Source organism: Dromiciops gliroides, chromosome 3 (genome assembly GCF_019393635.1).
Source record: "Dromiciops gliroides isolate mDroGli1 chromosome 3, mDroGli1.pri, whole genome shotgun sequence".
Classification (NCBI taxonomy): domain Eukaryota; kingdom Metazoa; phylum Chordata; class Mammalia; order Microbiotheria; family Microbiotheriidae; genus Dromiciops; species Dromiciops gliroides.
The window spans coordinates 395,385,742-395,457,830 of NC_057863.1; the positions used below are offsets into that span (position 1 = coordinate 395,385,742).

A 72,089-nucleotide genomic window follows, 5' to 3' on the forward strand; every position below is an offset into this window, starting at 1 on the left:
TATCACAACTGCCTTTGGTTTTCTCATCTCAAAGTTCAAGATTCCTTCTCCTTTGACTGTTCTTTATATATTTTGTTTCTTTATGCTCCTGGAATCCTATTTCATACTTCTGCTTCAAGGCAGCTATTTTCTTGAAGAGTCCTGATAACAATCAGGAGGAATTGTCCACCTGAAGCTCTTAAAAAGAAGTTAGAAAGAATTACAAAACTTGACTTAGACATGACTTTTTGATTTAAAAAACCCAACCTTCCCTCCTGACTTTAAGCCATTTTCAGCTAGAAAAAGATATCACACTATCCTTTCATTGGTTCTGCTGCTCCAGGAATTGTCTTATGGCATTATTTGAAGGTATTTGGAGGGTTTTTGTGGAGAGCTCTGAGAAATTACTGCCTTTCTTCTGCCATCTTGGCTCCACCCCCATATATAATCAGATTTTGAAAAAAACAAACAAAACAAAAACAAAACAAAAAACAAAACCAACATACAGCATACTGGCTTTATACCCTAGAATTTGCATGGGATTTGTTTATATTTCCTAGAACTTTGTTGCATAAAATAAACATCATTGTCTCTCTCTAATAGATTCCCCAAGTTGGTTGTTACTTCAAAGGATTGCATTGTAAATGGTTTGTTTATGGTGTCTCACTCATGCTTTACCATTGTCCCCATGCTCAGTGACATTCTGCTTAAGCAGAATTCAGCTTTCACACAATCATTGAATTCTAGAATTACAATTGACTTCTGAGGTAATCTACTTTAATCTGTACTTAAATGGAACCACTAATAGAATATGCCTGAAAAGTGAACATCTATTCTTTGCCTGAGGACCATCAATGAAGTAACCTGTAACACATTGAAGTACCTGCCTCTCCTTGATAATTGAAATTATTTAGTATTTTATTTCCTACAATTACATGAAAAGAATTTTAACATTCATTTTAAAAAAACTTTGAGTTCCAAATTATCTGCCCTTCTCACACTCCCTACTGCGATTGATAAAGAAAACGATTCAATATAGGTTATATATGTGTAGTTAGGCAAAAATTTTCATTTAATCATATAGTGAAAAAAGACAAAAAATCTCAAGAAAAATAAAGTAAAAAATATGCTTTCACCAGTTCTTTTGCTAGGAATAGATAGCATTTCTCATCATAAATCCTTTAGAGATCTCTTGGATCCCTGAATTGCTCAGAATAGTCAATTAATTCACAGATGATCATCTCAGAATATTTCTGTTACCTTTTACCCAGTACATTTCACTTTACATCAGCTCATGTAAGTCTTTCCAGGCTGTTCTGAGAGCATCCTGTTTATCATATCTTATAGCACAACAGTATTCCATCATAATCACATACCACAATTTGTTCAGCCATTCTCAAACTAATGGGCATCATCTCCATTTCCAATTCTTTGCCACCAGAAAAGAGCAGCTATAAATATTTTTGTACATAGAGGTCCTTTTCCTTTTTTTTTTTTTTTTTTTTGCGAGGCAATGAGGGTTAAGTGACTTGCCCAGGGTTACACAGCTAGTAAGTGTCAAGTGTCTGAGGCCGGATCAGAATTCAGGTCCTCCTGAATCCAGGGCCAGGGCTCTATCCACTGCTTCTTTTGTAACCTCTTTTTGTATGCAAACCTCGTAATGGTATTGCTAGGTCAAAAAGTATGCATGTTTTTATAGCACCTTGGTAATAGTTGCATAAAGGTCTCATTTTCCCCATATCCCCTACAAAATTATCATTTTCCTCTGCTGTCTTATTATCCAATTCATTAGTGATGAGGTAGTACCCCAGAATTGTTTTGATTTGCATTTATCCAATCAATAGTGAGTTAGAACATTTTCTCATAGGTATCTAGATAGCTTTGATCACTTCATCTGAAAACTGTTCCTATTTTTTGATCATTTATCAATTGGGGAATGTCTCTTTTTATCCATAAATTTTACTCAGCTCTTTATATGTTTGAATCATGAGAGTCATCAGAGAAACTTGCTTTAATTTTTTTCACAGCTACTATTACTAAATGTATTTCTCTCCATTTTGTTCCTCCCTTAATCTATTTTTTCTCTCCTTGTACCCTGTCCCTCTTCAAAAATATTTTGCTTTTGAATACCCCCTCCCCCAATGTGCCCTCCCTTCTATCACTCTGCCTTCTCTCATCCTCTTTCCTTCCTACTTTTCTACAGGGTATGATAGATTTTTATGCCTAATTGAGTGTATATGTTATTCATTTTTGAGCCAATTCTGATGAAAGTAAATTACTCTCCCGCCCTCAATTCCCCCCTTCTTCCCCTTCACTGGAAAATCTTTTACTTACATCTTATGTGAGCTAATTTACCCCATTCAGCTTCTCCCTTTCCATTACTGCCATTGTATTCATTTTTCATATCTTAAATTTATATTTTTAGTTAACATCCCTTCATGTTAAACTCATACCTGTGCCCTCTTTCTATATATACTCTTTCCAATTGTCCTAATAAAGAGAATATTCTTATGAGTTACAAGTATCATCTTCCCCTGCAGGAATGCATATGATCTTCCCATGTAGAAATATAAGCAGTTTAACCTTTTAAAATCCCTTATAATTTCCTTTTCCTGTTTACCTTTTTATGTTTCTCTTGAGTCTTGTATTTGAAAGTCAAATTTTCCATTCATCTCTGGTGTTTTCATCAAGAATGTCAGAAAATCCTCTGTTCCACTGAATCACCATTTTCCCCCTGAATGATTATACTGTTTGCTGGATAGATGATTCTTAGTTGTAATTCCAGTTCCTTTGTCCTCTGGATAATTCTAAGCCCTCTGATCCTTTAATGTAGAAGCTACTAAATCTTGCATTATCTTGACTGCAGTTCCACAGTGCTTGAGTAGTTTCTGGCTGCTTGCAATATTTTCTTCTTGAACTAGAGGCTCTTGAATTTCACTATTATATTCCTTGGAATTTTCATTTTGGGATCTCTTTCAGGAGGTGATCAATGGATTCTTTCCATTTTTATTTAACCCTCTAGTTCTAGTATATCTGGGCAGTCTTCCTTAATATTTTCTTGAAAAATAATGTCTAGGCTCTTTTTCCCTAATCATGGCTTTGAGGAAGTCCAATAATTTTCAAATGATCTCTTCTGGATTTGGTTTCTAGGTCAAGTGTTTATTGTTTTTTTAAATACAAGTATTTTATTATTTTGCAGTTACATGTAAGGATAGATTTCAATACTTGTTTTCATAGGATTTTTAGTTCCAAATTTTTCTCCAATACTTCCTTCCATTCCTCCTCCCAAAGACAGAAAGCAATCTGATATAGATTATAAATGTAAAATCAAATTAAACACAGTTTTGCAAAAGACACATTTTGAAAGAAGAATCAGAGAACAAGGGAAAAACCTCAAAAAAGTAGGAAAAAAAAACAGTCCAAAAGTAGAAACAGTATGGTTCAAACTGCATTTGTAATCCACAGTTCTTTTTTTTTTTTTTTTTAGATGTTGAAAACATTTTCTATCATGAATTCTTTGAAATTGTTTTGGATAATTGTAATGCTGAGAAGAGCCAAGTCTATCACAGTTGTTCATCACATAATGTTGCTGTTACTGTGTACACTGTTCTCTTGGTTCTGCTCCACTCAGCATCAGTTCATGTAAGTCTTTCCAGGTTTCTCTGAAATCAGCCTGCTCATCATTTGTTATAACACAATAGTATTCGATTACATTCATATACCACAACTTGTTTAGCCATTTCCCAACTGATGTGCATTCCCTCCATTTCCTATTCTTTGCCACCACAAATAGCTGATATAAATATTTTTGTACTTGTGGATCATTTTCCCTTTTCTATGTTCTCTTTGGGATGCAGAACTAGCACTGGTACCACTGGGTCAAAGGGTATGAACAGTTCCATAGCCCTTTGAACATAGTTCCAAATTGCTTTGCAGAAAGGTTGGATCTGTTCAAAGCTCCACCAACAATGCATTAGTGTTCCAATTTTCCCACAGCTTCTCCAACATTTATTGTTTGCCTTTTTTTGTCATACGTTAGCCAATCTGATAGGTGTGAGGTGGTACTTCAGGGATTTTTGGTGTTTTTTAAGTATTTTATTATTTTCCAGTTACATATGAGGATGGATTTCAACAGTTTTATTCCACTGGATTTTTAGTTCCAAACTTTTTTCTCCCACCCTCTTTTCCCTCCCTCTTCCCCAAGATGGGAAGCACTCTGATATAGGTTATATATTGTAAGGGCCAAATTTAATATGGGAAGAGCTGCCCCAACTGTTCCTCCCAGACTGATAAGAAACAAGATCAAAATGTCTCCTTTCAATAAATGAAAATACAGGGTTTATTGATATGGAACAAAGTTATAAATAAGGACAAAGAAAAGCAGGATATAACCTGTAACACTGGCCACCGGACTCAGCTGCTTCTCTATCCCCCTGGGCATCTCTCACCTGCCAACATGAACTCTCCTCCCTCTTTCTGTCTTCTCATCTCCTCCTCCTGTCTCCTTGGTCACTCGCTCCCCTCTCTCACTCACTCCCCACTTCTCTACCCATGCTCCAGAATAAAAAAACCCTCCTCTCACAGGAAACCCAGACTGAACACCCATACACCCCAAGCTAATTCATTCTCACCCCTAGGAATGATGCCCAAACCCGGCTAGGGCACAGGGTTACCATGTGGGGCAAGCCCGGGGCTTAGGGTTTCCATGCTGGGCATTCCCAGGGCTTAAGTTTTCTTGTGCATGGTGCACCTGAAGCAGAGTAAGCTGTGCAGGGTGTGCCTGAGGCTTTGCAATTTTAGCCAAAGATGGGGTCCCCAAACCAATTCTTACAATATGTACAATCACATTAAACATATTTCTACATTAGTCATCTTATGAAAGAAGAATCAGAGGACAAGGGAAAAACCTCAAAAAAGAAGGAAAAAAAACAGTCCAAAAGTAGAAACCATATAGTTAAATCTGCATCCATAATTCACAGTTCTTTTTTCTAGATGTTGAGAACATTTTCTATCATGAGTTCTTTAAAACTGTTTTGGATTGTTGCACTACTGAGAAGAGCCAAGTCTATCACCATTGTTCATCACACAATATTGTTATTACTATGTACCATGTTCTCTTGGTTCTAGTCCTCTCAGTCAGCATAAGTTCATGTAAGTCCTTCCAGGTTTCTCTGAAATCCTCCTGCTCCTCGTTTCTTATATCACAATAGTATTACATTACATTCACATATCACAACTTGTTTAGCCATTCCCAAATTGATGGGAATTTCCTCAATTTCCAATTCTTTGACACCACAAAGAGAGCTGCTATAAATATTTTTGTATATGTGGGTCCTTTTCACTTTTCTATGGTCTCTTTGGGATAAAGACCTAGCAGTGGTACCACTGGGACAAAGGGTATGAACAGTCCCATAGCCCTTTGGGCACAGTTCCAAATTGCTTTGCAGAATGGTTGGATCAGTTCATAGCTCCACCAACAATGCATTAGTGATCCAATTTTTCAACAGATTTTCCAACATTTATTATTATCCTTTTTTTTCATCATATATTAGCCAATCTGATAGGTGTGAGGTTGTAACTCAGAGTTATTTTAATTTGCATTTCTTTGATCAATAGTGATTTAGAGCATTTTTTCATATGACAATAGATAGCTTTAACTTCTTCATCAGAAAACTGCCTGTTCATATCCTTCCATCATTTCTCAATTGGGGAATGAATTGGATTTTTTATAAATTTGATTTAGTTCCCAATATATTTTAGAAATGAGGCCTTTCTTTATCAGAAATGCTGGCTGTAAAAATTATTTTCCAGTTTTTTGCCTCCCTTCTAATTTTCACTGCATTGCTTCTGTTTGTACAAAGTCTTTTAAAATTTAATGTAATAGGGGGCAGCTAGGTGGCACAGTGGATAGAGCACCGGCCCTGGAGTCAGGAGTACCTGAGTTCAAATCTGGCCTCAGACACTTAACACTTACTAGCTGTGTGATCTTGGGCAAGTCACTTAACCCCAATTGCCTCACTAAAAAAAAAAAATAATGTAATGGAAGTCTTCCATATTGCATTTCATAATGTTCCCTGTCTTTTTGTTTGTACATAAATTGTTTTCCTCTCCATAGATCTGAGAGGTAAACTATTCCTTCCTCTCCTAATTTATCTATGGTATCACCCTTGATGTCTAAATTTTTAACCCATTTTGACCTTAAATTTGTATAAGGTATAAGATGTTGGTCTATTCCTAGTTTCTCCCATACTATCTTACAGTTTTCCCAGCAATTTTTGTCAAATACTGAGTTCCTATCCCAGAAGCTTGAGGCTGGGTTTATCAATCACAACATTACTAATATCATTTACTACTGTGTCTCCTGTGCCTAGCCTATTCCACTGATCCTCCACTCTATTTCTTAGCCAGTACCAGATAGTTTTGATGACTACTGCTTTATAGTATAGCTTCAAATTTGGTATGGCTGGCCCATCTTCCTTTGCACTTTTTTTTCATTAGGACCCTTGATATTCTTTACTTTTTGTTTTTCCAGATGAATTTTATTATTTTTTTCTAACTCTATAAAATAATTTTTAGGTAGTCTGATTGCTATGGCACAGAATAGGTAAATTAATGTAGGTGGAATTGTCATTTTTATTATATTAGTTTGGCCTATCCATGAGCAATTGATATTTTTCCAATTACAAAGATCTGATTTTATTTGTGTGAAGTGTTTTGTAATTTTGTTCAGAGTTCATGGGTTTGTCTTGGCAGGTAGACTCCCAATTATTTTATATTGTCTTCCATTACTTTAAATGGAATTTCTCTTTCTCTTGCTGCTGAGCTTTGATGTTCATGTATAGAAATGCTGATGATTTATGTGGGTTTATTTTATATCCTTCAACTTTGCTAAAGTTGTTAATTGTTTTGAGCAGATTTTTAGTTTTGAGCAGTTTTTTAGGATTCTCTAAGTATACCATCATATAATTTGCAAAGAGTGAAAGTTTTGTTTCCTCCTTGCCTATTCTAATTCCTTTAATTCCTTTTTCTTCTCTTATTGCTAAAGGTAATGTTTCTAATACAATATTAAATAAGAGAGGTGACAATGGACATCCCTGTTTCACCCCTGATCTTATTGGGAATGCCTCTAACTTATCCTCATTAAATATAATGTTTGCTGATGGTTTTAGGTAGATACCACTTATTATTTTAAGGAAAGCTCCACCTATTCTTATGCTCTCTAGTGTTTTAAATAGGATTGGGTGCTGTATTTTGTCAAAAGCTTTCTCTGCATCTATTGAGATAATCATATGATTTTGGTTAGTTTTGTTATTGATGTGGTTGGATTATATTAATAGTTTTCCTAATGTTGAACCAGCTTTGCATTCCTGATATAAATCCCACCTGTTCAGAGTGTATTATCATGGTGATCACTTGCTGTAATCTCCTTGCTAATATTTTATTTAATATTTTTTCATTGATATTCATTAGGGAAATTGGTCTGTAATTTTTTTTTCTGTTGTGAATCTGTCTGGTTTAAGTATCAACACCATATTTGAGTCATAAAAGGAATGTGGTAGCATTCCTTCTTTATCTCTTTTTCCAAGTGGTTTGTATCATATTGGAATTAATTGCTTTTAAATGTTTGGTAAAATTCACTTGTAAACCCATCTGGCCCTGGAGAGTTTTTCATAGGGAGTTCATTAATGACTTATTCAACTTCTTTTTCTAATATGGGCTTATTTAAGAAGTTTATTTCCTCTTTAGATAACCTGGGCAATTTGTAATTTTGTAAATATTTATCCATTTCATTTAGATTTTCAAATTTATTTGCATACAGTTGGACAAAATAGCTCCTAATTATTCCTTCAATTTCTACTTCATTGGTGGTGAAATCACACTTTTCATTTTTGATACTAGTAATTTGGTTTTGTTCCTTTTTTAAAAATCAAATTAACCAAAGTTTTATCTGTTTTATTGATTTTTTCATAAAACCAGCTCTTCATTTCCTTTTGATACCTCCTTTTCCATTTGTCCAATTCTACTTTTTAAAGAGTTTTTTTTTTCAGTGAATGTTTGTGCCTCTTTTTTCCATTGGTTGGTTCTGCTTTTCAAGCCATTCTCCTCATTGGCTCTTTCTACCTATTTTTACCATTTGGACTAATCTGGTTTTTTTTTTTTTTTTTTTTTGCGGGGCAATGGGGGTTAAGTAACTTGCCCAGGGTCACACAGCTAGTAAGTGTCAAGTATCTGAGACTGGATTTGAACTCAGGTCCTCCTGACTCCAGAGCTGGTGCTCTATCCACTGCGCCACCTAGCTGTCCCTAATCTGTTTTTAAGGTGTTTTTTTTCAGTATTTGTGTGTATGTGTGTGTCTCATTTACAAAGCTATTGACATTTTTTCATTATTTTCTTGCATTGCTTACGTTTCTCTTTCTATTTTTTCCTCTACCTCTATTAATTTATTTTTAAAAATTCTTTTTGAACTCTTTCATAGCCTGAAACCAATTCATATTTTTTTCTTGGAGGCTTTGGGTGTAGGAGCTTTGACTTTGTCATCTTCATCTAAGGATTTGGTTTGATCTTCCTTGTCACCACAGAAACTTTCTATAGTTGATTTTTTTTCTGTTGTTTTCTCAGTTCCCCCACCTATTTATTGACTTTTATCTCTCTTTTTTTTTAAAGTAGGGCTCTGCATCCAGATGGGATAGTGCACTGTGCAAAGCTTCATGAGTTTTGTGTAGCAGTTTTCATAGCTATTTCTTGGGACCTGTAAGTTTTCAATACTTGGGAGTCTATTTGCCAAGACAAACCCAGGAACTATATGAACCCAATTAAGAAACACTTTTCACACAAATCAAATCAGATTTAAATAACTGGAAATGTATCAATTGCTCAGGGATAGGCAGAGCTAATATAGTAAAAATGAAAATTCTTCTTAAATTAATTTACTTATTCAGTGCCATACCAATCAGACAAACTAAAAATTATTTTATAGAGCTTGGAAAAATAATAACAAAATTCATCTGGAAAAAAAGTCAAGAATATCAAGGAAAATAATTTTTAAAATATGCACAGGAAGGTGGGTTAGCTGTACCAAATCTGGAGCTTTACTATAAAGCAGCAGTCATCAAAACTATCTGGTAATGACTAAGAAAAAGAGTGGAGGATCAATGGAATAGGCTAGGCACAGGAGATACAGTAGTAAATGACATTAGTAATGTAGTGATTGATAAACCCAAAGACTCAAGCTTCTGTGATAGGAATTCAGTATTTGACAAAAACTGCTGGGAAAAGTGGAAGATAGTATGGGAGAAACTAGGCATAGACCAACATCTTACACTTTATAATAAAATAAGGTCAAAATAGGTACATGATTTAGATATAAGAGGCGATACCATAGGTAAATTAGGAGAGGAAGGAATAGTCTACCTTTCAGATCTTTGGAAAAGAAACAGTTTATGACCAAAAAAGAGATAGAGCATATTATGAAATGCAAAATGGATGATTTTGATTATATTAAATTAAAAAGGTTTTGTACAAACAGAAGCAATTTTATATATATATATATATATATAACACCTATATCAGATTGCCTGCTGTCTAGGGGAGGGGGAAAGGGAGGGAGACAAATTTGATGTTGTAAATCTTATATAAACAAATGCTGAAAACTATCTCTACATGTAACTGGAAAATAATAAAATACTTTTATTAAAAATACATTTCTACATTAGTTTAGTTGTGAAAGTTAAAAGACAAAAACCTTTAGAAAATGGAACTAACAAAAAAAATATGCTTCAATCTGTATTCAGTTGCCATCAATTTTTTCTCTTTAGATAGATTGCATTTTTCATAAGTCTTTCTGACAGCATCCTGCTCATTATTTCTTACACCACAATATTGTTCCTCCTTAATCTTATCCCAAAATTTATTCAACCCTTCCCCAAGTGATGGGCATCACCCAAATTTTGAATTCACATTTTTAAAAGTCTCTTTTAGGATACCAACCTAGTAGTGGTATTGCTACATCAAAGACTATGCCTAGTATTATAACTCCTTGGCCATAGTTCCAAATTGCTCTACAAGATGTTTGGCTCAGTTTACAAATTTATCAAGAGTATATTAATATCTCATTTTCCCCATATCCTCTACATTTGTCAATTTCTTCTGTTTTCCTATTATCCAATCCAAAAATATGATGTATCTGGAATTGTTTTGACCTGAATTTCTCCACTCAAAAGTTAGTTAGAGTATTTTTTCATATGGCTATTTCATCTGAAAACTTCATGTCTTTTGTTCATCTATCAGTTGGGGAATGGCTCTCATTTTAACAAATTTGACTCAGTTCTCTATGTGTTTGTGAACTGAGGTCTATCAAACAAACTTGTTTTAATTTTTTCCACAATTACTATTGTTAACTGCATTACCCTCTATCCTATTCCCTCCCTTTGATATTTAATCTATTATCTATCTTCTTTCACCCTATCCCACTTCAAAAGTGTTTTGCTTCTGACTGTTCCATCTGCCAATTTGTTCTCTCTTCCTTTACCACCTTATCCTTTTCCCATTCCACTTTCCCACAGGGAAAGATATATTACTATACACAATTAAGTGTGTATGTTATTCCCTCTTCGAGTCAATTCTGATGAGAATAATGCTCATTTACTTCCCTGCACCTCCCCAATCTTCCCCTCTATTCCATAACCTTTTTCTTTCTTCTTTTATGTGAAATAATTTACCCCATTCTACTTCTCCCTTTTCCTTTCTCCCAGTGCAATTGTTTTCCCCATTAATTTTATTTTTTTAAAGATATCAACATGGGGCAGTTAGGTGGCACAATGTACAAAGCACCAGCCCCATACCCAGGAGGACCTGAGCCCAATTCTTCCCTCAGATATCTGATACTCACCAGGTACTCATCCCTAGGAAAGCCACCCAACCCCTACCACTCCACAAAAAAACAAAACAAAAAAAGAAATGTTTTAAAGATATCATCTCATCCTATTCCACTCACACCTGTTCCATATGTTTAAGTATACACCACTTAGCTGCACTAATAATAAGAAAGTTCTTAAGAGTTAGAAGTATCATCTTCCCATGTAGGAACGTAAACAGTTCAACCTTTTAATATGCCTCATGATTTCTTTCTCCTGTTTACCTTTTTATGCTTCTCTAAGGTCTTGTATTTGAAAGTCAAATTTTCTATTCAGTTCATGTCTTTTTATCACTAATGCCTGAAAGTCCTGTCTTTCATTGAATTCCCATCTTTCCCCTTGAACGATTATACTCGCTTTTGTTGGGTAGGTGATTCTTAGTTGTAATACCAGTTTCTTTGCCCCTTGGAATATCATATTCCATGCCCACAGATCCTTTAATGTAGAAGCTGCTAGATCTTATGTTATCCTGATATTTGCTCCACAATACTTGTATTATTTCTTTCTGGCTGCTTCCAATATGATCTGCTTGACCTGGAAACTCTGGAATTTGGCTATATCATTCCTGGAAGTTTTCATTTTGTGAGGTGATCAGTGGATTTTATCAGTTTCTATTTTACCTTCTGCTTCTAGAATGTCAGGGCAATTTTCCTTGACAATTTCTTAGAAGATAATGGCTAAACTCTTTCCTTGATCATAGTTTTCAGGTCATCCAATAATTTTCAAATAATCTCTCCTGGATCTATTTTCCAGGTTAGCTCTTTGTCCAAGGAGATATTTCACATTGCCCTCTACTTTTTCATTTATTTGGATTTGCTTTATTGTGTCTTGATTTCTCATGAAGTCATTAGCTTCTATTTTCTCAATCCTAATTTAAAAAAATTATTTTCTCCCTAGTGCTTTTGTATATCCTTTTCCATTTTGCTTTTCCAGCTGTTGACATTTTTTTCCTGACTCTCATGCATCTATCTCATTTCTCTTTTGATTTTTTCCTCTACCGCTCTTAGCTTATCTTCAAAGTCCTTTTTGAGCCCTTCTATGGCATGCTACAAATTCATATTTTTCTTGGAAGCTTTGGATGTAGGAGCTTTGATTTTGTTATCTTCTTCTGAGGGTGTATTTTGATCTTCCTTGTCACCAATGAAACTTTCTAGGGTCAGCATTTTTTTCTGTTTGCTCATTTTGCCAGCCTATTTCTTGACTTTTAACTCCTTCTTAAAATGGGGCACTGATTTCCTGTGCTATGATGACCAAGAGAGTAAGTAAACCACTGAAGTTCTCCCAGATTTCCTCTCCAAACCAACACAAAACTGCCTCTGAAGCATCCAAAGAGCAGGAAAACAGGCTAACAGCCTGGCAGGAAAGGTCTATTTTACTTGGGTTGGAGGGAAGTGAGGTCCAGCACCAGCAGCAGCTTCTGGGCTCCCAATAGGGGGCCTGAAGCAGGGCTCTGAGCCTTATGTAAACTACCAGCTAGGCTCCAACCACCTGCAAACCAGAAGCTCCCTTGGAAGGTGAGCAGTCTGAGCAGCATAGCAGGGACCATTAGCAGGTACCCCAAAGCTAGCACAGACCAGCAAGGAGACTTTGAACCCACTGCTGACCAATAGTGAAGCCCCACCCAAGAAGGTCAATAGCAAGTTCCCACCCCTGTGACCTCCCAGAAGAAAGACTGTTTCTAGGGCAAATCAGCAGACTGGTTACCATGGCAACCCAGCAGCAGGAACCTCCCCCCACACACACTTGGGCAGATTGGAAACAAAATTGGTACTCCAGGGCCTGCTGACAGAGAGGTCCTGATAATAGAGTAACCTAGCAGTAAGGCACCACCCCTGGGGCAGAACAACAACAAGATCACTCCTCCAAGGCCAGCCACCAGAAAGACTTAATTAACTTTAGCAATTCAGCAAAAGCAAGCAGCTAAGCCCTGAAGTTCAGTGAAAACCATAAATAACACCCAAAGCCTCAGCACAAACCTTGGGACAGTTTAGGAAGAGAACCCAAGTCAAATAAAAATATAAAAAAACCAAAATGAGCAAAAAAAGAATGAAAAAAACCCTTGACTATTGATAGTTATTACAATGATAGGGAAAATCAAGCCATAAACATAGAGGAGGACAGTAACAAAATAGCTACAGATGAACCTTCAAAGAAAAGTGCGAACTGGTCTCTGGCCCAAAAATAATTCTTGGAAAAGCTTTAAAAAGGTCTTTAAAAAATCAAATTAGAAAAATAGAAGGAAAATTAGGGAAAGAAATAAAAATAATGGAAGAGAACCATGAAAAAGAAATACAAAAATTTACTTAGGAAAATAACTCCCTAAAAAACAGATTTACCCAAATTGAAAAGGAAGTCCAAAAAAGCAATGAAGAAAATAATTCTCTGAAAATTAAACTTGAAAAAATGAATACTAATGACTCTATGAGATACCAAGATAAAATAAAACAAAAACAAAAAAGTAAAAGAAGAAGAAGAAGAAAATGTAAAATTTCTCATTGGAAAAGCCACTGACCTAAAAAATTGATCCAGGAGAGAGAATATAAAAATTATTGGACTACCTAAAAGCCATTATCAAAAGAAAAAAAAAAGCCTGGAAAAATTCTTTCAAGAAATTATCAACGAAAACTGCCCTGAAATATTAGAACCAGAGTGTAAAATAGAAATTGCAAGAATCCCCAATCACCACCTGAAAGAAATCCCAAAACAAAAACTCCCATGAATATTACAGACAAATTTAAAAGCTCACAGATCAAAGAAAAAGTATTGCAAGCAGCCAAAAAGAAACAATTCCAGTACTGTGGAGCCACAGTGAGAATTACACAGGATTCGGCAGCTTCCACATTCAAGAATTGCAGGGCTTGGAATATAATATACTGGAAGGCAAAGGAGTTAGGTTTACAACCAAGAATTACCTACCCAGAAAAAGTGAATATATTCTTTTAGGGGGGAAATGAATGTTTAACAAAATAGAGTACTTTCAAGCATTTTTTCTTAAAAGGCCAGAGTTGAATAAAAAATACAAAATACTTCCAAAATACAAGACTCAAGAGAAACATAAAAAGATTTTTTAAAAAAGAAAGAAAAATAAGAAGAAATTTAATAAGGTTAAACTGTTTCTAGTTCTATATAAGATAATATTATAACTCTTAATAACTTTATTACAAAAGCAATTATTAGAGCAATTAGGATGTATATATTTTATGGACATAAGTGTTTGCATGTCTTCTGGCCCATTCGAATCTGAACCTCTTGATGACAGTGTATTTTTTTCTTTCTTTGTATTGCTCATGCTTAGCACAATGCCTGGTATGAAGTAAATGCTTAATAAAAGTTAACTTCTATTTCAACACTTTTGTGATATACTTATGATATTACTTCTAAAATTTTAGAAATGCTCAGTGATTGTTAATATCTAAACAAAAGCCTAATTTAGGAAAAAATGAAGATCCAGTAGTATCTGATTAGATGTGATAGTGATTATCATATTGCTAAGTGTAAAGCTTTTGAAACCATTTCATTAAGTTGTCAGATTACATACATATATATTGCATATGTATAAATTATATATAATGCATATAATATATTCAATAAATATATGTACAAGGGGAAGCTAGGTGGCACAGTGGATAGAGCACCGGCCCTGGAGTCAGGAGGACCTGAGTTCAAATCTGGCCTCAGACACATAACACTTACTAGCTGTGTGACCCTGGGCAAGTCACTTAACCCCAATTGCCTCACTAAAAAAAACAAAACAAAACAAAAAATAAATATATGTACATATGCACATGTGTGTGTGTGTACATATACATATTCATTAAGGAGCCAATAAAAATTTTAAAAGGGCCATAAAAAGAATGACTGAAATATTTATATTTTATGTGTTAAAATTCATTATAATCATACCACATTTTATTGCACGTTATTGTGCTTTACAGACATTTCCTTTTTTTTTTAAATTGAAGGTTTGTGGTAATACTGCATTGAGCAAGTTTATTGGCACCATTTTTCCAACCGCATATTTGCATACATGTTTCTGAGCCATATTTTAGTAATTTTCACAATATTTCAAACTTTTTCATTACTATTATAACTGTTATGATGATCTATAATCAAGGAACTTTGATGTTATTATTGTAATTTTTTTGGTGGCATGAATTGTGCCCATATAAGAAAGTGAACTTAATGGATAAATGTTTTTTGTTTCTGATTGCTCCACTGACCAGCAGTTCCTCCATCTCTCTCTCTCTTTCTCTCCTCATGTGTCCCTATTCCCTGAGACAAAAACACTGAAATTAGGCCAAGTAATATTTATACAATGACTTCTAAGTGCTAAGTGCTCAAGTGAAAGGAGTCAAACTGTATTATTGTCTTATTTTAAGAAATTGTCACAGCCACCCCAGCCTTCAGCAAGTATGACCCTAATTAGGCAGCAGTCATCAAAATCAACACAAGATCCTTCTCCAGAAAAGAAAAAAAAAGATTACTACTTGCCAAAGGCTCAGATGGTAGTTAGCATTTTTAGCAAAAAATAAATAAAAAATAAATAAATAAAGGTATGTACATTTTTAGACATAATACTATTATGCATTTAATAGACTGTACTATGGAATAAACATAACATTTATATGCACTAGGAAAGCAAAAAATCATGTGACTTGCTTTATTGTGCTATTCACTTTATTTTAATTATCTGGAACCAAACCTGCAATATCTCTGAGGTATGCTTTTAATTTAAATATAAATGGTCACTTAGTAGTTTTATTTGTATTGATCTTCAATGTTGTTTCTAATAAGAGTTAACAAAAATAAAATGTATTCAATAAATATCTGCAGTGTACTATGTACCAGTTTTTGCTAGGTACAATGTATAATATAACAAAAAGAGGAAAAAATGATTATTGTTCGCCAAATGAGTGTTGTTTGTTTCATTTTTTTGGGGGGAGGAAACAATATTTACAAAAAAATAAATAATTAGGGTATAAAACATTACATAATGAAGTGCTATCAATAAATGACACGCATGATAGGTGTTACAGAAGTTCAGACAAAGGAAAGAACAATGTGGGAAAGAAGACTAGATGAAATGGTACTTGAACTGGACTTTTAAGGATTGATAAATTCATAAGGTAGATGATAAATTGAATAATACAATCAATTTTTGAATGAATTAATGAAGGCAAGAAGGAGAATGATAGTGAATATCATGAAAGAACTTGGACAAAGTTAAAGAGATAAGAATGTCCTGTGGGAGAGCAATGGGAAGACTCCCCTATGGAGCAAAGAATTTTAGTTGAGGAATACAGAACCAAATTTCTAAGGAATATCAATGAGGAAAAACAGGGCAAGCACTCCCTAATTTTGAGGGCTTTCTTTTTTGGTGCTATTGTTATTTTATAAAACTGATAAGGGAACCTAGTTTTCTGACTTTTCAATAAAATAATTAGCTGACAATGAGTGCTAGAAATAATTCCCCTCATTAACAAGTTACTCTTTGAACTCCATAAAAGGTTACATTAATTGGGAGAAAACTAAAGGAAGAAAAAGAGGAACAATGTGACTGGTATGAAGAAGATTTTCTTTCTCCCTCTATGAGTAATCCCCAAGAGAGATCCTATACTGATCAACTGAATTGCCTGAAAGTCGATGGAATGTGTTAATGTCCTATTCCATCTCTGCACTATAATCACAATTCAAGGGGAAAAAATAAATCTTAACTAGATAACTAGATTAAGTAATAAGACAGACCAAAAGATAAATAGGTAAAAGGTAGATAATGTAGAGAATTTACATTTTAAGGATGTAAAAATCATTAAAAGGGAGAGAGAGAGGAAAAAAAGACAGAGAAAAAAAGAAGAGCAGAGATCAAGAAAGAGACAAAGGCAGATAAAAACTGAGATTGACAAACAGGAAGACAGAAACAAAGAAAGAACCAAACAGAAGGACATAAATAAAGGGAGAAAGAGGGAAAGAGACAAGATGAGACAGGCGGAGAGACAGAGATAAGCAGAGAATGAAGGAGAGACAGAAAGAAACAGAGAAAGACAATCAGAGAGAGACAGAGATAGAGAAAGGAGTGAAATCCAGGTTCTAATATTTCATTGGGAAAAGTACTTTATCATATTTTTTCTGAGCTTCAGTTATTGTATATACAAAATCAATAAATTGCATTCAGTGGCTTCTAAAATCACTTCCAAAACTAAATATATGATGCATAAACCTAAATACATATGGTTCTGAGCCAAAATGGCCAAGTGAGGAAATAAGTCACTACAGTTCTCCCAGATTTCCCCTCTAAACTGACATAAAACTGCCTCCAAACTCACTGAGTTCCAGCCTGGCAGGAATCTTACCTGTGTGGGACAGAAGAGAGGTCCAGGAGCAGCATTAACAGAAACAGCTTCTGGGCTCACAGCAGAGGCCTACAACAGACCTCTGAGCCTGCTGAACAGTAGTGAATCCCCACCCAAGCAAGTGAGCAACAGATTCCCACCACTGTGTTCTCCCTGCAGAGAGAATATTTCCAGAGCAAAAGCAGCCCCAGGGATTTAGCAGATTGCAACAAAATTACTATTCAAGGGCCTGTTAACAGTGTAACAGGTTACCCTAACAACCCAGCAGCAGGCTGTCACCACAGGGTCTGAAGATCAAAGGGATCACTCCTCCAGGGCCCTGCTAACACAAAATGAGTAAAAAAACAATGAAAAAAAAAATAATGACAAAAGTTTAACTATTGGCAGTAACTTTAATACAAGGAAAAACCAAGGCACAAATATAGAGGACAGTAACAAAATGACTACAGATGAACCTTCAAAGAGAAGTAAAAATTGGTCTTAAGTTCAATATAAATTCCTGGCAGAGCTTAAAAAGGACTTTGAAAATTGAATTAGAGAGGTTGAGGAAAGATTGGAAGTGATGCAGCAGAACCATGAAAAAGAAATACAAAATAATAATATAAAAACATGAAAAAATACTGAGAAAAATAATCCCATAAGGAACATACTTGGCCAAATGGAAAAAGAAATACAAAAAAGTAAATGAAGAAAATAATTCTTGAAAGATTAAAATTGAACAAATGGAAACTAGCGACTCTATAATACATCAAGACGCAGTAAAACAAAATCAGAAAAAAAAATTTAAAAATGTAAAATTTCTCATTGCAAAAACAACTGACCTACAGAATAGATCCAGGAAAGATAATATACTAATTAATCATCTACCTGAAAGATACAAGCAACATCAATAACAAAAAAAGCTTGGAGAATATTTTTCAAGAAATTATCGAGGAAAATTGCCCTGAAGTATTAGAACCAGAGGGCAAAATAGATATTGAAAGAATCCAACGATCACTTTCTGAAAGAGATCCCAAAATAAAAACTCCCAGAAACATCACAGTCAATTTTCAAAACTCCCAGATCAAAGAAAAGGTATTGCAAGCAACCAAAAAGAAACAATTCATATACTGTGGAGCTATAGTTAGAATTACACAGGATTTGGCAGCTTCCACATTAATGAATTACAGGGCTTAGAATATAATATACTGGAAGGCAAAGGAGTTAGGTTTACAACCAAGAATTTCATACCCACCAAAATTAAATAAAATCTCTCAGGGGGAAAAATGGACATTTAACGAAATAAAGGAATTTAAAGCATTTTGGATTAAAAGGCCAGAGTTGAATGGGAAATTTAACTTCCAAACACAAGATTCAAGTGAAACATAATAGAAGGTTCAATTGAAACAGAAAAAGGTAAAAATTAAACAACAAAGAAAAACTGTAAGAAAATTTAAAGGGTTACACTATTTCTATTTCTGTGTGATAACATAATATTTGTTATTTTCAATAACTTTATTGTAAAAGGAATTTTAATGCAAGTAGGAGTATATGTAAAGAGCTTGTGGTCATAAGGTAATATGTAAAGTATGATAATATTTGTAAGTCTAAACAATTTAATATAAGAATGATTAGAAAGAGTATATATAGACAGAGGGTGTGATAATAAGATGACATTGATGATATAACACCATAGAAAATAAAATAAAGGGCCAAAAAGAAATTGCATGGGAGAAGTAGGAAGGGAGAAATTGAATGGAGTGAACACACACAAATATACATAGAGCCATTAAAACAAAATAGATAAATAAATCTCAATTAAGTAATTAATTAATGGAGGGGAAGATAGGGGGCATGGGAAAGGATTAAACCTTACTCTCATCAAAGTTGGCAAAAAGAGGGAACAGCAAATAAACTCAATTTTATATAGAAAGCTATCTTACCCCTATAGGCAAGTTCAGATAGGGCTGGTGAAAATGTATGGGGAGGGGGAGCTGATATGGGAGAGGGGATATTGGGGAATGCCAGTGATCATAGGTCAGGAAGCTGTGGAAAGGAGAATATGGGGGGGGGGTTACAAAGGGAAGGGTGAGTAAATGAAAAATAGCATGAAGAGATATGGACAGTTACTCATTATAACTATAAATGTGAATGCATTTGAGGCAGATTGATACTCAGGTGAATGAAGAAAGTTGGAGCAGGATCTATTTTGCTTCAGCTGGAGCAAAGAAAGCAGGGGTAGCATTTATGATTTGAGACAGAACAGAGACATAAATATATCTAATTGAGGGAGATGGGGAGGCAAACTATATTTTGCTAAGGGGTCTCATGGATAATGAAGTCATATTAATACTTAACATGTATATGCCAAGTGGTATACCATCTGGGTTTTTGAAGAAGAACTTGAATGAGTTGAAAAATCTCTAGGACCAGATAAATTCACAAGTGTATTTCTATCAAATGTTTAAATAATAATTAAACCCAATGCTATGTAAATTATTTGAAAAATAAGAGCTACAAAAAAGGTTGGAAATCCATGTATGATATGATGTATTAGGAAATGAACAGAATTAAGAGAATACTCTACACAAGAAAGCAATATTGTTGGATGAAGAACTGTGAATCACTTGACTATTATCAGCAATGCAATGATCCAAGCCAATACCAAAGGAATATCTATGAAACATACTATTCACCTCCAGGAAAAGAACTGATATTTATAGAACAGATTGGGGCTGTTTTTCACATTCTATTGACATGCTATTTTTCACATTCTTTCATTAAGTGACAAATATGGTGATGTTTTCCATGATCATATATGTATAACCCATATCAGATTATTTACTGCCTCAGGAAGGGTTTAGGGGAAGGGGTAAGGGAGGGATAGAGATTAGAATAGAAATATATAAATAAAAATGTTTAATTTAGAAAGGTGGTTAAGGGATGTGCTGGGAAGGGTACAGGAGGTATCTATGTATTTATACACACACACATACATATATATGTTGTGAATTTATGTGTTATTTAGGTATTATTTATAGAGTATACTTAAACAAATTTGTCATATAAGTTATTTATATAAATTGATATGTATTTGTTATTTATAAAACAGTTATTTAAGGAACTAAAATACTAGGTTATATGTATTAAAATAAATCTAGGTATATCTAAATGGAATAATGTAGAAAATTTATATTACATATGTCATGTATGTGTCTTTGTGTATATTATATCCATGTTTGATATTTGTATAAAATATAATTATATATCACAAATAAAATAAAAAAGTTAAAAATAAATAGATAAATAAATAAGCAAATACATGAATAAAGTAATAAACAAACAAATAGGCAAACAAATGATTGAATGAATGAATGAATGAATAAACAAATAATTGATGAATGAATAAACAAATAAATGAGCAAATAATTAACTCAATAATAAATGGGTGAATAAAAAATAAATGAGTGAATAAATGAATAAATAAATGGTGCAATGAAAGGAAGCTTGGAGTGAGGGAAGGAAGGGAGAAAAGGAGGGAGGGAGGGAAGCAGGGAGGAAACCAATGTAATGGAATTTATTAATTTGATCATTGACAATGCTATGCTAAGATTTAGTAAAAATCCAGCAATTTGAACAGTTAAAGAAGAGAATCCAGCTTTCCAGACCAGAGTCCAGAATCCAGTTTTCCAGATCAGAGTCCAGAGTCCAGAGCCCAGTTTTCCAGACCAGAATCCAGCTTCCTCCTGATGACATCTTACCACTTCAAGAAGACAAGAGAACTCAAGAGACTTTATATAAACAGTTTTGTTTTGTTTATGTTATCTCCTTCTGTTATTACATACCGTCTATAACATGTATTTTCTGAAGAGGCCCTCCCTCTGCAAGACCAATGTCAAAACGTCGCATTCATGAGGGACTGCCCCTCTGGACAAAACTTTTCTCTCTCCCTTTTCCTATATTGTTATTAACATGTTATTAGTTAACATAGGAAATTATTTTTGGCTGTTTCATTGAGGAAATTAATTCGTTTTTCAAATGAAACAAAGCAGGGAATGTGTTAAAAAATGGAAGTTTTAGCTGATAGTTGAGCACATGCTACTGAAGCGGCTTTTGAAGGACCTCCCTTTTGGGGAGGAGACCATGATGAACTTCCAGGATGCCAGCTTAAAACTGAGGGAGGAACGGAAGTTCGCTCTCTCTGGCTTTTCAACTTAGCTGTGGTGGTGCACAAGGTTTGTGTTCAGCTTTGGGTGTGCTGGTTCTCGGCCTGGAGGGCAGTTTGGGATTCAGTGAGTTTTATAAAGGAAAATAGACTAAGCTTAGATCTAAGATTATTATTCATTTGTATTTCTACTTCCCTATTTCCCTAATTGGTATCACCTTTTGTTGTCTAATTAATTCCCAAGCAATAAAAACTAATCCCTCACAGATTAAAGCTCAGAGGTTTCTTTTTCTTAGTGGTCTGGGAGATATATACTAAGAAAAAGAATATGGGAAAAGTTAAAAGGGGGAGTTGAATGCTCATATATCCAATTTTGAATCTCACACCAGGAAGGAAAGAAGTCAGGAAGGAAGGAAACCAGGAAGTCAGAAAGTCATGAATGAAACCAGTGAGAAGGTAAAGATTTCCTTTCTCTGCTTATATCCCTTTTACCTCTTATTCTGAGAAATGGACCTGAGTGTTTTTGTTTCTTTTATGTAATTTGTCTTCAGTTTCAGGTGCCAGAAATAGTCCTCACTGGACAAGAAGTTTGAGCCGTCTCAACCACAATGTGTGTAGTCATGAGGAAATGCAGAAAAGAGCTCACCCACAAATATGAGAGAAATGAAGAGGAACCACTTGGTCATACCATTTTAATTGTGCAAATAGGCTATCCTTATCAACATGGTAGATGGCACAGTGGGAGTCATTTTGGGCAAACTGGGCACACTCAAAAGGACAGCACAGGTTATATGATCAAAACCAAAACAAAACACTGTTGACATTGTACAAAAACATTTACATAGCTCAAACAATGACTCATAGGCAACTGCAAACTAATTGGAAATTAGAGCTAGCAAAACTAGCATATAGATCAGTTACAGTATTGACAATATTCAGAAATATGATCATTATAACTGATCCCTTGAAATATCTAAATTATTTTAATTCAAATACCATATATATTTGGATTTAGATTGATGCAAGGTTATATAAATTGAGCTATTAAATCTTCCAGGCAGAACAAGATAAGAAAATAAGTTATTTGTTGGTTTTATGTCATCTTATTTTTAGAGATGGATTAAAAGACTCGAGACTAATCATGGGAAGTCTATGGCTACTTGTATGTGATAATCAAATATTTTCATTTCTTTTCTCAATGAAATCATAAGGATCTTTTTGGAGTAGTGTAGACTTCCTACGACTTTCCTTAGAAAGTTAATAAGCCAGTAAGTAACTTTTTCTTGTTTTACATAGCCTATTTTATACTTTAAGCATACCCTTCACAAACATAGATTATAATACTGTATATTCCATCAAGTATGAACATATGATATTTTCTATCTGTCCTCGTTGTTTTGGGGGGAGGGGTTCATTTGTTTTTCCTATATCCAAAGAATCATCCTCTGGTGGCAACCTTCTGATAGACAAATCTTTCTAAATTTATCTAGGTTGGGCCTTTGACTACTGACAAATAGGTTATAAGCAGCCCTATATTTGAAGACTTGCCAACTTTAAGGAATACCAAAGGATATTAAAAAATGGCATAATCTTTAAAACCAAAGGATCCACTGCCTATGTGCTATGGTAGAATACTGGCAAAGGAATTTAATTGAAGTTTGTTTAAAATATTTTGAATTTAAACTCCTACTTAGACTTTCTCATTGGACTTGTTTTCAAAAGATTTTCAAAGTTTTTCACAGGAACAAGTAATATCTGATAGGCCTTACCTAACTGAGATTTCTAGAATACATCTAGTAATGGACTTTAATTGTTATTCAAGGACCAGTCTAAGTGCATAAAGGCAGAAATTTAGCATTTCAATTATGAGGAAATTATTATGGGGGAGGCTGAGATGGCAGTTTATAAAGACCTCCTATATACTCAGATAACAATATGGTTTTCATATGTATTAATATAAATAGAAGTAATACCCATGAAATCAAGGATTTTTTGAAATATTAAAATAAGACAGCACTCAGGTAGAAAATACATTTAGACTCATACTTCACACTATACAACAAGATAAACATCAAAGTGATATATAAAAAATATTAAAGGTCACTTCATAAAGAAATTAGAGGAACAAGGAAAAATGTACCTTTCAAACAAAACTCACAATAGGGAGGATGACACAAGATAAAATGGATAATTTTGACTATAAAATTAAATGGTTTTGCAAAAATATAGTAAAATTTGTAGGGAAATGTGTAACTGGTGAAAATACTTGTAACGTGTTTTTTTTTTTCTGATAAAAGTCTAATATCCAACATGTTGTTTAAATTTATGAGACCAACAGATATTCCTCAATAGACAAATAATTAAAATATATAAATAGGCAGTTTTCCAAGGGATAAATTTTAAGTTATAAACAATCATATGGGAAAAATGGGTTAAATCACTAATAATTAAAGAAATTCAAATTAGGCAGCTTTGAGGTTCTACATTCTGCCCATCAGATCAGTACAGATGATAAAGAAAATTACAAATGGTGGTGGTGCTGTGGTTAAATAGCTACCCTAATGCACTGTTGTTAGACTCTAAATTTTTCCATTCATTCTAGTGAACAATTTGGAACTATCCCAATAAAGTTATGAAATTGTGCCTATCTTTTGATTGTGCCATGCCTATACCCCTACATAATTTTTTAAAATAGGAATAATATATGTTCAAAAATATTAATAGAACTTATTTTCATGGAAGTCAAAAACTGATAACAAAAGTGCTGTCCTGTGAGAGAATATAATTTGGTATATGAACATAATGGCATATTATTGTGACATAAGAAATAATGAAATGGAAAATTCAGAAAGAATTGGGGAGACCTTTATAAACTAATGCAGAGCAAACAGCAAAAATAGAACAATTTATATAATGGTAGCAACACTGTAGAGAAAAACAACTTGAAAAGACTTTAGAACTCAGATCAATGGAATGCCAAACCATGATTCAAAAGATTGAAGATAAAACACTTCACAAATCTCCTAACAGAGAAGTGATAAAATTAACATACAGAAAGTTAACAAACATTTTTGCACAAAACTAATAAGGGATTTTTTTTTTGCTGGACTCTGCAGGTTTATGTTGAAGGCTTTGGTTTTTTTTTTCTTTTTTGTTTTATTTTTGCACAATGGCTGCAGGTAACAAGAGGAACAGATTAATTAAAAAAAAAAACCTTGTAAATAAGGAAAATCTTTTGTTTTTCTCCTTAAAGAAATCAGTAAATAGAATATTAGACATGAAAGGAAACTTAGAAATCATCTATTCTAACTCCTGCACCTTATAGATGATGAATCTGAGGCCCCGTGAGGAAAACCATAAGGAAAAAATTACCAGAATTAAGAATGAAATGTCACACAGCATACAAAGTTATGTAGGTCTGACATCAGCTTGATACGTGTCTTTAATTTTCAAAATATTTTAAATATCTGAAACCATAGTAGTTATTGTGTGACTTTGCTACATTAATACTTCAGCTCATTGTCCCACAACATTTTTCTAGGTCCACCAAATAGTTCACCTAATCTGCCTCATTCTGGTTAATACGTGAACATCCAAGTTCTTAGCATTCCTTTTTATACTGCTTTACTTTTAAGCGTCATCATTTCAAAATGATTCTTTTCAGGTCTCTGTAGAGGAGGCACTATATAAATCTCAAAAACCAACCAAAAACATGGGGAAAGGGAGGAAAAAACATCAGGCCTTGACTCTGCATAAAGAAATTACTCTAAAATCCAAGATTATTGAAATAAAAATGAAATCAATCCTGTTTATAAATATCTGGAGATCTTTGCTCATGTTCCTTGAGTAGAGATAAAATGAGCTGGACAATTCTTCCACCTGCTTTCCCCATGTAATCTGGGCATTTGATGGGAATCTGAGTGGGAAATGATAGAGACAGTGAGATAACAAGAAACCCCATTTATCATTCTGACAGGTGTTTCATTTTATCTGTGTGTAAATTTCCACTGATAGAGTAGGCTGTCTCTCTTTCTTCTTAGACTCATAACCAATGCTTCCACTGAACTAAAGTTCTTGCTTATAGTAATCAAGCATTAGGGTTCCACATTGCTATTTACACATTTCAAATATGTTATGGTGGCTGCTTCATCAATATGATAGTGTTACCATGAGTCAGAGTGAGGAGCCATAGCACCAGAATGGCCTGGTTGACTGCTTTGTTGCCTGTTGGATAATGATATATTTTGCACTTGTTAGACATAAGTCATACTTTAGTGACTCACAATGGTCTTGGTAAATTATTAGTTTCTTAAAGGGTCTCCCAGTGAAACACTAGCTCTAGCAAATCCAACCAACCAGAGAGGATTTGTGTATATGCTTGGTTATAGACCAGATATCTGTTGTCTTTTGACCAGCTTTGCTATATATGGGCCATCTCAGGGTGATAACTTTTTTTCCCATATAAAGCAATTCTAGATAGTTATTTATTAAGTAGTAGAAATTTGTCATCTATACCTTGATATATTGTATTCACTATGATACAATTAAAGGTCTGCAAATTCATATCGTATAAAAATTTCTTAAGTAGTTACTCAGTATGGTAACTGTGATAGGTGCAAAGACAAAAGCAAAATAAAGAAATACAAACAAAAGTCACTGCCATCATAGTTTATATTTACTAGGAGGGTACATAGAGCATGTATATACATACATATATATATGCATATATATACATATATAAATATGTATAATTTGAAGTAGGAGAGAAAACTAACAAGTGGAGACACAGATAATACATAATATGGCAATGTGGGATAGTGGGTAGAGCACCAGAATTCATTTCAGGAAGATGGAAGTTCAAATCAGGCACAGGCACTTATTGTCTGTGTGAAACTGGGTAAATCATCTAACTTCCCTCTGCCACAGTTTCCTTATTAATAAAAGAATGACATATTTTCTCTTATCTTGTGAGGGTCAAAAAAGATTTTCTATTTAAAGCACTTTGCAAAGTTTCAAGCACTAAATAAATGCTAGATATTAATAGTACATAAATGTAAATGAATTGAAATATATTCTACATTTATTTGTATATACATATGTGTATGTGTATATGTAGGCATGTATATGTGCATATATACATGTATGCACACATATATAAAACTCGTATTGTATAGATGTATGAACTTATATAGGCACTAAGTAACACTCATAACAGTTCAACTAATCTTAGTCAGCAAAAGTGACACATCTCTGGAGTATCCTATTTATGTATATGAACTCTACCTTGCAGAACAGTTAAGTAGGTGTGAAGTTGCTATGGTTCTCCAAGAACTCTATTCCTGATTTCTCCATAGAATAATGCTTTCTTCTTTTTTATTTTTGGAGTTGTGAATTTACCGGATCATAACAGCTCTTGAGAATCCATCATACTGACAAGACCTTGTATCCTTCTCAAATGTGCTATATTTTAGTAAACCTTTGTCATATGATCATTGCATAATGGAGTAACCACTTCACATAGCAGACACATATGCTTAGATACCATAGATAAATGTGGTACAAAACTATATAACTGTACAAAATCTAGCATAGGGACAAAAAAACCAAGTCATTACCAAGACATTACCATATGAAAACAATGTTCAGACTTCAGATTGTTCTAAATCTAGGTCAAGGAAATGCAGTTTGATCTTCTTTTGATTCATCAAAGTAATGCAAACATCACAGTGTCCACAGCATATTTTTCTCAAAGTTCTAGGATGGAAAATGTTCAGGTTAAGACCCACAAACCACTTTTATGCTACCACCTTTATGAGGTAGCTAGGTGGTACAGTGGATGGAACACTGCCCCTGAAGTTGGGAGGACCTTAGTTCAAATCTCACCTCGGACACTAGCTGTGTGACAGTGGGCAAGTCACTCAACATCAATCACTTTAAATATCTGAAGCCATCTCTACTTGTCCTGATATGTAACTTTCTACTGGAGGAAACAGTGAGGCAGGTGACTTTGCACAGCCCTCTCTCACTTAAACCCAATTCATTGGAAGTCATGATATCACCCTGATGTTATGGTCCTCTTCAAGAAGGAAGGACAGAAAACAGCAGCAACTATGGAGCTACTACCTTTGTGAAGGCCCTCCTCATTTCATGCTGGACTATTAGAATAGACTTCTAGTTATCCTCCCAGTATCAAGTCTCTCACTACTCCAGTCCTTCCTATACTTTGCAATTAAAGTAATCTTCTAAAATTCAGGTTTGTTCATGTCACTCAAACCCACCCCCATTAAATAAGAAACAGTGGCTCTCTATTAGCTCCAACATCAAAAATAAAATCTGTTTGGCATTTAACATACTTTATAAGCAGAACTCTTTCTACATTTCCATTCTTCCTACACCTTAATTCCAAGCACAAACCTATTCCCTTATACCATATACCGTATTCTAGTAACACTGACCTCTTTGTTCTTCTTCACACAAGACTTTCTAAATACCAGCTCCATGCATTTTCATTGATTGTCCCAAGCCTGGAATTCTCTACCTCCTCAAGTCTTCTATCTGGTTTCCTTCAAATCTCACCTAAAATCCTTCTTTCTGCAAGAATCTGAAAATTTGGGGCAGCTAGGTGGTGCAGTAGATAGAGCACTGGCCCTGGAGTCAGGAGGACCTGAGTTCAAATCAGGCCTCAGATACTTGACACTTACTAGTTCTGTGACCCTGGGCAAGTCACTTAACCCCAGTTGTCCCCCCCTTAAAAGAGTCTGGAATTCTGCAAGAATTTCAGAACCCCCCCCCACCCCCCACAAAATGCTAGTGCCCTTTCTCCATGATTATCTACAGTTTATGTATCTTTTTTTGTACATAACTGTCTGCATGTTATTTCATTTATTTGATTGTAAGCTTCTTTTTATTCTTGTTAAAAAGCTGTTTTTTTTATTGAATTAAGACTTGACAATTGATTGTTCTACTGTATATTTTTCTTTTTTTTAAATTTTTTTGTCAACATTTATTTTATTTTTTTCCAGTTACATGTAAGGGTAGTTTTCAACATTCATTTTCATAAGATTTAGAGTTCCAAATTTTTCTCCCTCCATAAGATCACAACCAGGTTATATATGTACAATCCATAAGTGTTCTTTTTATCAGTTCTTTCTATGGGTGTTCATAGTAAGCTCCTTCATTAGTTCCTTGGGATTCTCTTGGATCATTGCATTGCTGAGAGTAGTAAAGTCATTCACAATTGCTCATTGAACAATACTGCTGTCACTATGCACAATGTCCTCCCACCTCTGCTCACTTCACTATATATCGATGTTCATTAGTCTTACCAGAATTTGGGGGGATCATCCTGTTTGTCATTTCCTGTAGCACAAGACTGTTCCACTACAGTCATATAGCACAGCTTTTTCCATCATTCCTCAATTGATGGACATTCCCTTGATTCTCAATTCGTAGCCTCCACCAAGAGTTGCTATAAATGTTTTTGTACAATTTTCCCCCTTTTCTCTTTTTCATGATTACTATTGTTAACTGTTTCCCTTCCATCCTATTCCTATTGCCATGATATTTATTCTATTAAGTATCTTCTTTCCTCCTATCACTTTTCAAAAGGGATTTGCTTCTGTCTGTCCCCTCCCCCAATCTGCCCTTCCTTCTTTTGACCCTCTCTCTTTATCCCCTTCCCCTCCTATTTTCCTGCAGGGTTAGAGAGATTACTCCACTCAATTGAGTGTGTACATTATTCCCTCCTTATCCAATTCTAATGATATTGAGGTCTTTGAGCCAATTCTGATGAGTGTTAGGCTCCTTTTCTGCCCAGATTAAATAGATTATTTCACCCAGTTGGGTGTGTCTGTTAGTCCTTCCTTGAGGCAGCTCTGATGAGTTTAAGGTCTTTGAGCCTTTTCTCCTCTCCCATCTCTTCCCCCACTCCATAAGCCTTTTCCTGTTTCTTTCATGTAGGATTTCACCTCTGTCCTTCCCTCTCCCCAGTGCATTCCCTTCACCCCTCAATTTAACCCTAAAGATGTCTTCACCTAGCTATGTGGCACAGTGGACAAAGCATCACCCCTGGACCCAGGGGGATCCCAGCCAAAACCCAGCCTCAGACACAAGACAGTCACCCACTGTATGACCCCAGGTATGTCCCCCAGCTCCAATTTTTTATGGTTCTCTAGGGTCTTGTATTTTAAAGTCAAATTTGTCATTCAGTTCAGATCTTTTCATCACAAATATCTGAAAGTCTTCTTTTTCATTCAAGTCCCATTTTTCTGCTGAAAGATTATGCTGAGTTTTGCTTGGTAGGTAATTCTTGGTTATAATCCCATTTCCTTTGCCCTCTGGAATATCATATCCCATGCCCTCCGATGCTTTAATGTAGAAGCTGCTAGATCTTGTGTTATCCTGACTGGGGCTTCATAACACTTAAATTCTTTCTTTTTGGCAGCTTGCAATATTTTCTCCTTGACCTGAGAGCTCTGGAATTTGGCTATAATATTCCTAGGAGTTAACCTTTTGGAATCTCTTTCTGGTGGTGATCAGTAAATTCTTTCGATTTCTATTTTAGCTTCTTCTTCTAGAATTTCAGGGCAATTTTCCCTGAGAATATCTTGGATGATCATGTCTAAGCTCTTTCCTTGATCATGGTTTTCAGGTAGACCAATAATTTTCAAATTCTCTCTCCTGGACCTATTTTCCAGGTCAGCAGTTTTTCCCAGAAGATATTTCACATTGCCCTCTATTTTTTTTTCTTCATTTGGATTTGCTTTACTGTGTTTTCTCATAAAGTCACTGGCTTCCATCTGTTCAATCCTCATTCTTAGGCAATTATTTTCATCAGAGAGCTTTTGTACCTCCTTTTCCATTTGGCCAATTTGACTTTTCAAGCTGTTGACTTTTTTCTCATGTCTTTCCTGCCTCACCCACACTTCTCCTTCCATTTTTGTCTCTACCTCTCTTACTTTATCTTCAAAGTCCTTTTTGAGCACCTCTATGGCCTGAGACCAATTCATATTTTTCTTGGAAGCTTTAGATATAGGGGCCCTGATGTTGACATCTTCCTCTGAGGGTATACCTCAGTCTTCCTTGTTACTGAAGAAACTTTCTATGGTCCATACCTTTCTCTGTCTGCTCATCTTTCCTTTCTTTTACTTGACTTTTAACTCCTTAAAGTGGGGCACGGTTTCCAGGCTGCAGTATCCCAAGCTTAAGAAGTCCCAGGTGGTATGATTTAAGGAGGATCAGGTTCTTCACTCACCTGGCCTGTTCCCTGGTCTATAGATGACCCCAGACCAACTTGCTAATCAAGCAGCTTTGTGTGTTGTGGTTGTTAGCTCCAACAAGCCTGTGCCCCTCCCCCACCTGGGCCACTGCTACTCAAGCCTATCTCCTGTTTCTCAGCAGGGATGAAAAATGCAAATTCTGCCTCAGCATCACCATAGTCCCCTGTAGTCTCCCCCTGCCCAGGGCTCAGCCCACTTACCAGACTCTGAGCTCAGTTCCAGACAACACTGGCACTTCAGCTGATTCAGAGGCTCTGGGGGTCTCCTTCTCTGGTGAGGCCTTCCTGGGATGGGATCTGTGTTAGGGTGACTGTGAGGTTGGGCTCATCTCCTGTATCAGCACAGCAGCTTCCTCCTTCTGACCTTCTAAGCCGTTGTTGGTTAGAAGATGATTTCAGCACATTTTTCAGTGAGTTTTGCTGCTCCGGGCATTTTCATATGCCATTATTTGGATGTTTTTTGGAGTGATTGTGTCATGAGTTTGAGAGCTCACTGCCTTTCCTCTGCCATCTTGGCTCTGCCCCAGAAGTCCTGTACTGTATATCTTTCAATAAAATTGTTCTTAAAACAAGGGAAGAGCTCAGTTGACTGAGCATATATTGATTGCAAGCTTCTTAAGAGTACATACTGAGGGCAGCTAGGTGGCTCAGTGGCCCTGGATTCAGGAGGACCTGGGTTCAAATCCTGTCTCAGACACTTGACACTTACTAGCTATGTGACCCTCAGCAAGTCACTTAACTTTCACTGCTCCGCAAAAAAATAAAAAAAATAAAAATTAAATAAATAAACAAATAAATAAATAAAAATAAAAATAAAGGAAAAAAAGAATACATACTCATTTTGCCCCGATTTTTATCCTCAGTGATTTGCAGATTACCTGGTACATGGTAGGTGTTTAATAAATACTTGTTATGTTGACATTATAGGCCTAAATGTATTTTTCCTTAATATAAAAATACTTACATAATCAAAATCATAAATTATATTAATGGATATAAATTAGAGGCCATGCCAATGAGACCAGAGATAAAGCAAGGATACACATTATCAATAGTCAGGGGAGAATATTAAGGCTAAAATTCTAGCTATATTGTCTAAAATCTCTAATGAGTGGTCACCAATAAACTATAAGCTTTAGCAAAAGTTAGACTTTTAAGCATTTATTAAGGAGAATAAGAATTTGGTAAAGAGAGAAGAAAAGGCCTAGATTACTATCTATTAATGGGAGAAAGCATTCCTAGCTCCACTCTCCGCCAGAGTCCCCAGGAAAGAGAGAGATTCAGAGCACTAGGCTCCCCCTTCCTCCTCCCACAAGCAATGATCACTTCCTTATGCCAAAGAAAAAACGCATGGTCTTGCCCTCAGAGACCTTCACCTCATGGCGGAGCTTTTCTACAGTAAGTCTCCAGCAGGTGGCATCATTCCAATCGTTATAAGAAGAAAAATGTATTTACATGGGAGAATGGTGGAAAAATAAATCTGAAATAACAGGAGTGGAGCCTTTAGAAGAATGAAGAGTTGAACACAACTGTTATGAACATTTCCTTTAAATGGAGGCCTGAAAAAGAACAAAGCAATCACAGGAAAGTAGCACAAATTATGGGAATCTTCCATTGTGACAGAAGTCAGTATGGTTGAAGAGATGTAACTTTGTGAGAAGGTTGCTAGATAATAGAGATTAAAGATTTTCCAAGAGCTGGGAATGGAGATCAGAGAAGAATGAAGGTATAAATGTTAATTATAGTAATAAGATGAGAAAAATAAACTGAAGAAATAAGAAAAGGAATAAAAAAAGGAAAATAGAATTATCAGTTTTTGCAGAAAATAAGATGAGGTAGTGACAGAAACCTAAAGAGACAACAAAAATAATAACTCACAATGGTGGAAAGTTTAAGACAAACACACACACACAAACCATCAGCATTCCTATATATAAACCAAAAAAATCGTAGCAGAAAGAGCTAAAAAGAGACATTCCATTCAAAATAACTATAAAGCCATAAAATTAGGGGAAGGTAATCTACCCTAATTCAATCAGAGACAATGTGAATCTTACTATAAAAGTATCTTTGCCAAAGTAAAGACAGAGCTAAATAGAGAATATCAATTGTTCAAGGGTAAATTAAGCCAATATAATTAAATGACAATATTATCTAAATTAATTTACTTATTCAGTGCTATACTAATCACACTCCCAAAAGAATAATATTTATAGGAAGGGAGGGAAAGTTTATGAACCTCAAGGGCCATAATAAGATAAAGTTTAAAGGTGCGAGATATATTACTAGTAGGCCACAAACTGTGCTATAAAGCAGTGATCATTAAAACAATTTGGCACTGTTACAGAAAGGAGAGAGAGAGGGTAAGGGCAAAGAGAGGGCAAGGGTAAAGAAACTGTGATATATGCATAAAATGGAGTATTATTTAACCATAATTAAAGGAAACAGTTTCAGCAGAAACAGAAAAGGCAACTATGAACTGAGGTAGAGGGAAGTGAGAAATTTGAGAAAACTTTAAAACTGTACAACTAAATGGTTCAGACGAATGAAGTCTTGGGGCTGAAATTAGGAACTCATATTCCTGAGTTCAAATCTGGTCTCAGACACTTACTAGCTATGCAACACCATACAAGTCACTTAACTCTGTTTACCTCAGTTCTTGATTTGTAAAATGAGCTGGAAAAGGAAATGATAAGCCACTCCAGTATTTTTGCCAAGAAAATCTCAAATAGGGTCACAAAGACCTAGGCATGACTGAACTGACTAAACAACAAGGAACTATAGAAAAAAATAATGGGATAGCCTTCTGATTAGTGTGATAAGTCATAAGAGCAAAAGAAGGAAAATGAAGCATTTTCTTCAGCTCTTGACAGAGAAATGATTATCTTAAAATACAAAAAGAATCATTTTGAGCATGACTAATGTGCCAATTCCCCTTTCCCCCCACAAAGAAAAGATATAGCTATGTACTGAGGGCTTTTTGTTTGTTTTTTTTTTCCTTCAATGATGGAGGTAGAAGGAACAGATTAAATTATTTTTTTTAAATTTCTCAAATGCATGTTAATGGGGGGGGGTAAACTTTTCCTCAATGCCAGACCCAGATTTCAAAGATATAGGTCAAAGGTTGGTGCTAACATTTTAAATATCCAAACATTTGCAATGTGTATATGGTTGAAAATTTCAATTTAATTTAATTCATAAAAATGTGTTAAGCATCAGTTGTATATAGAACATTATGAAGATCCTGGGGAGGGTATGAAGTTGAACCAGTGCTCAAACCATAACCTCGTGATGCTTATGGTCTAGGAACTGTACAGCTACAAACATAAAAGCAATATACATAGGTACATATATACATACATATATACATATATACATACATACATACATACATACATACATACACATACACACATACACAAACCTAAAAAACATTCATAGGAGTTTTAATGTGATATAAAATTGTGTCAATTAAAAAGAGACAAGAAAGAAAACCTTTGACCCATTCACAAAGCATCTGTTAAATATCACACGGTCCAGGTCCAACAGGGAACTGAGCTGTAAATTAAATCATTTGATCTTTGAATAGTGTGTACTTTGAGTCTTTGGGCAAAACTATAAATAAAAAGCCACATTCACCAGTCAAGAGATCCTCCAAAATAAAAGACATCAAGAGGCATGAATTTTGTGTTCCAGAAGATCAAAGAGATAAAATTAATATTGGGAAGAGAAGATTTGATTTTCATTTCAGTGTTCAAGAAAGTTAAAAATTAGAAGATTGGATAAATCCAGATAAGAAGGTCATGTTAGAGTTCATATAATCCAATTCTCTTATTGTACAAATAAGTAAATTAAGATTCCTCAAGTTTAAGTCACTTTGTCCAAGATCACACTGAGTTTAAAAAGAGCTGGTAAAAAGAGAACATTGTACACAGTAACAGCAACTTTATGTGATCATCAACTCTGATAGACTTAGCTCTTCTCAGCAATACAATGATCCAAGACAATTCCAAAAGGACTCATGATGGAAAATGCTCTTTCCATCCAGGAAAAACAAACAAACAAACAAAACACTGTGGAATCTGAATGCAGATTGAGACATACTGTTTCCACTTTTTTTGCTTTGTTTTCCTTTTTGAAGTTTTTCCCCTTTTCTGATTCTTCTTTCATAACATGACTAATGCAGACATATGTTTAAAGTGATTGTACATATTTAATGTATATCAGATTGCTTTCTGTCTTGGGGACGGGGAGGGAAAAAAGGAGAGAGAAAAATTTGGAACTCACACTCAAAAACAAATATTGAAAACTATATTTACATGTAACTGGAAAATAATAAAATACTTTTATGATTAAAAAAAGGAGCTAGTATAAGACTCCATATGTTGTGTTAAGCAAATATTTATTGAGGAACTATGACGCACAAGTCATTGTGGAAGATACATACATACAAATATATGTATGTGTGTGTATAAATATACCCTGCCAATCACTTCTGGTTTATAATTATTATTATTACTGTTATTAAAGGGAAAAGTGATATTTTTTTGTAAATTCATCATATATATGTGTATGCATGCATATCCACATATATGCAATAAATCATTATTTTTAAGGCAATGGAACATATTTAGCAATAACATCTCTTCCTATTAAATTTCATCTCTCCCCCTTCATTCCTTACTGACCCCTGTCTTAACAATTAAAAATAATGATTCCCTCCTCAAGCCACCATTAGCACCCTATTTTTATATATTTAGAATTTTATTTTCCCAAATTGCATGTAAAATACAAATTTTCACATCAATTTTTTTTAAACTTTGCATTCCAAATTCTCTTCCTCCATCCCTTCCAGTCCCCTTAAGAACTCAAGCAATTCAATATAAGCTATAAATGAGCAGTCATGCAAAACATTTCCACATTAGCCAGGTTTTGAAAGAAAACAGACAAAAATAAAACTTCAGATAAAGGAACTAACAAAAAAATTATGCTTCAATTTGTATTCAGATCCCATCAGTTCTCTATAGATGGATTGCATTTTTCATAAGACCTTCAGAGTTATATTGGATAATTGCATTGCTGAAAATAACCACATCATTCACAGCAGATCATCTCACAATATTGCTATTATTTTGTATGCAGTACATTTCACTTTGCATCAGCCCATGCAGGTCCTTCAAAGTCTTTCTGATAGCATTCTACTCTTCATTTTTTTATAGTAAATCATATTTATATAGTACTTTAAAGAGAGATTTCCTTACAATAAACCCATGAGGTTGATTATTGCAACAACAGTAACCTAACAAAAAATGTTCTTCACAATAACCCAGCAAAATAAGTACCATACATTTTGTCATCATCATCAAGCAATCACCATCAATTACCATCCATTAATCCTCCTCCTCATCATCAATCAATCAATCCTCATCTTCCTGCAATCTTCATAAATCCACCAATCAATCAATCAATCATCATCATTGACATCATCATCTTGCATTACTCTTACCCCTGATTCAAAATTTTTTCACAGTTACTATTGTTAACTGTTTCCCTCCATCCTATTCCCTCCCCATGATATTTACTCTATTTTCTATCTTCTTTTAACCTATCTCTCCTCAAATGTGTTTTGCTTCTGACTGCCCCCTCCCCCACTCTGCCCTCCTTTCTTTCACCCCTCCCTCCTTATCCTCTTCTCCTTCTACTTTCCTGCAGGGTTAGATAGATTACTCCACCCAAGTGAGTATGTATATTACTCCCTCCTTGAGCCAACTCTGATGAGAGTAAGGTGTTTGACCCAATTCTGATGTGTGTAAGGCTAATTCACTGCCCCACTCCTTCCCCATCTCTCCCCCCACTCCATAAGCCCTTTCCTGCTTCTTTCATGGGAGATTTCACCTGATTTTACGTCTCATTTCCATCCTATTTGAATATTTCCTGTGAATTTGTATTTAAATTTGTTTTATGCTTATTTCCATACAAGTCCTATAACCTCAACTACATTAAACATCTCAAAAGAGAGGATTATAACTTTTTAAAAGTGTCTCCAGGCCTTAAGAATTCACTTAGAGGAGGCATTTCATATATATTTATAAAACAAAATGAATTTTGCAAAGGTCTGTAAATCTTTTCTTTTTCTTTTTTGTTTTGCCTCAGTTCCCAGATTTATAAAATAAAGGAGTTTGGTAAAATTATTCAAAGGTCCAGACCTAAAATCTCATAATTCATGTGCAGTTTGCATATTCTTTTCTTGAAATATGTACATACATATATTTTACTACATCTAAATAACAATACAGATCTCTCTATATATAATGGATATAGATATAAGTGTAGATATGGATACAAATTGAGAGGAAAAGACATACATATGGTTACAGATACAGAAATAGATACAGATACAGGTATATATAGGTGAGTGAGATGAGAGGAAAAGAGAGAGGCACAGTGAGAGACAGAAAGAGACAGACAGAGCTCTGTTCAGCTTCCTGCAAAGTCCTACTGTGCTGCCTCTTTGTGACAATTAAGGTGATTCTGGCTATGCCAATGGAACATAAGTTCTGGAAGGTCCTACCATGCTGGATAGGCTACAAATATAACCCTATCAACAGATTTATTGGCATTTCTAATGGGCAGCCTTTCTTAGTACAGTAAGACTCATCATTTCTTAAGTGCTTACTATGTGTAACCCATTCTATGGTCCATTTTGCAGCATCTTTAGTCCCCCACATGAATCACCAAAAAGAAGGGATTAGTAGATGACTGCCAAACCTCTGCTTTTCACCAACTGTCAGTTATTTTACATGTCTGTCTTTCTCACTATTTTCTCCTTTTAGCAGTGATCTAATTTTAAACACAGACTAAACTCACAGCTGGGAGAAAATGTGGGGTAGTGGAAATTATTCTGGAATCTGGTTCAAATATTGACTCTGCCACCTCTTTCTGAATGTTTGGATCAGTTTACAACTCCACCACCAATGTATTAGTTTCCCAATTTCCCCACATCTCCTCTAACATTTATCATTTTCCTTCTTTATGTTATATCAGCCAATTTGATAAGTGTGAGGTGGTACCTCAGAGTTGCTTTAATTTGCATTTCTCTACTTAATAGTGATTTAAAGCATTTTCCCCATATTGCTGTAGTTACCTTCGATTTCTTCATATTAAAACTGCTTTTCCATATCCTTTGACAAAGTGTTATATGACAAATTGATAGACATCAATTGGGGGTTGAATTATATTCTTATAAATTTTACTCAGGTCCCTATATCTTTTATTGCTCTCTATCTTTTGTTTGGCCATCAATATTGTCCTTATCCATAGATACAGCAGGTAAACTATTCCTTTCTTCCCTAATTAATCTGTGGTATCACCCTTTATGTCTAAATCATGTACCCATTTTGACATTATTGTAGCATGAAATGTTAAGTACCACAGTTTGTTTAATAATGTCCCTATTTTAGGACATTTACGTTGCTCCCCATTTGGTTTTTATTAAATTTCATTTCATTATTGTAAGTATAAATGCTACTGCTATGAAAATCTTTGAGCAAATAGCTTTCTTAATTTATTATTTTGACTTATTTGATGAAGAATTCATTTTTGATGATTTTTACTATACTCTGATAGCTTTCACTTTGCAGAACATATTACAAGTTTACCAATCCACTAGTAATGGATATGCACATTTGTTGAGCATACATTTAATTCAAAAACAAAACAAAACAGTTGGCCAAAGAATGCAAAATAAATAAAAAACATATACCACAGTGTTGTTACAACGTGGTAAGAACTGAGTAATTAATTTTCTTCCCAATGCTGTCCATCCTTAATATTTCCTAGGACCACAGTCTTTTATGGGATATATTTTATTACTTCCTAAATTACTTAAAAAAGACGAATATAAATTCCCTCCATCCCTAATCCTAAATTTGAAGTATCTAAAAAGATAACTTGTATACTCCTAGATGCCTGTGAACCTGACGTGTCAGCTCTAGGCATTTCAAAATTTCCCTCAAGTAACTCTCGTTGATTGAGGCCTATTGTAACAAATCTTTAAAGGATTCTTCTTACTCTTTTTAAAAAATACTCATCTCTTTAGATTGGACTACGAAGTTATCCTGTTGTACACTATTTTGCCTTCTGGACCAGTCCAAAGTTGTTGTTGTTGTTTGGTCATTTTTTGTTGTTGTCTGGTTTTGTTTTGGGGGTTTTTGGGTGGTGATTTAAGTGTACACACTGCCCATTTCTACTACTGATTAGATAGTTTAGTGAGAGAATCAGAACATAGCCCTGGCCGTGTTATATCTAGAGGAAAGCAAAATTAAGCAGGTAGGTGGCACAATAGAACATCAGGCCTGAAATCAAGAAAACCTGAGTTCAAATGTGACCTCAGAACACTTACTAGCTATGTGACTCTGGGAAAACTTAATCCTGTTGGCCTCAATTTCCTTATCTGTAAAATTATCTAGAGAAGGAAATGACAAACCAGTCTAGTGTCTTTACCAAGAAAACACAAATGGGGTCATGAAGAGTTAAATATGACTGAACAACAACAGAATGTTGACTCAAATTTTTTAGTCATGTGAGATACTAGGACCTGGTTACTGGCTCTCTCATATTCTCATTTGTTATTTAACAGGACCTGCAGATAACATTGAATAAAATTGTAAAGTTTATAAGATACCCATGCCTTACAACTCAATAAGGAATTTGCTATACCCCTCTTTGTGGACTTTATCTTTTTCTGAAGAGAACAGCGTCTTAATATATAATTTATTGATTATTATTACAAATCATTCCTCAACACTCTAGACTCTAAGTGTACTGACTTTTTTCTTGTTTCTTACAAACTAGTCTTCATTTTCCATCTTTACTTACTCACTGGTTATCCCCTGTACTTATGCCTACTGGTGACCTTCATTAGTCATTTTCCTTCATTAGTCATCTCAAATACTGCCTTCCTTGTAAGGTCTTTTTTCAACCCCACAGGTATTAGCTTATCACCAACCATCACAGCCCCAGGCTACTTTGTTTATATTTCTTGTATATTAAATAAATAGATAAATGGATGTGACTATATACATATACATATAAACAAATCTGCATATGCATATCTATGTATCTATATATACATATGTGTATATACATATACATTTCTGCTTGTGTATCTTCATTGTTCAGAATGGTGCCTGGTAGATAGCTGACCTTGGATCCAAAACACTGAATCTTATAAGAATCAAAATGACAAGTGACCCATACTATAATAGACTATTAGGGGTATAAGTGGGCCACACGATATTAACAGTGCTGACTTACTTGCCTATGAAAAGTTATCTAAAAGGCACCTTGCATGATTGAAAATGGAAATAGGCTAGTCATGGAGTAAGAATTCAAATTAATATATGAATAGACCAAGTGATACTCTATTATCCTTGAGATACTAAAAGAACTGGAAGAAATCATTTAAGAAATTTGTTGGGTAGATCTTCTATAGCACAGGTATTGGATGTATTAGGTGTTCAAGAAGGACTAGTACCTCTGGTGTGAGGGCTTGCCAAGCTCATTTCACGGCTGCTCATCCACTTTTGGTCTCCATTTTAACTCAACTCCCATCTGTGCTTCCAAGAAGATATAGCATGAACAGTGGTCACACACCCTGGTAAACCATCTCAGCAGATGGGCTATAAACTAGGTAGAGGGTAACTGAAAGGACTCAAACCCATCACTAAGTTAGGGGGATGTCTATCCCAAGCATGTGAAGACATCTCTTGGTGGAATGGGCAGATGAGAACAATTGGTTCCAATGTCAGTAAGGATGGTTGAAGAAGGTTCTATGTAATGCATAGAACTTGGGCAGACATTGAAGATCCCAAGGTCATAGACAACATCCCAATCCATTGACAAACATTTTGAGCTTTGTCATGCCACTGCATTCCAATGGTTTTGGAAAAAAAGAGTCAGGCTGATGACTCTGTGTAACTCTGGCTCACTTAAATTCACATGCAAGTCAAGACATCACCCCGAGAAGTCATTGGAACTCTTCTAAAATAAAGGGTGAACAGAACTAATTGTAGAAGACCTACAATATAACATCTCTCAACTTCTAGGGTGGAAAATTTTAAGGAACTCTTGTTTCAGTATAAAACAAATCAAGAATGATATGTCTAATGTTTCTTTAATACAAAAGGATACAAAATGTTTAAGTGCCTATTAAGTATGGTATACTGCACAGTGTAGATGCTTTGTAAATTTCGTCAAGATATTTAGGTCCTATCCATTTATTCTGTTAAATTTTCAAAATGAACAAGTGAGAAATTAAACATAAAGCAATGAAATATTAAAATAGGCATACTTGGAAACAGTTGGGAAACAATACAACAAATAGGATTAAAACTATTCTACCAGTAGTCCCTAAAAAAGGTGTTATTTTCCATTGGTAAGGAGAAATGAATGGAACTCATTGGTCCTTTTCCAGGCCATTTTTGAAGCCAGAGCTTCATGACACAGCTGCTCTTCCACAGCTGCTGCTCATCATCATACTGATTGGTACCCAGGGCTGGCCCTTAATGAAGTTATAAAAGCGGTCCATTCTGTCATTTTTCTTCTTTAAAAAATACATTTGTCTTCATACAATAGACTACCCCCAAAACACTGAAATAAATTTCCTTACAATGGACATTTTGTGAGAGTGTATGCACAGTAAAAAGAAGTGGAGAATGTGTAACTTAATTTTGACAGTTTGGCACTAACTTTAACCATTGTTAAATGCACACTTTGGTTGTCTCTTCACATTGTAATCATTATGTTTCTTATTCTTTTGATTCCTTTCTTTATTCTTCTTCACTTCAAAGAAGTCTTCCATGTCTCTCTCCATTCTCCATAGTCTTCATTCATTTTTCTCAGTCATTTTCTTCCTATTTACATAGAATACCATCCCCACCTTCAATATCCTCATCTTGTTTGCCTACTTCCTTCTTATTTTCACCCAAAGGGGAAGCTCCTATGAGAGAAAGAGTAGAGAACTAGGATCTAACACACCTGAGTTCTAGGCCCAATTCTACAATTGATTTACTACGTTACTTTAGGGAAATTATTTAACTTGTCTCAACTTCATTCTTTTCATCCATAAAATGAGGAACTGGAAAATATAAACTATGTGATCCCTCTATAATCTAAATTCTATATTAAAGGAATTTTCAGGATTATCAAGTCAATAGAATAAGCATTTTGTTTGACAGCAGAACCAGTGGGAAAATATTTATTTTTCCAGTTCTCTTAAAATTATAGGACTTGAAAAATATCTACTCTGCCTATGCATTAGGCCCATACTGTGGATACTTCCTCTCCAAGTCAAATGGCTACAGAGACAAAAAGAGAATGGCTCTAATGAATTTAAGTGCCTACTTCTAATGAAGTCCTATAGATATATGTGCTTACTGGAACTCAGAGGAGAATTTAAAATGGTTTATACCACTCGTATATTAAGGTTCTAGAAAAAATAAGTCTGACAAATTATCAGGCATAAAGCCTTAAATGTGCATTGCACTTTTTTTTTAAGTGGAGAAGGAATTAAAATAAACTACATAATTAGAAAGCCTAAGGGAGTTTCTAATTCATAAAATCATACACAGTGTATAGATTATTGAACTTAGCATCAGGAAAACTCAAGCCCATAATTTTACTAACTGTATGACCCTGGCTAAATGACTTAACCTCTGTCAGCCTCAGTTTCTTCATCTCTAAAATGATGATCATAATAGCACTGACCTCACAGAGTAGTTATGAGGATCAAATGAGATATTATAAAAGCATTTGTGAACTTTAAAGTGCTATATAAATGTTAGTTGTTATATTAATATGCAATATTATAAATAGGAAGATCACAGGAGGGTACGATTTATTTCCAAAAATGACCTTAGAGTTTATCGAGTATATTCATATTATCATTTCTTAATGGAAGATTTTTGGAAGTGGATTTCTAAAGGCAAAGGAAGTTGGCAAAGACTAGGTTTGGGGGTTTTGGGGAATTGGAAAGAATTTTTCTTCCTATTCTGGACACAACAAAGACTACCCAGAATTAGGAAGTAGGTATGACTGTATGAGGGCAGGTAGAGGGGTAGAGTTCTGCCTTATAGAGAGAATAATAGCATTGGTGGTGGTCCATAATACGAGTAACCTGGATACAAGTGACTGGGAACCCATCTAAATACTGGCATTGGACTGCCACTGATTGCAGAGGGTTGAGGCACATCAGGATGTGTGTGCACTGTGGGAGTTCTGTGAACTGCAGCTGCTCTACTTTCAGTGGCTAGAATGGAACCTGAGAAGGCGCCTGAGCTCCTGATGGTTCTCAACTTTCAAATTGGAGCAAATAGGTATCAGACTGTGAAGTAAAGCCTCCTCTCCCTTCCCCCTCCTCTCTACCTGAGTAGAAGTTGATTCTAAAGCCTATTCTGTAAAGTGATTTTCCTAATTTATGTGTCAGTAGAAGAATTATTTTTGTCAGCTAGTAAAATTCAATTGGTATAAATGCTGTTGATGTCAATATTGCTTATTTGTGAAGAATGGACCTGAAGTGGGGAGGAATAGTCTCTAGTTAGCAGTATACAGAGATACACAAAGACTAGGGTTGGAATGCTGTTACCTGAAACTGCCAGGTTGGTTTTAATCTGATTTAAATTGGGAGAAAATGCTGATTTGGGGTAAATTTCCCACTGCACAACTTAGCACGATCATGGTTTTCTTTCTGATACTTCCTAAAAGGAGATATAACAACATTAGGAACCATTAGGCTAACTCTGGAATGTTAGATGATGTGGCCTTATTCATCCTTTCTCTGTCCCCCAAGAGCAGAGAGAAAACTTTTTTAGGAGTAGAGTTAAAATCAAGGACTAGAAAGTTGGAAAAAACTTATTGTTGGATCAGGCCAGCAAAGTCCACATTCAAAAAGTGGGGAGCAGAGGAGCCAACTAATTATTTCCCTTTGGACTTCTTATCCAATTTCAAGCCTATAGCCAGATGGACATATAAGATCATAATCAAGCTCCTTTCATAAAAACATTCTTCTGGTATTGCATGACATATTCAACTGTTTGAAGACCATTGAATTCTGTAATCTCCTATAATCATATATTCCTTTCCGTACCAGGGAAGAATTTGTTAAAGAAGTCACAACAATCATATAGATGACTTCTTATGTGCCATCATATGTTCACACTTTAGTTTCTCTCCTACTTTATGTACTTATACTTAAAATCACCCCCCCTTACACCTTAAACACACACACACACACACACACACACACACACACTTTATTTTCTTTTCAAATGTAAATATCTCTGGGAACGATAGTACATTAATTATAACACCAGTGAAGAAACTATTTTAACAGGCACCTGAGAGAAGAACAAGGAAAGATAAAAGGATACAGAGAATGTACATATCAAAGAATCATCATAAGGTATATTGCTTAGCATAGGAACATTTTTTAAATGAAATAGTGTACAAGGAGGTTAGTAGAAATTCCCCACTTTCAAGGGAACAACATGAACAAATAAAACTATATTCAAATACATATGTATACACATGTATATGTACATACATAAAAATTAATGCAAAAAAGAATACAAGATAGTTAAGTATAGGGTAATTAGGAAAATAAGGAACTCCATTTGGGGGGATAAGAAGATAAATGGAATGGTAAAAAATGATTTAATGTCTCCTATATCCTTTCCATTATATTTTTTAAAAATATAGTACCTGTCTGAGGCCAAATTTGAATTCAGTTGTCCTGAAGCCAGGCTCAACACGCTATCCACTGTACCGTATTGTTGCAGCTACTAACCATTACATCACACCATATAGTTTTTTTCTTCATATACCCAACACAACACAGTGCCTGGAATAATGTAAATTCTTACTAAATGCTTGTTGTTTGATTGATGGATATATGCTGATGATCCTGTGCTTTGTATCCTAACCTTTTAAAACTTCCTGAAAAATCTAAAATATCTTTTTAAGTATCTTTTTTTTTTGTTTGGTTGGGGTTTTGTGCTTTTTTTATCAGACACTGACAAAAGTCCACCCCTAGTTTTCTGACTCAGTATGGTATCAAAGGGACAAAGAAGAGTACAAGTTATAAGTCCCTACTCCCAGCTGCCATATTGAAAGACTAATAAGACACTAGTTATATGAACAAATGATAAGATAAAACTATAGATTTCCTCTTTGTCTAGCAAAACCTGCATTAAAGAACTGTGAAAGTCACAGTAAATTAAAGAAAACATTAGGATTATAGGAAGGTCAATGACTTTATGCCAGCTTGATGTAAAAACAAATGAAATCATTTAGACAAGATAATATTTTATGCACATTATAGTATCCTCATTGATGTGAGACTGAGGACCAGTAATGTCATTTAATATGTACAATAATATGTAATTTGGGGAGGGCTGCTTATGATCAATATTATCAGCTTGCTGGAAAAGAGATTAAATATCAGTGATGAATAAAAACTTTTTATTTGTGTCTATCTACAGATGCTAATTCCTATCTACTCCACAATCAAGGCAGTAGATTCCAAATGAAAATTTTTCAAAATAGTGAAATGGGAGTTGGGTTAGGATGTTCCAGCCCACCTCATAGGGTTCTTAAGATGCATACATACAATAATAAACAAGAAAAGTGATTTGGAATCTTAACAAATATTTAACCTATGGGTGCCACTAGAATGAAAGCATAGACTGCCTTTTTGAGGTTCATCTCACACCTCATGAATCTAGTGACAATCCAAAACTTCAGGATATTTCTCCATCCCAATGGATAGCCAGAAGAGAGATCATAACTCTTCACTTGCAAGCACACATGCTGCAATATATCAAAGGAAGGTTTCATTGAAAGGGAAGGAAAATGATGTGATTGAACTGTTCCCTGGCCACTATTGCTACTGTACCCTTATGATGGCATTCCTTTCACAGAGCAGCCATCTGTTGCAAAACTGAAGGGACAGACATCTTTTTGGACAGAAATCTTTTGTTTTTTTCCCTAGTTCACCAGTCACCTAAAAAAGTAGCCAAGTTTGTTGTTGTTGTTGTTGTTGTTGTTGTTAAGTGTTATACTTTAATACCTGTCCCTTTAGCTTTTACCCTTAAAGTGAGTATCCCTTATATGGCTGAGCTTGAGGAAAGGAACAGTTGATGGTACTGTCAATTATTATTCTGGTGAGTTACACTGATATTGATGTACATAAAAATAGTTTAGAGTAAGTAGCTAGAGATTGTACCTGGGGAAAATTTACTGGATGTTTATACAATATTGTGGAGTATTATTTGGTAGTGGTGGTAAATGGTTTCATCTCCCTACTACTTTGCCTTCTACTTTGTCCTCTGAAAACTTGTCTCCCTTGCTTAATACCCAGAAATGGTAGCACTCTTGTTCACCTTGGCAAATGGAAACCATAGGTGCTTAAAGGGGCACTTCTGTTTTCTCAGGACATATTATGAGTGACCTTTTTCCTCCTTCTATCTCTTGTCCCTTAATATTTTTATAACATTTATGTTATTGGAGTAGCTAGTTGACACAATGGATAGGGTGCTGGGCCAAAAGTTGAGAAGACCTGAGTTCAAATCTATCCTCAGATACTTACTAGTTATATGACACCAAAAAAGTCATGTAAACCTTTGTTTACCTCAATTTCACCAACATTAAACCAAGGATAATAAAAGCAACTACTTCCCACATCATCCCCACATTAGGTGAATAGTTTTTTTTTTTCTTATTGAATTTCAACTGATATAAATACACATACAGATTTTCTACAGGAAAGAAAATAAAAGTACTAACCTCCAATCTTTGTCTTGCTTACCAAAATAAAAAAAGGTAAGGTCTAAGTGAATTTTAAGTCATTTCTGGAAGAAGTAATAATACTGGTAAGAGCAGTAGTAATTAAAACAGTTGTGATATGAGTGGTAGTATTAGTCACAATAGTAGTCTTGGCAACAATGAAACAATCACTAATAATCTTAGTATTATTCATCATAATATTAATTGTAGCAGAATTCTTAGGAGGAGGGGGACTTATAGTTTTAGTAGACATATTTAGTGTCAGATGTAGTACCAGAGGTAGCAGATCCCTTTTAGTACTGTTCATATATTATTTCTTTTATCAGCAATAAGATCTTCTGAGTGCAAATGATGTATTCTCCACTTGACAGATGAAGAAATAGAAGCACTGAATGGAAAAGTGACATGCTCAGCACCAAATTCTGGTGGGTCAAAGTCTACATTTTAATGTAAAAATATATTCCATTTTTGCAAGAAGCCTTTCCTCTTCCTTACTCAGTGTCTTTCTGCTGAGATTACCCACAGTTTAACCTCTACAATTATTCCTTCCACATCATAGTTTTGGTATATCATGAGTTGACATTAGAATTTAAATAGTAATTTTGGGAGAGTTTTGTGGAAAGCACAGATGCCAAGCAAAGTCTAGCACACAACACAGGAAAAGGTTTAGAAATACAGAAACACTTAAAATATATGTATAATATTTTAAAATATCAACATATTTTATCTTTTAATACCATGATAATTCAGACTCTTACTTTGTTACAAAGGGAGGGTCAAAAAATTCACATTGATTTTCCAGATTGCAGGGGCACTATGCTCCCAACTTCCAAAATGTGGAAGGGATAACTGCACATGTCTTGTTTATACAATCTAATATGTTTTCTCTCTATTAGACTATGAAATTCTCCAAGGCAAGGACTGTTTGTTTCTTTCTTTGTTTCTCCAGGTCTTAGCAAAGTTACTGAGCAAAGACCTTTAATAAATGCTAGTTGACTCACCGAACTGATTGATAAGAAGGTTAATACAAAACTATGTCCATGATAGGCCTTCACTAATTGCAGTTTGGTATATTGGGAAACATGATGGATTTGCAATCAAAAGACTGGTATTAAAACTAAGCTTCTGGGGAGCAGCTAGGTGGTGCAGTGGATAAAGAACTGGCCCTGGATTCAGGAGTACCTGAGTTCAAATCTGACCTCAGACACTTGACACTTACTAGCTGTGTGACTCTGGGCAAGTCACTTAACCCCCATTGCCCCACTAAAAAAACCAAAAACCAAAAAAAAAAAAAAAACCAAAACCAAAAAACCAACCAAAACCCAAAAAAAAACTAAGCTTCTGGTTTTTCTTACATATGTGACTATGGGCAAATCATTTCACCTTTCTTAGTCTCAGCTTTCTTACCTGTAAAACAAAGTGTTTGCATTATTTTTTTCTAAGTCCTTTTCTAGCTCTAAATTTATGATCCTATGTAAGATAGTTCATACAAGTTGTGAGGGGAATTTAAGAAATCCAAAATCCTTTGGGAGAAGAGGAAATGTGCTTACATCCAAAGATTAGGCTTCTCATGCCCCCAGCCAGGAAGTTCTTCCATAGGGGTGTTCTAGAAAATCTTACTTGTTCTAGTCTCTAGAATGAATCCCTGATAAATTCATTTGATAATTTATAAATGAACCCCAAGGTTTGGTGAAGTTTTTTTTTTTTCAGTCTTCACAACACAGTTCTTATGCAAAGTCATTCTAAGTTGGTCTTTTAGCACTTAGTCTAAAGTCAGTTCAGTACTAGCATTTATTCTCACTTATTTAAGGTATCAAGGTTAAAATAAAGTGTGATGATCTTCTGTCTGCTCATGTCCACACCCTCACTTGCCAGCATAACTATTGTGCCCCCCAAAGACTTTCAGATGGCTGGCCTTGGGGTGTCAACCATTTCTGGAACAAATACATACAGAAGACCAAGCCTCTCACCCCAGAGCACACCTTCAACCTGTTTCCACTTACAAATTATACCTTTGGTACAAAAGAGCCTCTTTATGAAAAGGACAGCTCTGTTGCATCTGGGATTCAGCAAAGGAGGAAGGAATTTGACAAGATTGGAATGAGGCAGATTGTAGAGAGTGTTCTGATTATTTGTGAGCACTGGATACCACATGTGTTATTCTTCCAACTGGGCAGAACTTTTTTTAAACTACTTTGTGGTGAAGGTAATCAAGAATATGAAGTAGAAGGACTCAAAATATTTATGACAGAGATACTGACACATTAAGATGGAGTTCTGCAAGATTGAGTCATTGATGAATGCATTGGTAACTGGTGAAGACCAAATTTTGAACCCCTGCAGTACTCAAATATTCGAGCACATATTACAAAGCCTAAAGAGCTCAAAAAATCTTTTTGGTTCAGCTTTGAGAAAAAGCCTTGCTTGCAGTCCCCCAAAATTACGAACTGGTAGCTGTGCCATTGTTTGAATTATATGACAATGCACTAAGATATGGACCTATCATTTCTAGCCTTTCTCAGCTCTTGAGCAGGTTCAGTTTTATTTATAACTGAATTCCTGAGCCATGGAAGAGTAAAAGCAACAGTTTGTGAGCATAGCTCTACAATGTAGAAGAATAAACTGTAGGAAGTTTCTTTTTGCCCCCCCTTCCCCCACCCTTATTTTCCCCTAATTAATTAATACTTTATATTGTTTGCATACTAAAGTGAATCTGAAAAAGTGTCCTAGATAGTGGCGTAAATAAATGTGATAATGTATATTTCAATTTTGATTTTACCCATACTTTATGTACAACATTAAACAAAATGAACCTAAAAAAAAGTGTGATGTTTTCAAACCCTTCCTTATACTAAAATAATTCCAAGTTTCAACAAAGTTTTAAAGGGAACCTAAAAGTAAACATTTATTTTTTTCTCAAAATCATATGCTAAGTTGGATAATCAATTCAAGTCTAATACTAGGTAACAGAAAGAGACAAATGCAAAGGTAGGATTTTCTAGTTTATTCTTCAAATTAGACATGTATTGTTTATTTTGTGACTCCAGAATTAATTTTATAAATCTATAGCAATCCAAAAAGAGTTTATTTAAATAGAATGAAAAGTGAATAATAAAGAAGTATTAGTAGGAAGCAGACATTATCACCACTGTTTTCTGCAAACTACCAACTCCCCCCCTCCAGTCTTTAGAGGATGAGTCTACCAGTTCATAGAATTCACTGATATGAAAAGAAGTTCATAGGGAACAAGTATGACTTTCCCTGTGGAGGAGAATATCCCTGTGGAGGAACTGGCTGGAATATTCAGGTAGAAGAGACCTCAGCTCTGGACTTGGCCAGGTCTCCTTTTGCTGATCCTTCTACCTTATCTCTTGGCTAGAGAACCTTTTCAATTCTGGACCCAGCTCAGTGTCTGACTATACCGTATGCCATTCACACACATATAAATAGATACATATAATATTTGATATTAATTGTTTATATATGTGTATGTGCATATATGTTAATAATAATTTACATTTCCACCACCTTATCATTCTCACTTAGACTCTTGCAATATATTTATATTTATATTCATATACATATGTGTATGTGTTTAGGGATGAAGAAACTGTGGAAAATATAATTTTAGATCCATGTTGACTGTCGAGACTTCCTGGAATGCTTTACAGATCTCTGCCAGAGGGATCAGAAAATGAATTGAGACTTGATGCAATCAACAGTATTATGCACAAATAGGAATATCTGAGGGATCTTAAAACTGCAGGGAATCTTTCCTTGACCCAAGACCACACAGATATGAAATGAAAGAGATTGGAGTTGAATTTAGATTTTCTGAATTCAGAGGCAATATTCTTTTCTCTGTGCCACAATGAGTCCACAAGGTAGCCCCAATTCCAGTAGATGTGGAATGTATCTTTTTCAAATGGATAGAAACTTTACTGAGTACCCAGTGCCTAGTTGTGCATAAAGTACTTTGATTTTGATTCCAGTGTCCCCCTTTCCTGTACATCAGTTATGCCAAAAGTGTAATGCTCTTAAATGTTAGAAAAATATAGAGTTTCACCTTTAAACATGATGAGACCCTGAGCAAAATGAGACATTTCTTCCCTTTGGGCTAACAAGAAAAATGATTTAATTTGTGAGAAAGACATTTAAAAAAAGGAAAAGGAAATTCAGTTTGCCACCAGACCCAACACATACCTAATTAAGGGGGAATCAGGAAGCAAAATCAGACAGTATAACAATACTGACAATTAGGGAGAGAGGGAAAAAAACAGTGTTATCCCTTGATGAGGTGCTGTCAAGAAATGTTAATTAGCAACACTTAGAAAAGGTCTATCTTTTTTTACTATTTCACACCAGGACAAATGATGAAAACTCTAAATGTCAGACCCAAGAGCCTAAGTCCAAATATTAGAGGCTTATGCTATCCTGAGGGTTTTGCTCAGAGCTTAATCAAAGAAGGTTGCCCATTCAGATTCAAGATCAGTGACTTGGTAAGAATATTGATTGTATTTCAGTAAGACAAGGAAGGAACACCCCAGGTATGATTAACCACACATTCCTCTAAATGAAAGATCCTTCATGTTATTCAAAAATTAAAACATCCAAAATATTCCTAGTCATTGACCTCTCTAAATTAAACATCAACTAATGCTGAATACATCAGTCCTTTTTGTTTCTAAACATTGACCACTCAAAATTCAAGGTCATATTATGTAGGAAAAATATGTGTGTATGTGTATATGTATATTTATATATGTTTATGCATGTGTGTAAGAATGTGTGTACATATGTATATATACATAAATACATACACATACATGCACATACATATGTGTGTATGATAAATATATATATATGTATATGTATGTATGTATACATACATACATATCAGGAAATATAGGGGTTGGTCATTCAAAGGAAACTACTCAAAAAGTTAAAGGCAGGGGCAGCTAGGTGGCACAGTGGATAAAGCACCGGCCCTGGATTCAGGAGTTCCTGAGTTCAAATCTGGCCTCAGAAACTTGACACTTACTAGCTGTGTGACCCTGGGCAAGTCACTTAACCCCATTGCCCCATAAAAACAAAACAAAACAAAACAAAAAAGTTAAAGGCAGCAAATAAAAGAATAAGTTGTTTTCTAAAAAAATAAAGTATACTTTTGTTAATCAAACTTTTCTACTAACTTGGGGCATAAAACTGATATTGGATGAATGCTTAGGGATCTACACTGCATTGCAATATTAAAAATGCACTGGGCAAGGAAGAAAAACAATTGAAGATCCCACTTTCCAACATTTCAGACAAAATTTTAATAAGAAGCAATCCATCATAATATCTCTTTCCTTCCATCCAAACCCCTTAACATCATTCCTTATTTTCTTGTCCTCTCTTCCAGTATCTTGTAATAAGGTAGCTCTTTTCATTGACAGTGTTAGCTCCTCCCCATTATTTCTGAGAGATTGCCTTCAGGGCCATTTACTTTATTTAATCTTTACTCTCATTTAATTCACTTTTTGGTCCTTCCTACAAATGAGTCCAGGGTACTTCCTCCTTTAAAACAAATCAAACTAAAAACAACAACTCTTCTCTTCATTTGATTCCACCATTCATTCAAGCTGTTGTCATGTATCATTTCTCCTATACCAAAGCTCTTAGGGAAAAAAAATAGAAAAGAAAACCACAACTTGTAGCTTTTATTTCTTCTCATTCCACTGATTTTTCAACTCCTTGCTCTCAGCCTTCTAACCCCATCAGTAGATTAAAATTGTTCTATCAAGGGTCATAAATGGTCTCTTAATTTCTAAATAAAAATAATGGTTATCAGTCACCATCTTCCTTGAACCTTTTGCATCATTTGTTGGCCACCTCCTCTTCACGAAAAGCTCTCCTCCCTATTTCTGTAATAGTGGTCTCTCCTTGTTCTCCTGTCTTTATTGCTACTTTGTTGTAGTCCCTAGAATTTAATATTTTTGTCCCAATTTTTAACTGTGAATGTACCTTGGGGCTCTGTCTTGGCCCCTTTCCCAAAGAGGAGTCTTTCTATACTCTCTCTAATGGTTTTGATTAGTTCTCAGTTTTCAATGACCACTTCTGTGTAGAGTACTAACATATATGTGTGTATATGTATACATACACACACATCCATATATATACATGCATACACACAAAAATATTCAGCCTTCACATTTCTACTAAATTCTGATCACCAACTCTCTACTGAATATCTTCACTAGGTTATTCCAGAGACATCTCAAAGTAATATAATATCAAATAGAACTAATAATTTCCCCCTAAACCTGTTCCTCTTACTAATTTGCCTGTTTTTCTCAAAGACATCACGTTCTTCTAAATCATCAACTTTGCAGTTTGAATTTTTCCCTCTCCATAGAGTCTCATATCCAGTCTGTATTGATGTTGCTGTCGTTCAGTCATTTCAGTTATGTCCAATTCTTTATTATCCCCTTTTTTGTTTTCTTGGCAAAGATACTGGAATGGTTCGCCATTTCTTTCTCCAATTCATTTTACATATAAAGAAACTGAGTCAAATAAGGTTAAGTGACTTGTCCAGGGTCACACAGCTAGTATCTAAAGCCAGATTTAAACTCAGGAAGATGAGTTTTCTTAATGGCGGTACCAGTACACTATCTAGTACTCTACCTAGCAGCACCTAACTTTTTGATGCCACCAACATTATTTACACTTATTCCATTTTCTCCATTCACATAGTTACTACTCTTATTAAAAAAAAAAAACTTGTCATTTTTACCTAGACTATTGTGATATCTTCCAAAATTATAATTTTCCCTCTACTCTCTCCCCATCTAACCCCATTATCGATATAATCACCAAAAGAATCTTTTTTAAACACAGGTGATCCCATGTTATTCCTTTAATTGATGGTTATTAGTAGCCTCCTGGTGAACAAAATATAAACTCCTTTGGCATTTTAAGTTGATCATAATTAGATTTTAACTTATGTTTTTAGGTCTTTATCCTTGTCACATTACTCAAGTTACTATATTATTGTTAATGAAATTTAATTGTGGACTATTACAAACAATCATATTAATTACAATGCTTATGTTTGTAAAAAATGTAATACAGGATATTACAGAATTATAGAATGATAGATCCTCTTATTTCTTAAACTGAATAGAGGAGATTTTAGTCAAACTTAGCATTTTATAGATTAGGAAAACTACTCACTCTCAAGGTACCAGATGCCTCTAATGCCACATTAGTTAAAATCTCTGGCTTAGTATTCAGATGCCAATGGGGCCCCCATAAAATGATATGACTTTTCCCTATATCCCACCTTATATATATGAAAAGTAGGCATAATTAATTTTTTTCTTGGTAACCACTTATGTCTATACAATAGATCAATCTTTCCAAGTCTTTTAAAGTCTAACGTGTTCTAAGAGTTTATTACTTCCTATATGAAGACTTTCTTTTTATTGATCTAAAACTTGGTCCTTTTGCCCCAATGTGTTGCACAATAATGAAGAAGCATGAAGAAGCTCCTGTGTATCATGTTTATTTTGTTTCTGATCTCAGTTTTTCTCCATGTGCCCTTTCAACCTCTTTTTTTCTTTTTAAGATCAAAGAGTTCTTATCCTCTTAAGTGATCCTTACATAAGAAATTCTACTCTTAATGCCTCTTATTATTTTAGTAGTCTTCCTCCTGATATATTTCTTTCGGTGTCATGACCCAAACTACAGATTGCATATTACATGGTTTTACATAGAATATAATTATATTTTTATTCTTGCTTTTAATACTTCCATCTATGTCCTATATATTGTTTCCTTTTGTGGATTCAAAAAGGGAGAAGAAAGTCACCATACCCAGTACTTCAGTATTTCATGGATTTATGATTTCTTGATGTTGGTATGCCTTCCATCTTAGTAGACTTTTCATGAGTTGCTTTGACTCAAAAATATTATCAACCTGTAGCCAATGTGTTCAAATGAGTATCTCTGAAATTATACAGGCATTTCTTTACATTCCGGACACAAAATTCATCATAAGACCTTTTAGCTTGATAAGACCAATTAGGGTTTTTTCCAAGCTGGGACATTCTTAGAGAATCTAGGATCACCTACAGAACACAAAAAAATGCATAGGGAGAGGTTATTAGTGGAAGTGAGTAAAAAAATAAACATTTGTTAAGCCCTGTGGTAAGTGTTAATGATAAAAAGAAATGCATCGAGGGACTTAGAATCTAATAGAAGATAATACATAAAAGAAAGATGTTAAGAGGGGTGAAGAAGAGGGACAGGGTGCCCAGCTTTGGGTTGAGATGATGTCCAGAGCAGTGAAACTAAGTAGGAAATTAAGAGACAGCTGGACAGGATATCTCTTTGAATGGAATTTCTCAGAGGATCTCTTCATTCTCTTCCACCTTATGCAATCAGAGGTATGGATGGGCCCTAAGGGCAGGGAGTACTGAAGACAAGTGAATGTCAGAGATGGTGTAATGTTGCTTGATGATGAGGTTTCCTGGAACATGAAGTTCATGAGAGTGTCAGAAAATGGAAAGCAACACGGGTAGGAACTCAATAAATATAGTAAATAAATGTCTCATGAATGCTGTAAATAATGGGCTGGATGCTGTCTAGAAAATTCCACATTGAATTGTATGTATCTTATCTGTATATGACTCCTTCCTCCAAATGCATTTACTGATTTGTATGTCCCCTCCAACTGAATGTCAGTCAAAGAGCATTAATTAAGCACCAATTATATGCCACACACTGTACTAAGTTCAGGGGATACAAAAAAAGGGGAAAGTGTCCCGCTCGTGAGGAAGCTCATAATATAAGAAGAGAGAAACTATGCAGACAATTATGTACAAATGATATATACAGGATAAACGAGAGATAACATTAGGAGGCAGTAACAAAGATTAAGAGGAATGGAGGCACCTAGGTGACACAGTAATTAGAAGTGCTAGATGAAGTCAGGAAGATATTAATACAAATCTTACTTCAGACACTTACTAGATATGTGAACCTAGGCAAGTTATTTAAACTCTGAGCCTACATCATCTGTAAGATGGGAGGAATGATAAAACCTACCTCAGAGAGCTTTTTTGTAGAGATCAATGAGATAATAAATGTTTTACACTTTACAAACTTTAAAGAGCTATATAAATGTTATCTGCTATTGTCATTATTTTAAATACCTTGAAGGTAGGGACCATTTGGGGGGGGGGGGCAATGAGGGTTAAGTGATTTGCCCAGGGTCACATAGCTAGTAAGTGTCAAGTGTCTGAGGACAGATTTGAACGCAGGTCCTACTGAATCCAGGGCCAGTGCTTTATCCACTGTGCCACCTAGCTGCCCCAGGGACCATTTTATTTTTGTACTTTTATTTTTGGTCCTCTTCCCTAAAAGAAGCATGTTTATGGCACATAAAGGCAGCTTAATAAATTCTATCAGCTCCTCCTTGAACTTCATACTCCACCCAGGATGAGTTTATTAACTAACAATCTCATAATCATGGAAAATGCTTCAGCTTAGATACTCATCACCTTCTCAATATCCTCAGTTGCCTTCCCCCTGTATTTGGAGGGTGAAAGTACACAGTAAAAAAATGCATCCTAAAGCCTCCCTTTACTGAAGTCTTAGAATTTCCAGCCAACTCCTCATTTCCCATCAGATGCTTTGCTTCAGTTAAACTCCTCAGACATTTTGCCTAAATTCCTAAACCCTTTGACATCTACCTCTTTTCAGCTTCCTTCAGGGTATTTTCTTCCCCATTACATTGTAAATTTCTTAAGGGTGGGGACTATCTTTCTTTTTCTGTATTTGCATCAACAATGCATAGGGGGAGCAGCTAGGTGGAGCAGTGGATAAAGCACCAGCCCTGGATTCAGGAATACCTGAGTTCAAATCTGGCCTCAGACACTTGACACTTACTACCTGTGTGACCCTGGGCAAGTCACTTAACACCCCCATTGCCTTGCCAAAAAAACAAACAAACAAACAAAACAATGCATAGGGCAGTGTCTGGCACATAGTAGGTAGTAAATAAATATTTGTTGATTAAAATCATAAAAAATCTAAAGCTAGAAGGAATCCAAGAAGCACTAGTCCAATTGCTTCATTTTACAGAGAAGGCACTTGAGGCCCAGAGAAAAAGTTTGTCATATAGGTAAATACTCAAGAGGTGGTATTTAAACATCCTTTCTATGGCTCTAGAGTAAAAGTTCTTTACACTGTACCACATTTCTTGTATTGAATTGAATTGAAACGAATTAACTGTTTCAGTATTTTTATCAAAACAAGTCACAAAACAGTTCAAATTAGAACTGCTAGCTACATTATCAAGATGCTCTTGCTTCTCTTCTGGTACATGAATAAAATGACTGGAAGTAATTGAAGATAGGTTAAAGTCATGGATCCTAGCTAAAGCCCTGACTTCATTTGGAATCTTTTTCAAAATTCTGCAGTAAACACTACAACTTTTCTTTGTCTTCTATGAGGTTTGACAACTACAACAAAGGATTAAAGTTTCTTATATTACTAAATTTCAGCTTGTCATATTTCTTTTTTTTTTTTTTTTTTAGTGAGGCAATTGGGGTTAAGTGACTTGCCCAGGGTCACACAGCTAGTAAGTGTTAAGTGTCTGAGGCCAGATTTGAACTCAGGTATCCTGACTCCAGGGCCGGTGCTCTATCAACTGTGCCACCTAGCTGCCCCTGTCATATTTCTTTAGAAGATCTTCTGGAACTCAAGAAACTTGTTTGATTTTTTTCTAACTTGGGTACTCTATTCAGGAACTTTCACAAAGACATAACACTTCCATTCCTATTTTCTAAAAAAAATTTTTGTATTTTTTATATTTATATTTTATATTTATATTTATTTATATTTATATTTATATATTTATATGTAAATATATTATATATATTTATTTTTTATATTTAATTTAATTTAGTATTGTATTTTCTCCAAATACATGCAAAATCCATTTTAATAGGAAGCAGCTAGGTGGCATAGTGGATAGAGCACCTGGCCCTGGATTCAGGAAGACCTAAGTTCAAATTTGGCCTCTGACACGTGACACTCACTAGCTGTGTGACCCTGGGCAAGTCAGTTAACCATCATTGCCCAGCTGAAAAAAGACCCCCAAAACATTTTAATATCCATCTTTTAAACTTTGAATTCCAAATTCTTTCTTTTTCCCTCTCCGACCCCTTTGAGAAGGCAAGCAATTCACTGTAAGTTATACATGTGTAGTCTTGCAAAACATTTCCATATTAGTCATTTCATTCCTATTTCTTACACTGTATATGTATATGTATGCATATTATGATCCTCAAGCCATTACCTAATAAATTCTTAAATACTGACATAGATACCATATCATATTGATATCATAGATATGAATTATAATGACTTTAGAGGAAAAAGGAATGACCTCCTACAATCACCAGGATGATCAAATATAGCTTAATGCAAGAGATGTAAATTGAGTTGCGTAAGGCTTCAGTGACTAGTAGAAATTAGCTAAATGTATGGATCAGGTTTGGATTTGATGAAGCAATTCATGTAGGAGGAATGCTGTGAAAAAATATATTGATCTGGAAAAGAGCTAATTACAAAATATGGGAACATGAGTGGAACAATTCAATGAGTGTAGAGGGCTCATATATTATTTCGAAGTAGGGTAATTAGATTGGAAAGATAATTATGTGATCAGGAAAGTCTTGAATTGATGGTTTTATCCTGAAAGCAATAGGGAAGTTATGAAGTTTTAATACAGGACAGAAAATTGTTCAGAGGATATGAATTAACTGATTGGGAAAGGGGAGGAGTAAAGTTAGGTCACTCTGACTAAATGTAATCTAATTCTAAGTCAGTTGTCCATCAAGCTTAAAGAAAATACTGATCCATTATAAGTCTGTCTAATCATTAGTTATGATGTTCATCGAGGGATGTGAGGATGTAATGTCAGCAAGGGTGACACAAAACACAAAGATGAAGACATATTAGCTCAGATTTAATCCTTGTCATCAGATGTCTGATCATCAATACAATGATATCATTCATATAACTCTTTAAGGCATTCAAAATGCTTTGCAAATATTATCTCATCTGTTCCTCATTAAAAAACTATAAGTTGGGTGCTATTGTTATCCTTATTTTATAGGAAACTGAGTTACAAACAGATTAAATGATTGTCCAGAATTACATACCTAGTAAGTGCTGAAAGTGGGATTTAAACTCTGGACTTCCTGACTCAAAGTATTCTATTCTAAACTACATCATCAAATATATGTGTGTGTGTATGTGTGTGTGTGTGTGTGTGTGTGTGTGTGTGTGTGTGTTTCATCTATCAATTTAATGGATATAAAGAGAAGGCAACAAAATTATTTCTCTGTTTTAAAGAAGCCAGTACTGAAGTAATTTTGGTTTCATTAAACATATCTTAACTATTAGAGAAAATCTTCCAAAATATGCTGAATGACAGTAAAAGAAATACCTAGTTGTTAAAAATATCTTTCAAACAATACATCCTCATGAGATAGGATGACTAGAACCTAGTGAATTTGCTAGAAAATTGATTTTATCTAGTCTAGCTTGACCTGGTCATTGGTGAGTTTACCAATTGTATTCTGGCTTTTACTTGGAGAATAATTTGTGGGGGCAGCTTATGGAGGGGAAGAGAGGGGGCAATTAGAGCAAGAATCTCTAAAGCTACCTGGAAGGCCTCCTGAGTAAAGAGTCAGGCAATGGCAAAAAGGAGATAAAATATGAATCAGTGAACATAATATTGGAAAGAGTCCCATTCCACTGAAATTTGGGACTGGGGTTAAAGGAGTTAGCATAGAAACTCTAAAAATATCCTCCAGGAGGGAGAATTCAGCAATTCAGGTGGGCATCAAATTTTCTAGAGAGCATTAAGAAAAGGGAAATAGGGGCAGCTAGATGGCGCAGTGGATAGAGCACCGGCCCTGGAGTCAGGAGTACCTGAGTTCAAATCTGGCCTCAGACACTTAACACTTACTAGCTGTGTGATCCTGGGCAAGTCACTTAACCCCAATTGCCTCACTAAAAAAAAAAAAAAAACAAGAAAAGGGAAATAGAAGAAATTGGTAGACCCTGTTAGTTATGCTGACAAACAATACTTTTACTTAACTTTTTTCCTTTGGAAATGCCTATTTAATGCCAGAAAGGGGGAAAAGGATTTTCCTTGCACTCTTGTTTCTCATATGCCTAGATATGCTATATTGGTGTTGCTAATGTGTCACATGGACTCAATGGCAAATATACAAATTGATGATCCTAAATTTTCCACTCAAAGAAGAAATCTGCAGAATCAACAACTTTTTAAAACTATATGAGGGGCAGCTAGATGGCGCAGTGGTTAAAGCACTGGCCCTGGACTCAGGAGTACTTGAGTTCAAATCCGGCCTCAGACACTTGACATTTACTAGCTGTGTGACCGTGGGCAAGTCACTTAACCCCTGTTGCCTAAAAAAAAAAAAAAAAAAAGACCAAAAAAAAAAAAACTATATGAAATGTTGTATTATTTGCATCAAGAAGTAGAGATAGTTAAGTGACATGGTGGATAGGGTGTTGACCTTGAAGTCAGGAAGACCTAAATTCAAAATCCATTCCATACATTTGCTACTTATGTTATTCTGGACCAGATTCTTAACCTCTTTTAATTTGTTAAATGGGAATAATAACAATTCCTGCTTCTCAGGGTTGCCCTGTTTACCAAATGAGATAATACATGTAAAATGCATTGCAAGCCTGAAAGTGTTATATAAAATGTTGTCTAGTAGCATCATACAATGAGCTAACAACAGATAAAGGTTTGGAAACCAAATGCAACTGTTCAGTTACATTCAGTTTCATTCTTAGACATGTTGTTGAATTTCTGAGTTAGTTTCCTTATGAGCAAAATTGATCTAATAGTTGTGATCTATCTCGCTGACATATAAGTAGGATAAGCTTATAAGTAATGGTAGAACTTGGCAATTAATAAATGGCATGGACACCTATATGGTAATAATTACCTTGAATTTAAAAATTTAAAATATTCAATCCATTTATATCAGCTTTTGCAAAATGCATCAATGGGATAACTCTGGAATAAATAAACTAAGGCTGTTCTTACACTTGAAAAACTTTTTTCATAAAAAAATCAGTTCATTTCTAAAATCATTACCATTGTTTTTTTACTGTGTACTTAAAACAACTGATTGTTTTTTTTTTGGGGGGGGGGCTGGGCAATGAGGTTTAGTGACTTGTCCAGGGTCACACAGCTAGTAAGTGTCAAGTATCTGAGGCAGGATTTGAACTCAGGTCCTTCTGAATCCAGGGCTGGTGATTTATCCACTGCGCCACCTAGCTGCCCCAAATTGATTGATTGTCTGGCTTTATATTCACAAGTAGTAAATTGAAATTATTATAATTATTATTATCTTTATCACTATCATTAATTTTGATAAATGTGAAAAAGCAATGTAAATATTATATTTAATTTCTTGCTTATTTTACAATTTCTATTAATCATTTCTCATAGTGATATATATATATGTCACCGAATCTTCTATTTTAGCATTTACCTCAAATGGTTTTTTCTATTGTAATGCCTGTTGAGTTGTAGGTTCCTAAGATATATGCTACTAAAATTTTAATTAACAATTTACTTCCATTGCACTAAAAATAAAAAGGGGTTTTATGACAAATAGGAGTTAAACATTAATATGAATCTGCCACTTAGAAATAAGAACAAAGCTTCCACTTTCTCGAGGATTATAATCAAATATTAAAACAAGTTCTAAAATAATCTTAGGAAGGTTATTTTCGAAGAGCAGGGTCCACATATCCTCATAAAATTGTCCACGACTAGGGATAATGGGTGAGATTAATGAAAGGAAAATTTAAGATGAGAAGCAGGAAAAAATGTTAATAAGAATTACTGATTAGTGAAATGGATTTTCTAAGTGAAAGTTAGAAAACTCCACATTTTCCATTGCAATGTCTATGATATAGACATCAAGACAATTAAGTTCTTGTCCCACTAACATATTTATATATGTGACCCTAGGTGAATCCCCTTTACCAAATTCTATCCTCTGATGTTTATAAAATGGTGATAATGCTGTTTGTGCTATCTTTTCTTAGAACTTAAAATTTCTACCCTCTTAGAACTTCATAGTGTATCTAACCTAGTATTCTGTCTTATAAAATGATAGTAAATTGTACCATATACAAGGGTAAATAAATTCTATGGCCTCAACTTTAAAAAATTAAGGATTTGCAACTTATTGAATTTGTCTTAATAAGGGGTTATAAAAATTTTATCCATGATTTTTCTACACTATAAAATATATTTATATACACATATACAGACACATGTATATATATATATATGTATATACATTGTGTAATCAATGGCTAAATTGTATATGTATACATGCATTCATATGCACATGTGTGCATTTATATGGAGATACACATATACTTGAACATATTATGTTGAGGATATACTACCTTTGTTTAACAATTTAAAACAAAGTTTACTTCTCTGTTTGGAATAGGACATTAAAAGATCTATGGTTTCATCAAGTATGTACTTTACAAATGTAAATTAAAATGCTTCCAAATCTTAGTAGGTAGCCAGGTGTTGTTGGGCCAAAAATTTTAAATGACTAGATAGCCAACCTTCTATCAATGAAACTATGAAAATGAAAGTAAGTTGGTCTAGATGGCACTATATGTCAATTTATATTTTACAAAGACTATAATTGAAATCTTTTTTAAGTTTAGCAGGATTTGCTAGAGCTTGGATTCTAGTGAGATAGCCTTTGCATACCATGGGTTATCTTTATACTAATGCATATACATATGTGTATGTATATGTATATGTGTATATATATACATATGTATACATATATATATATAAATATATATACACACATCTATATGTATGTGTATGCATGTATATGTGAATAGATATCAGAATAAGACTTTAATGGAGGTGAAAAGTGATGTTTCTTTTTCTTTCTTGCTAAAATATAGCTTCTAAGTTTTGAAGTGGGTTTATTTATCTCAATTATGTTGGGATTTGATTTACAAAAATGTATTTACCCAGAAATACTATTTAAGTCATTTTATATTTTAATTATACCCTATTTTGGCCTTGGGCATTGATGTTTTGTCTTTTTGTTTTTCTGGCCTCTTGGGAAACTTTATTTTTAATATTTTAGAAACAACTCTTTTACTCCCTTTTGATTCTGATAAATGGAAATACATATGTATGCATTGTTTATAAGCTTATAAGTCATATCTCAGGCCATTCAGAGCAAGCCACCGCCATGGTCTGAAGTTGTGTGTAGTTCAGGATTTTAGTCAAAACTATATAGAATGGTAAAAGTGATTAAACAAAAAAGACTCACTCAGAGGTTCATATGTGTCATTACTTCATTAAAATTTCTCTAGATTTCCCAATCTTCTTGAAGGTCATGCTACATAGGATTACAGGGATTATAACTCAAAAGAACCTTAGAAAAACTCCTTGAATAGATTTGACTCAGGATAGTTCGCAGGTATGATATTTGAATTAAATGAGATATTCATAGGTCATTCAAGAGTTAAAAAAAAATAATTTGTTTAGCAAAAGCTCTTAGCTAAGGAGGATACCTTAACCCCTTGTTTTCATCTGTTCATCAGATAAGAGTATGTGGTGAATCATGTACTTTGGGAATTCCATTAAGGATGTGACCTTTTTCTCTTCCTAGGTGACCCAGAATTGAGGTCAAAATGGCCAAAGGCACCCAGGAAGTTATAGTAAAACAACTTGAAACTTAGCCTTCTGGGCCAATTAAGTTTTGTAGAACAGTTTCCTTGAAGTCTATGGAAAAAATTTGCCTAGTTTATCTCATATGAGGGTTGAGATAACTATTGATCCAATCATAATAATCATCATTTCAATTAATTATGTTTTATAGATTAGAAAACTGAGTCAGTCACAAAGGGGATAGGTGATTAATTCAAGATTACACAGTAGTAATGTGACAAAATTAGAATTACATTTTATCATCTGGTTCCAACTCTAGTGTGTTTTCTGTCATATCTTATTTAGATCATGTCTCACCAAGATTTACAACATCATATTAAAATGTTGGAAGCAAAGACACTGCTGGAAAATTCTTAGCTCCTCTTGGACTCACATTTCCAGAAGAAATAGTATTTATATAAAAAAGTAACTATATTCCACATTAAAAAAATGCTGCCTGGGGGTGGCTAGGTGGTGCAGTGGATAAAGCACCGGCCCTGGATTCAAGAGTACCTGAGTTCAAATCCGGCCTCAGATACTTGACACTTACTAGCTGTGTGACCCTGGGCAAGTCACTTAACCCCCGTTGCCCTGCAAACAAAACAAAACAAAACAAAACAAACAAACAAACAAAAATGCTGCCTACCATCTTCATATAGAGAGTAATAAAAAGTTCTATATCATTTTTTTTGAGAACTCTATAAAATCTGTGTATATTCCTTGCTTTCTCTCTCCCCTACCCCACTTTGTTGATCCTTGTGAGCTCAGTGACAGCTCAGGGATATGATGCATAGGGGGAGAGAGAAATATGAGTCCTTATAATAATGCTTTCTTTTAGGCCTCTGTCTCACTTCTTTCATGTAGACTTATAGGATCATAGATATAGAGCTAGAAGGGAACTCAGAGGAAATCTTGTCCAATCACCTCATTCTACAGATTGAGACTGATAGGGGTTGAATCATTTGCCCAAATTCATACCAGAAGGACACATCAGAAATTAGATTTGAACCCAGGGTCCCTAACTCCAGAGTAAGTGTTCATTCTACTATATCACACTGCCTCTTCATGCTGATTCACCATGTCCACAGTCACCTTGCCCTCTATAAAATTCTGCAGCATCTACTCTCTATCTGTCATAGTATTTATCTGTCATATACAATTTAGCCCTTGATTACACAATGTAATACATCATAGGATACATAGCTAATTTGGGACACTTAGGTAGAACAGTGGATAAAGTGCCCCATCTGAAGTCAAGAAAACTAATCTTCCTGTGTTCAAATCTGGCCTCAGACACTTACTAGCTCTGTGACCTTGAACAGGTCACTTAACCCTGTTTGCTTCAATTCCACATCTTTAAAATGAATTAAATAAACAAATGGCAACCCCCAGTATTTTTGTTAAGAAAATCCCAAATAGGTTTATGAAGAGCCAGATATGACTGATATGACTGAAATGACCACATAAATAGTTTATTATTACCCTTAATAACAAGAAGGCTTATGTTACTATCATCAAACATTTGTAGTAATAATTCTAATAATTCTAAAATAATCCAAATAATACTAATACTAATAATTCTAATAATAATAAAAACAATGAGACTTACTGGAACTCTGAAATCAAAACTAAAAAGGGACCTAAGGAAAAAACATTCATATGGTACTTATTATATGCTAGGTACTGTGCTAAATACTTTTATAAATATTATCTCAATTGATCCTTACAATACTATAAGATGGCAAGTATTATTATCCCCATTTTACAGGTGAGAAAACTAAGGCAAAAAAGGTTAAGTGACTTTGCTATGATCATTTAGCTAGTATGTGAAATATGATTTTATTAGGTATTCCTGACTCCAGGCCCAGAAGTGAAGGACCAGCACTCTATACACTGCATTTGAAGCTGCCTCTAGGCAAGAACCAATTTAAAGCAAATTATACCTAAATAATATCAGAGTCTTGGCAGCTGGTTGATACAATAGATAGAAAGCAGGGTCTGGGATCAGAAAGATCTGAGTTCAAATCTGGCCTCAAACACTTACCAGTAGTGTGATCTTAGGCAAATTGCTTAACTCCTGTTTGTTTCATCATCTATATCTTGAAGACGTCTACGAAATCACCAATATCCATGAATAGAATTAAAAGGCCCCTTGTGGGCAACATCAACCTGAAACCAGTCAACAATATGTCAAGAAAAAAGTAATAAATGAATGGCTAAGTAATGGGATTTAAAAAAATAAAAAGAAATGGAAGTGGTTTTTTCCCAATGCTTGAAGACCAGATCATCACCATCTAGAATTTCAGAAGGATTTTTATTTTTATGGAGCATATACCTAGAGATCAATGTAGATTATTGAAGAAAATTGTACAAAACATGTAATATATCAGTGTTTGCTATAAAATTTTCACATTTATTGAATAAATAGTAATATATAATCTTGTGGCTACAATTATTCCAAAGTAGCTTTCTGTTAAGTGAATACACAATAATTACTCATCATACAAATGAAGACCATTAAATATCTTAAAGAATTGCATGGATAAAGTATACTAGAACTTAAGTACCATTACAGAACTGTTATTCATAAATAATCAGATACATCATTGATAAGATAAAAATATCATTATAAACAATGTTTTAAATTAGCAGTTGGTGATATGCTAAGTGCTCATAATCTACAAACTATATGAAGGAAACTATTTTAAATAGACCTGTCAGAGAACAAAATATAGTGTTCAAAGTCATGTGGGAATAAGGTGGACTTCTGAATATCATCTGTGTTGTTCTTTCTGCTACTAGAATTGTACCAAGAATGCTTTCAGCAATCACATTAAGAATAAGTTTATAGCCAAATGTTTTTACTCTCTTAAGAAAAACCAGGGAGCAGCTACGTAGCACAGTGGATAAAGCACTGGCCCTGGATTCAGGAGTAGTTGAGTTCAAATTGGGCCTCAGACACTTGACACTAGTTGTGTGACACCCTGTGCAAGTCACTTAACCCCCAATGCCCTGCCCCCCCCCCCCAAATAGTACCTATCTCCTAGGATTATAGTGAGGATTAAATGGCCTATTTATTTATTTTGCCTCAGACACTTGATACTTAGTAGCTGTGTGACCCTGGGCAAATCACTTAACCCTCATTGCCCTGCGGGGAAAGAAAGAAAAGAAAAAACAGTTATTTTATCTACCTGCGCCCTACTCAGTAAAATACTAATTTAAAAAGAATAGTGGTAGGATAGTGATTTTTTTTTCTGAACTGTTTTATCTGCACCCCATGAAAAAATGATGAGAACAAGTTGAGTAGCAACAATGATAACAGAATTCTTCTACACTTAAATTATGTCCTTTTATCCTTAAAATAATCCCATGTGGTAATATTACCTCAATTTTTATAAATGAATAATCTGAGGACTTAAAATAAATTGTCTTTGTCAAGGTCAAAAGATTATCAAGTGGAAAAGTGGTAATAGAATCTAGGATAAAGAAATGAAGAATATCAGATTTTAAAGGTACGTTATGAATTTACACGTTCCAACTTTCCCTTTTTTCCATTTTACTTTTTACAGTGAGTACACTGAGATCTAGAGAGGGGAAGACACTTCATTCAAGTTATAGGGCTGATATGTGGCAGAACCAAGTAATTTTGACAGCAAGTCCATTATAGTACACTGTCTCCTTGATTAGAATAGAAGATTATTAAAAACAGAAAAAAAGTATCTTCCAAAAAGCCAACAAAATTTATAAAGCACTTACTATGTGCCAGCTACAATGTTTCTCACTAGTGGTAAGTATATGCCATAATGGATTAGAGCACTAGGCTTGATGTTAGAAAAACCAGAGTTCAAATGTGGACTCAGTATATAATTTTGAACTGGTGAGTGACTCAATGCTTGTTGTCATTAGTTCTTCCTTTTTGATGAGGACCAATGACATCACAAGGGTGATGTCTTGATTTACCCTTGAATTGGATTCAAGTAGCAGAGGTTTACAAAGTTGTCAGCCTCACTCTTTCTTCCAAAATCATTAAAGTCCAATGGCCAGGCAAAAATAAATATTGGTTATGGCCCAGTATTCAGAGGATGACTTTTGTGTCTTTGATGTTTGACCAAGATCTAAATACTCTATAATAACTGCTTCAGCCACCTCCATTGCCATTAGAGGAAAACATGTTCTTATCTTTCCATTTCACTGGGGGGATGTCTTCACATGCCTGGGATAACTATTGCCCTAACTCACTGAAAGGTTTGAGGCCCTTAGTTAGCTTAAACCTGGTTTAGTTCATCTAAAGAAATGGTTTGTTGGGACATGGCTGCTGCCCATGTTACAACTTTACAGGCAAGAATTAGGTGATATGACCCTAATGCAGCCACATATCTGCAAAAAGCCTATAATATCTGGCTAAACAGCAGTGATTATAAATAGTCCATAAGTTCTCAAAATTATTCTTTTTTTTCCTTAAGCAAAGAGGTGTGATGTGTGTGCATTTATAAAGAGTTTTTCCAAAACCTATTAAATATTAGTTTGCAGCATAAAGCCTTAATAGTTTTAAAAAATGAACTAAAATTTTGGGGACACTGTCTATATCTAGATGGATAAATGGACAAACTGACAGACAGGTAGATAGACATAAAGATGGAGATATAGATTTAGATCTTCATGTATGCATACATTACATGCATACATATATGTATAATTTATTGATATAAACCTATATGGTTTGTTTGCAATGTCCATATTTTAGGCATAGCACTTCATAGAAAACTATATTTCATGGAAGGATAATCCAACTCCATCAAAAACTTAGTAAAAAGCTTCTCTCATTGGTAGAAACTAAAATTATATTTTCCATAATCAAATAGAAGTAGTATTCTCTATGATCAAATTTTAATGAAAGAATTCAGGAAGAAACCATCATTTTGCTCCAAATATTATTTTCCGTAAAAATATAATACATTTCTACCTTCAGGCAAAAATCACAGTTTCACCATTTGGTTTCTTATTGCCTCTTGGAATCAGATTTATGAAGCACTTTGTAATGACCCTGGTTGTATTTTCCAGGTCAGTTTGATGGTCATAAAGCATGTATTTAATGCAACTGACAAAAAAATTCAATTGACAAACTTGTATTTATTCAATATCATTTTGAAAAACACCAAGAAAAAAATAGATTCCCCTTTTTTATGTTACCTAGATGGCCTCGGCTGCCTTTTTCTATTTTATCCAGTTTTTTTAAATTTTTGTATTCACTAAAAGAAACACATTATTTACAATAGAAAATGCTGATGAGCATAGTGTTTTATGCATATTCCAAATAAGCTAGATTTTTTCAGCACTTCCAGAAATAATGCACTTTACTCCAACAGTTTACAAATATCTCGGCACTATACTTAAGTCATGTTATTCAATTATTTCTGTAGTTACTTAGCATAACTTTAAAATATACACATATTTGCTTAATAATAATTGTTTATTTAATGTTGACACAGGAACCCCTTTTCTACCCCAAGACTCTGAGATCACAAGACTATGATTAATCTCTCAGGCAGTGTAGGAGAGGAGAATCTGACCACTGAGGGTCACCTCTTTTTATTGAGTTGTACCTACCTACAATAATTCCAGAATATTTCGGTTTTTTTTAATTAATAAAGTATTTTTTTTTCTGTTACATGTAAGGTTAGTTCTCATCTTTTGTTTATACAAGCTTTACAATTTCAGATTTTTCTCCCTCCCTCCCCTCCCTTCCCCCTCCTCTAGACAGCAGGGATTCTGATATAGGATACACACACACACACACACACACACACACACACACACACACACACACACACATATATATATATAATAACATTAATCCTATTTCTGCATTAGTCATGTTATAAGAGAAAAAATCAGAGCACTGATGAAAATCCTCAAAATAGAAAAAAACAACAGCACCAAAAACAAAAGAAATAGTATGGTTCATTCAGCACCTATACTCCGCAGTTCTTTTTTTTCTTTTCTTGGATTTGGAGATCCTCTTCCATCATGAGTTCCCTGGTACTCTTCTGTACCATTGCATTGGTGAGAAGAATACAGTCCATCACAGTAGATCAACATTCAATGTTGTTGATACTGTGTACAATGTTCTTCTGGTTCTGCTCATCTCACTCATCATCAGTTCACACAAGACCCTCCAGGTTTCTCTGAACTCTCCTGCTCATCATTTCTTACAGCAAAATAGTATTCCATTGTATTCATATACCACAACTTGTCCAGCCATTCCCCAATTGATGGGCACCCCCTCAACTTCCAATTCCTTGCCACCACATAAAGAGCAACTATAAATATTTTTGTACATGTGGGTCCCTTTCCCCCTCCCATGATTTCTTTGGGAAAAAGACCCCAAAGTGGTATTGCTTGGGTCAAAGGGTATGCACAGCTTTATCACCCTTTGGGCATAATTCCAAATTGCTCTCCAGAATGGTTGGATCAGTTCATAGCACCACCAACAATGCATTAGTGTTCCCATTTTCCCACAGCTTCTCCAACATTTATTATTTTCCTTTTTTGTCATTTTAGCCAATCTGATAGGTGTCAGGTGGTACCTCAGAGTTTTTTTAATTTGTATCTCTCTAATCATTAGAGATTTAGAGCATTTTTTCATATGGGAATAGATAGCTTTGTTTTCGTCATCAGAAAACTGCCTGTTCATATCCTTTGACCATTTCTCAATTGGGGAATGACTTGGATTCTTATAAATTTGACTTAGTTCCCTATATATTTTAGAGATGAGGCCTTTATCAGAAGTACTGGCCACAAAAATTGTTTCCCAGCTTTCTGCCTCCCTTCTAATTTTGGATGCATTGCTTCTGTTTGTACAAAATTTTTTTAATTTAATGTAATCAAAATCATCCATTTTGCATTTTATAATATACTCTATCTCTTGTTTGGTCATAAACTGTTTTCCTTTCCAAAGGTCTGATAAGTAGACTATTCCTTTCTCTCCTAATTTACCTATGGTATCACCTCTTATGTCTAAATCGTGTATCCATTTTGACCTTATTTTAGTATAAGGTGTAAGATGTTGGTCTACTCCTAATTTCTGCCATACTATCTTCCAGTTTTCCCAGCAGTTTTTGTCAAATACTGAGTTCCTATCCCAGAAGCTGGAGTCTTTGGGTTTATCAAACACTACATTACTACTGCATTTCCTGAGCCTAGCCTATTCCATTGATCTACCACTCTATTTTTTAGCCAGTACCAGATAGTTTTGATGACTGCCGCTTTATAGTAAAGCTCCAGGTTTGGTACTGCTAACCCAACTTCCTGTGAATTTTTTTTCATTATTTCCCTGGATATTCTTGATTTTTTGTTTTTCCAGATGAATTTTGTTATTATTTTTTCTAGCTCTATAAAATAATTTTTAGGTAGTCTGACTGGTATGGCACTGAATAAGTAAATTAATTTAGGCAGTATTGTCATTTTTACTATATTAGCTCTGCCTATCCATGAGCAATTTATATCTTTCCAATTATTTAGATCTGATTTGATTTGTATGAAGAGTTTTGGTAGTTGTGTTTATAGAGTTCCTGGGTTTGTCTTGGCAAGTAGACTCCCAAGTATTTTATATTATCTACTATTACTTGAAATGGAATTTCTCTTTCTATCTCTTGCTGCTGGACTTCGTTGGTCATGTATAGAAACGCTGATGATTTATGTGGATTTATTTTATATCCTGCTACTTTGCTAAAGTTGTTAATTATTTCAAGTAATTTTTGAGTTGATTCTCTAGGCTTCTTTAAGTATATCATCATATCATCTGCAAAGACTGATAGTTTTGTTTCCTCCTTGCCTATTCTAATTCCTTTAATTCATTTCTTTTCTCTGATTGCTAAAACTAACATTTCTAGTACAATATTAAATAATAGGGGTGATAATGGACATCCCTGTTTCACACCGATCTTATTGGGAAGGCCTCTAATTTATCTCCATTACATATAATACTTGCTGATGGCTTTAGGTAGATACTGTTTATTATTTTAAGGAAAGCTCCCCCTATTCCTAAACTCTCCAGTGGTTTTATTAGGAATGGGTGTTGTATTTTGTCAAAAGCTTTCTCTGCATCTATTGAGATAATCATATGATTTTCATTAATTTTCTTATTGATATGGTTGATTCTGTTAATAGTATTCCTAATGTTGAACCAGCCCTGCATTCCTGGTATAAATCCCACCTGGTCATAGTGTATTATGCTGGTGATCACTTGGTGTAATCTCCTTGCTAATATCTTATTTAAGATTTTAGCATCAATATTCATTAGGGAAATTGGTCTATCATTTTCTTTCTCTGTTTTTGCTTTGCCTGGTTTTGATATCACCACCATATTTGTGTCATAAAACAAATTTGGTAGAACTCCTTCTTCACCTATTTTTCCAAATAATTTGTGTAATATTGGAATTAATTATTCTTTAAATGTTTGATAAAATTCACCCGTAAACCCATCTGGCCCTGGGGATTTTTTCTTAGGGAGTTCATTAATGGTTTGTTCAATTTCTTTTTTCTAATATGGGTTTATTTAAGGATTTTATTTCTTCTTCAGTTAGCCTGGGCAGTTTGTATTTTTGTAAATATTCATCCCTTTCATTGAGATTGTCAAATTTATTGGCATACAGTTGGGCAAAATAATTCCTAATGATTGATTTAATTACCACTTCATTGGTGGTAACATCACCCTTTTCATTTTTGATACTGGTAATTAAAACCACTTCTTTTTTTTTATCAAATTAACCAA

The 72,089-nt window shown here is 34.6% G+C and overlaps 1 pseudogene; it reads left to right on the forward strand.

Annotated features, from left to right (window-relative positions):
* Window positions 1–24,555: 24,555 nt before the first annotated feature.
* LOC122747670 lies at window positions 24,556–49,058 on the forward strand (annotated as a pseudogene).
* Window positions 49,059–72,089: the final 23,031 nt, after the last annotated feature.